Below are 72,089 nucleotides of genomic sequence, written 5' to 3' on the forward strand. Positions count from 1 at the left end.
CATAATGCATTCCACCCTACATATCTACCTTTACATAATGCATTCCACCCTACATATCTACCTTTACATAATGCATTCCACCCTACATATCCACCTTTACATAATGCATTCCACCCTACATATCCACCTTTACATAAAGCATTCCACCCTACATATCTACCTTTACATAAAGCATTCCACCCCTATACATATCCACCTTTACATAATGCATTCCACCCTACATATCTACCTTTACATAATGCATTCCACCCCTATACATATCTACCTTTACATAAAGCATTCCACCCTACATATCTACCTTTACATAATGCATTCCAACCTACATATATACCTTTACATAATGCATTCCACCCTACATATCTACCTGTACATAATGCATTCCACCCCTATACATATCTACCTTTACATAAAGCATTCCACCCTACATATCCACCTTTACATAATGCATTCCACCCTACATATCTACCTTTACATAAAGCATTCCACCCCTATACATATCTACCTTTACATAAAGCATTCCACCCTACATATCTACCTTTACATAATGCATTCCACCCTACATATCTACCTTTACATAATGCATTCCACCCTACATATCTACCTTTACATAAAGCATTCCACCCTACATATCTACCTTTACATAAAGCATTCCACCCCTATACATATCTACCTTTACATAAAGCATTACACCCTACATATCCACCTTTACATAATGCATTCCACCCTACATATCTACCTTTACATAAAGCAATCCACCCTACATATCTACCTTTACATAAAGCATTCCACCCTACATATCCACCTTTACATAAAGCATTCCACCCTACATATCCACCTTTACATAAAGCATTCCACCCCTATACATATCCAACTTTACATAATGCATTCCACCCTACATATCTACCTTTACATAAAGCATTCCACCCCTATACATATCTACCTTTACATAAAGCATTCCACCCTACATATCTACCTTTACATAATGCATTCCACCCTACATATCCACCTTTACATAATGCATTCCACCCCTATACATATCTACCTTTACATAATGCATTCCACCCTACATATCTACCTTTACATAATGCATTCCACCCTACATATCTACCTTTACATAATGCATTCCACCCCTATACATATCTACCTTTACATAAAGCATTCCACCCTACATATCCACCTTTACATAATGCATTCCACCCTACATATCTACCTTTACATAAAGCATTCCACCCCTATACATATCTACCTTTACATAAAGCATTCCACCCTACATATCTACCTTTACATAATGCATTCCACCCTACATATCTACCTTTACATAATGCATTCCACCCTACATATCTACCTTTACATAATGCATTCCACCCCTATACATATCTACCTTTACATGATGCATTCCACCCTACATATCTACCTTTACATAATGCATTCCACCCCTATACATATCTACCTTTACATAAAGCATTCCACCCTACAGATCTACCTTTACATAATGCATTCCACCCTACATATCTACCTTTACATAATGCATTCCACCCCTATACATATCTACCTTTACATAATGCATTCCACCCTACATATATACCTTTACATAATGCATTCCACCCTACATATCCACCTTTACATAATGCATTCCACCCCTATACATATCTACCTTTACATGATGCATTCCACCCTAAATATCTACCTTTACATAATGCATTCCACCCTACATATCTACCTTTACATAATGCATTCCACCCCTATACATATCTACCTTTACATAATGCATTCCACCCTACATATCTACCTTTACATAATGCATTCCACCCTACATATCTACCTTTACATAAAGCATTCCACCCTACATATCTACCTTTACATAATGCATTCCACCCTACATATCTACCTTTACATAAAGCATTCCACCCTACATATCTACCTTTACATTGTAGTCACTCTAGCAGCATGAGCTACTAGTGAACAAACAACTAATAACAATTAGACATTTTTATCATTTATCAGACACTCTTATCCAGAGCGAGGGTTAAGTGCCTTGCTCAATGGCACAGAGAGATTTTCACCTAATCGGCTAAGGGATTCAAATCAGCAACCTTTCAGTTACTAGTTCAATGCTCTTAACCTCTAGGCAAACTGCCGCCCAAAGTAACAAAATCAATCTTCTCAGGACCTGTTAATGAATGAAGTTGACACCTACCAGAATAATGATTCTATGGTGCAGGGTCCTCCTCTCATATAGGGTATTGCTTGGTCTGCTACTTCATCATTGTGGACATGACAGGTCAACTTGCATGCATGATATCAGACAGGCTACAAGATTTTTTTTTATGGCTAAATAAGCTATTTTACTGACTGTTTAGGAATTATTAATAGCCAGAATAGTGGTGTTTCACTTTGAAGCTAATATTGCATCAGGGCTGCTAATGTTGTTTTCTTCTAAAGAGTAGGTAGGTATACGTTGTGATTAATTCATACAACTATCATACCCGGGCATATTATTAAATGACAATGCTGCTCAAGATAACAGTTTTGTTGTGATCGATAACTAATATTGAAAAGGTAATATGATGCAATCTAACTAGATTGGTCTAAGGTCTAAAATACCTCATCCTAATGTAAGATACATAGATTGGAGAGAAAAACACTGGCATGTGGTAAAGGATAACATGTCCAATATAATTATATAAATATATATCAAACAGGAATATAAACTCAGTGTCCAGTTTATTATTATTTATTATTTATTACCTCCCCTTTCACAAAAATGGTTCGCTCCTACAGACAGTGAGTCACGTGGCCAACGGCTTACTATATAAAGCAGGCAGACAGGCATCAAGGCATTCAGTTAATGTTGGATTGAATGATAGAATGGGTAAAACGAGTGACCTAAACGACTTTAAGCATGGTATGATCGTCGGCGAGAGGCGCGTTGGTTTATTATCTCAGAAACAGCTTTTCACACAGGACAGTGTCTAGGGATTAGAATCTTGCAAGCTAACAGGCAGGCCACAAACAGGCAAATAACTGTGCAGGACAACAGTGGGGAGAAGAAAGGCCTCTCGGAACGCACAACTCGTCGGTCATTGTCCCAGATGTGCTATTGCAGTAGACAACCACTCCTATCATCTAAAAACAAGAATAAGTGGCTCCAGTTGGCTCGAGAACACCAACACTGGAAAATTGAGGAGTGGAGAAATGTTGCACGTTCTGACGTTCTCACGTTCTGATCCTGGTTCCTGTTGCATCATGCTGATGGCAGAGTTAGGATTTGTCAAAAGAAGCATGAGCCCATGGCCCCATCTTGCATGGTGTCAATGGTACAGGGTGGTGTAATGGTGAGGGGAATGTTTTCCTGGCAAAAGTTCCATCCCTTGACAGCAATTAAGCACTGTTTCCATGTCTTGAAGAATTAATGCTGTTCTGGAGGTAAAGAGGGGTCTGACCCGGCACTAGGTGGATGTACCTGAGTGTACACTACAGTGTATACACAGTACCAGTAAATAGTTTGGACACACCTACTCATTCAAAGGTTTTTCTTTATTTTTACTATTTTCTACATTGTAGAATAGTAGTGAAGACATCAAAACTATGAAATAACACATATGGAATCATGTAGTAACCAAAAAAATTTAAACAAATTAAAATACATTTTATATTCTTCAAAGTAGCCATCGTTTGTCTTGATGACAGGTTTGCACACTATTGGCATTCTCTCAACCAGCTTCACCTGGAATGCTTTTCCAACAGTCTTGAAGGAGTTCCCACATATGCTGAGCACTTGGGCAGTGTGATGGTGATTTCATCGTCTTTGGACCCATTGGGGACGTACGCAAATTGAAGTGGGTCTAGGGTGACAGGTAAGGTGGAGGTAATATGATCCTTGACTAGTCTCTCAAAGCACTTCATGATGACAGAAGTGAGTTCTAAGGGGTGATAGCCATTTAGTTCGGTTACATTTGCCTTCTTGGGTACAGGAACAATGGTGGCCATCTTGAAGCATGTGGGGACAGCAGACTGGGATAGGGAGAGATTGAATATATCCGTAAACACACCAGCCAGCTGGTCTGCACATGCTCCGAGGACGCGGCTAGACATGCCTTCTGGGCCGGCAGCCTTGTGAGGGTTAACATGTTTAAATGTCTTACTCACATCGGCCGTAGAGAAGGAGAGGGGGGGCCAAAGTCCTTGGTAGCAGGCCGCGTCGGTGGCACTGTATTATGAAAAAGTCCATTTACAAATTCACTTTCGCTTTATTCCTGGTCCCCCAAGCATAGCCCCCGTGCTTTATTCCTGGTCCCCCAAGCATAGCCTCCGTGCTTTATTCCTGGTCCCCCAAGCATAGCCTCCGTGCTTTATTCCTGGTCCCCCAAGCATAGCCTCCGTGCTTTATTCCTGGTCCCCCAAGCATAGCCCCCGTGCTTTATTCCTGGTCCCCCAAGCATAGCCTCCGTGCTTTATTCCTGGTCCCCCAAGCATAGCCTCCGTGCTTTATTCCTGGTCCCCCAAGCATAGCCTCCGTGCTTTATTCCTGGTCCCCCAAGCATAGCCTCCGTGCTTTATTCCTGGTCCCCCAAGCATAGCCTCCGTGCTTTATTCCTGGTCCCCCAAGCATAGCCTCCGTGCTTTATTCCTGGTCCCCCAAGCATAGCCTCGGTGCTTTATTCCTGGTCCCTCAAGCATAGCCCCCGTGCTTTATTCCTGGTCCCCCAAGCATAGCCTCCGTGCTTTATTCCTGGTCCCCCAAGCATAGCCCCCGTGCTTTATTCCTGGTCCCCCAAGCATAGCCTCCGTGCTTTATTCCTGGTCCCCCAAGCATAGCCTCCGTGCTTTATTCCTGGTCCCCCAAGCATAGCCTCCGTGCTTTATTCCTGGTCCCCCAAGCATAGCCTCCGTGCTTTATTCCTGGTCCCCCAAGCATAGCCCCCGTGCTTTATTCCTGGTCCCCCAAGCATAGCCTCCGTGCTTTATTCCTGGTCCCCCAAGCATAGCCTCCGTGCTTTATTCCTGGTCCCCCAAGCATAGCCTCCGTGCTTTATTCCTGGTCCCCCAAGCATAGCCTCCATGCTTTATTCCTGGTCCCCCAAGCATAGCCCCCGTGCTTTATTCCTGGTCCCCCAAGCATAGCCTCCGTGCTTTATTCCTGGTCCCCCAAGCATAGCCTCCGTGCTTTATTCCTGGTCCCCCAAGCATAGCCTCCGTGCTTTATTCCTGGTCCCCCAAGCATAGCCTCCGTGCTTTATTCCTGGTCCCCCAAGCATAGCCTCCGTGCTTTATTCCTGGTCCCCCAAGCATAGCCTCCGTGCTTTATTCCTGGTCCCCCAAGCATAGCCCCCGTGCTTTATTCCTGGTCCCCCAAGCATAGCCTCCGTGCTTTATTCCTGGTCCGCCAAGCATAGCCTCCGTGCTTTATTCCTGGTCCCCCAAGCATAGCCTCCGTGCTTTATTCCTGGTCCCCCAAGCATAGCCTCCGTGCTTTATTCCTTATTCCTCACCTGACTCCCAGTGCTCCTCTGGCACCACTAGGTTTGTATTTATTTATTTTATTGAACCTTTATTTAACTAGGCAAGTCAGTAGAGAAAAAAAATATTATTTACAATGACGGCCTACAGCGACCAAATCCGGACGACGCTGGGCCAATTGTGCGCCGCCCTATGGGAATCCCAATCACGGCCGGTTGTGATACAGCCTGGAATCGAACCCGTGTCTGTAGTGACGTGGGGAGCCTACTCGAAAGCGCAGTCAACAAAGAGCTGCAGTTAGGTTCAGAATGGGTGGCAAGGAATAAGTTAATCTTAAATATTTAAAAAACTAAAAGCATTGTATTTGGGACAAATCATTCACTAAACCCTAAACCTTAACTAAATCTTGTAATGAATAATGTGGAAATTGAGCAAGTTGAGATGACCCTGGATTGTAAACTGTCATGGTCAAAACATATTGATACAACAGTAGCTAAGACGGGGAGAAGTCTGTCTATAATAAAGCGCTGCTCTGCATTCTTAACAACACTATCAACAAGGCAGGTCCTACAGGCCCTAGTTTCTACCATCTTAACAACACAATCAACAAGGCAGGTCCTACAGGCTCTAGTTTCTACCTTCTTAACAACACTATCAACAAGGCAGGTCTTACAGGCCCTAGTTTCTACCTTCTTAACAGCACTATCAACAAGGCAGGTCCTACAGGCCAGAGTTTCTACCTTCTTAACAGCACTATCAACAAGGCAGGTCCTACAGGCCAGAGTTTCTACCTTCTTAACAGCACTATCAACAAGGCAGGTCCTACAGGCCCTAGTTTCTACCTTCTTAACAGCACTATCAACAAGGCAGGTCCTACAGGCTCTAGTTTCTACCTTCTTACCAACACTATCAACAAGGCAGGTCCTACCGGCTCTAGTTTCTATCTTCTTAACAACAATATCAACAAGGCAGGTCCTACAGGCTCTAGTTTATACCTTCTTAACAACACAATCAACAAGGCAGGTCCTACAGGCTCTAGTTTCTACCTTCTTAACAACACTATCAACACGGCAGGTCCTACAGGCTCTAGTTTCTACCTTCAAAATAATATACTTTCTACTCCATACATTTCCCGAAAAGTACTCTTTACATTTTGACAGGTTAAAGGTCACACACTTATCAAGAGAACATCCCTGGTCATCCCTACTGCCTCTGATCTGGAGGACTCACTAAACAGAGAACATCTCTGGTCATCCCTACTGCCTCTGATCTGGAGGACTCACTAAACAGAGAACATCCCTGGTCATCCCTACTGCTCTGATCTGGAGAACTCACTAAACAGAGAACATCTCTGGTCATCCCTACCGCCTCTGATCTGGAGGACTCACTAACCAGAGAACATCCCTGGTCATCCATACTGCCTCTGATCTGGTGGACTCACTAAACAGAGAACATCCCTGGTCATCCATACTGCCTCTGATCTGGTGGACTCACTAAACAGAGAACATCTCTGGTCATCCCTACTGCCTCTGATCTGGAGGACTCACTAAACAGAGAACATCTCTGGTCATCCCTACTGCTCTGATCTGGAGAACTCACTAAACAGAGAACATCTCTGGTCATCCCTACCGCCTCTGATCTGGAGGACTCACTAACCAGAGAACATCCCTGGTCATCCACACTGCCTCTGATCTGGTGGACTCACTAAACACAAATGCTTCATATGTAAATTATGTCTGAGTGTTGGAGTGTGCCCCTGGTTATCTGTAAATAAAATAAAAACAAGGTTTGGTTGGTTTGCATAATATAAGGAAGTTAACATGATTTATATTTTTACTTTTGATACTTAAATATATTTAAAACCAAATACTTTTACTCAAGTAGTATTTTACTGGGCGACTTTCACTTTTACTTGAGTCATTTTGTATTAAGGTATCTTTACTTTTATTCAAGACTGACAATTGAGTACTTTTTCCACCACTGGTATTATGCATGTAAATCTGACAAGGCTCAAAGTGGAGGAGAGATTGACTTCAGCACTACTCGTTTTTGCAAGAAGTGTTGACATGCTGAATGCACCGAGGCGTCTGTTTTAAACTATTAACACACCGCTCGGACACTCATACATTCCCCACAAGACATCCCACCAAAAGGTCTCTTCAACAGGGCTGTAGGCTCCTTACGCAATATCCTCGTGACGGGGCTAACGGTGACGAGAATACGCCCCAAACTACAACACGTGCGGCGGTGTCGACCCCTGTTGTAGCCGACTGAGCGCTCTACATTTTTCGTTTGTTACTCTACACTCAGACACGCCAAAGGACCGTTCTGTATCAACAAGAGTTTCTGAAGTTGGTTGGGCAAACCTTACAGCCGCATATATCTCCTTTGCGCGCTCTCTCTTCCACATAATGGATAATTCTAAATCAAATGCTGTCGCGGTTAACGTAGTGAACGGACATTCTAAAAGTGATGAAGCTTCGGTAACCGAATCCACCGTAGAGTCACCCGTGTTTTGCTGCGGCTGTCTGAGGCGGATCAGAGGCTGGATCCCCGTGCATTATAAAGAAGAGATTGGCCAAATTCTGAAACTAGCGGGACCGGTGGTGAGACTGCAGGCTAAGAACGTTGTCTCTAATAATTACCGGGTGTTGCTGAAATGTCATTCCTTTAGTTCATACCAAAGTAACTGTTGCAGTGATTGGTCCGTTGTTATGGTGGTGATAATGTATTTTTTTTCTGAATCTTTAGTTGTTCCATATATTTTCTTATAATATATAGGAGTGTTGCTGAACTGCTATTCTTTTGCTCACATGAGGGATGATGATGGTGATAATTTCCTCTGTTCTCTCCAGGTTATATCCCAGCTGATGATCTTTCTGGTCAGTTTTGTCAGCACTGTGTTCTGTGGTCACCTGGGGAAGACTGAGCTGGCTGGGGTGGCACTGGCTATAGCGGTGATACAATCCTATCGATCTGTCTATCTGTCTCTATCTATCTACCTACCTACCTACTTACCTACCTACAGTGGTAAGAAAAAGAATGTGAACCCTTTGGAATTACCTGGATTTCTGCATAAATTGGTCAATCTGATCTTCCTCTAAATTACAACAATAGACAAACACAGTCTGGTTAAACTAATAACACACAAACAATTATACATTTTCATTTATTTATTGAACAAACCATGTAAATCAAACAATCAATCCAATTAATTTATATAGCCCGTCTTACATCAGCTGATATCTCCAAAGTGCTGTACAGAAACACAGCCTAAAACCCCAAACAGCAAGCAATGCAGGTGTAGAAGCACGGTGGCTAGGAAAAACTCCCTAGAAAGGCCAGAACCTATGAAGAAACCTAGAGAGGAACCAGGCTATGTGGGGTGGCCAGTCCTCTTCTGGACTGGGCGGATGGAGATTATAACAGAACATGGCCAAGATGTTCAAATGTTCATAGATGACCAGCAGGGTCAAATAATAAAAATCACAGTGGATGTAGAGGGAGCAACAGGTCAGCACTTCAGGAGTAAATGTCAGTTAGCTTTTCATAGCCGATCATACAGAGTATCTCTACCGCTCCTGCGGTCTCTAGAGAGTTGAAAACGGCAGGCCTGGGACAGGTAGCACTTCCGGTGAACAGGTCAGGGTTCATAGCCACAGGAAGAATAGTTGAAACTGGAGCAGCAGCATGACCAGATGGACTGGGGACAGCAAGGAGTCATCAGGCATGCTCCTGGGGCTCATGTCCTCTGAGAGAAAGAAAGAGAGAGAGAGAATTAGAGAGAGCATAATTAAATTCACACAGGACACCGGATAAGACAGGAGAAGTACTCCAGATATAACAGACTGACCCTAGCCCCCCGGCACAAACTACTGCAGCATAAATACTGGAGGCTGAGACAGGAAGGGTCGGGAGACACCGTGGCCTCATCCGACGATACCCCCGGACATAGCTAAACAGGCAGGATATAACCCCACCCACTTTGCCAAAGCACAGCCCCCACACCACTAGAGGGATATCTTCAACCACCAACTTACCATCCTGAGACGAGGCTGAGTGTAGTCCACAAAGATCTCCGCCACGGCAAATCCCAAGGGGGGGGGGGGGTCGCGTCAGTGACTCAACTCACTCAAGCGACGTACCCCTCCTAGAGACAGCATGGAAGAGCGCCAGTAAGCCAGTGACTCAGCCCCTGTAATAGGGGAGGCAGAGAATCCCAGTGGAAAGAGGGGAACTGGCCAGGCAGAGGTTCGTTGCTCCAGTGCCTTTCCGTTCACCTTCCCACTCCTGGGCCAGACTACACTCAATCATATGACCCACTGAAGAGATGAGTCTTCAGTAAAGACTTAAAGGTTGAGACTGAGTCTGCGTCTCTCACTTGGATAGGCAGACCATTCCATAAAAATTGAGCTCTATAGGAGAAAGCCCTGCCTCCAGCTGTTCGCTTAGAAATTCTAGGGACAGTAAGGAGGCCTGCGTCTTGTGACCTTAGCGTACGTGTAGGTATGTACGGCAGGACCAAATCGGAAAGATAGGTAGGAGCAAGCCCATGTAATGCTGTGTAGTTTATCAGTAAAACCTTGAAATCAGCCCTATCCTTAACAGCAAGCCAGTGTGGAGAGGCTAGCGCTAGAGTAATGTGATCCAATTTTTTGGTGCTAGTCAAGATTCTAGCAGCCGTGTTAAGCACTAACTGAATTTTATTTAGTGCTTTATCCGGGTAGCCGGAAAGTTGAGCATTGCAGTAGTCTAACCTAGAAGTAAAAAATGCATGGATTAATTTTTCCTCATAATTTTTGGACAGAAAGTTTCTGATTTTTGCAATGTTACGAAGATGGAACAAAAAGCTGTCCTTTTAAGTCTTGATATGTTCGTCAAAAGAGAGATCAGGGTCCAGAGTAACGCCGAGTCCTTCACAGTTTTATTTGAGACGACTGTACAACCATTAAGATGAATTGTCAGATTCAACAGAAGATCTCTTTGTTTCTTGGGACCTAGAACAAACATCTCTGTTTTGTCCGAGTTTAAAAGTAGAACATTTGCAGCCATCCAGTTCCTTATGTCTGAAACACAGGCTTCCCGGGAGGGCAATTTTGGGGCTTCACCTTGTTTCATTGAAATGTACAGCTGTGCGTCATCCGCATAGCAGTGAAAAGTTAACATTATGTTTACGAATGAAATCACCAAGAAGTCAAATATATAGTGAAAACAATAGTGGTCCTAAAACGGAACTTTGAGGAACACCGAAATGTACAGTTGATTTGTCAGAGGACAAACCATTCACAGAGACAAACTGATATCTTTCCGACAGATAAGATCTAAACCAGGCCAGAACATGTCCATGTAGACCAATTTGGGTTTCCAATCTCTCCAAAAGAATGTGGTGATCGATGGTATCAAAAGCAGCACTAAGGTCTAGGAGCACGTGGACAGATGCAGAGTCTCGGTCTGACGCCATTAGAAGGTAATTTACCACCTTTACAAGTGCAGTCCCAGTGCTATGATGAAAATACTGTATTTGCATATAATATGAGTAATGTAAGATATGTAAACATTATTAAAGTTGTATTATTTAGTGTGCATTTTATAAAGTGACTTGTGATCCATTTATTAAAGTGGCCTGTGATTGAGTCTCAATGTAGGCAGCAGCAACTCTAAGTGATTGCTGTTTAACAGTCTGGTGGCCTTGAGCTGAAGCTGTTTTTCAGTCTCTCGGTCCCAGCTTTGATGGACCTGTACTGACCTCGCCTTCTGGATGGTAGCGGTGTGAACAGGTAGTCGATGATATCAAGCTATCCAGGCCCTGAGGCAGCAAAGACTGATGAACATCAAGGCTTTTAGAAATACTTTTGTAACCCTTTCCAGCTTTATGCAAGTCAACAATTCTTAATCTTAGGTCTTCTGAGATCTCATTTGTTCGAGGCATAGTTCACATCAGGTAATGCTTCATGTGAATAGTAAACTCACATTTTGTGAGTCTATTTTATATTGCAGTGCAGCTCGAACCAACATCTCCACTCATATCATTGATTGGACTCCAGGATAGGTGACTCCTGACTCCAAATAGCCTAGGGGGTTCACATACTTTTACCAACCTACGCTGTGATTATGTATTCAATATAGACAAGAAAAATGCAATTTGTGTGTTATTAGTTTAAGCACACTGTGTCTATCTGTTGTTGTGACTTAGAGGAAGATCAGAACCAGGTAATTCCAAAGGGTTCACATACTTTTTCTTACAACTCTATCTATCCATCTATCCATCTATCTATTTATCCATCTATTTTATCCATCTATCTTATCCATCTATCTTATCCATCCATCCATACTAACAAAAGTTGGGGTCACTTAGAAATGTCCTTGTTTTTGAAATAAAAACTTTTTTTTGTCCATTAAAATAACATCAACTTGATCAGAAAAACAGTGTAGACATGGTTAATGTTGTAAATGACTATTGTGGCTGGAAACGGCTGATTGTTTATGGAATATCTACATAGTCGTACAGAGGCCAATAATCAGCAACCATCACCCCTGTGTACCAATGGCACATTGTGTTAACAAGGACATTTCTAAGTGACCACAACCTTTTGAAAGGAAGTGTGTATGTATGGCTGGGTTGGCGCTGGCTATAGCTGTGAGGAAAGACAACCTTCACAATACAGTTAAACAGAATACAGGACACGTCTATTTATCGAGCAGAGCAGGGATTATCTCTTGGTTTGCTCTTTGACAATTGTTGGTAATTAATAATAGGTCCATAGCAGTTAATATCTCACAAACAATAACATAGAAAAGGATGTCTCTTTAACCCAGATCTTAGTTAATATGCTTTATGTAAACGGGATGTATTCTAAATAACTTTCCTTCATTTAATTAATGAAAGTTAGGCTGTAGTTTTTCCAGTTATCTTCAGTGTAATTTTGTTAGTGTTCTCTGTATAGACGGAACATATACACCAAGCCTATACCTCGTTCATATCCACCAAGTCAACACCTGGTTCATATCCACCAAGTCTATACCTGGTTCATATCCACCAAGTCTATACCTGGTTCATGTCCACCAAGTCTATACCTGGTTCATATCCACCAAGTCTATACCTGGTTCATATCCACCAAGTCTATACCTGGTTCATATCCACCAAGTCTATACCTAGTTCATATTCTCCAAGTTTATACCTGGTTCATATCCACAAACCTGGTTAATTTCCACCAAGTCTATACCTGGTTCATATCCACCAAGTTTATACCTGGTTCATATCCACCAAGTCTATACCTGGTTCATATCCACCAAGTCTATACCTGGTTCATATCCACCAAGTCTATACCTAGTTCATATCCACCAAGTTTATACCTGGTTCATATCCACCAAGTTTATACCTGGTTCATATCCACCAAGTCTATACCTGGTTCATATCCACCAAGTCTATACCTGGTTTATATCCACCAACCTGGTTCATATCCACCAACCTGGTTCATATCCACCAACCTGGTTCATATCCACCAAGTTTATACCTGGTTCATATCCACCAAGTCTATACCTGGTTCATATCCACAAACCTGGTTCATTTCCACCAAGTCTATACCTGGTTCATATCCACCAAGTTTATACCTGGTTCATATCCACCAATTCTATACCTGGTTCATATCCACCAAGTCTCTACCTGGTTCATATCCCCCAAGTCTATACCTGGTTCATATCCACCAAGTCTCTACCTGGTTCATATCCACCAAGTCTATACCTGGTTCATATCCACCAACCTGGTTCATGTCCACCAAGTCTATACCTGGTTCATATCCACCAAGTCTACACCTGGTTCATATCCACCAACCTGGTTCATATGTACCTGCCTGTTCTGATTGTCTCCAGGTGATCAATGTCACCGGCCTCTCCATTGGCTCTGGCCTGGCATCAGCCTGTGACACTCTCATATCTCAGGTACGTTTCCTGGACAGGTGTGCTCACCTGAATTGGTTTACTGTTGATGTTCTGTCTTTCTGTGGTCGTTGGTGGATTGGGATGGTCACTCTTATCAACGTGTGAATATATCAATCAAGGCCATCCAGAGTTAGTCTTTTATGGAAAAGTTTGGGAGCGTTAATCTTCTCGCTCTCTCTCTGAGCCCCCCCCCCCCCCCCCCCCCCTCTCTCTCTCTCTCTCTCTCTGTGTAGACATTTGGCAGTGGTAATATGAATCGTGTTGGCATGATTCTACAAAGGGGGGTTCTGATTCTTCTCCTGGCCTGCTTCCCCTGCTGGGCTCTCCTCATCAACACTGAACCCATCCTATTGGCTGTTAAACAGAGCCCGGAGGTCGCCAGGTCAGACCCAAACACACTCACTCACCACGCACACAAAATGTCACTGTGCTGTTCTAACTGAACCACCTAACTACATAATGTAACTGTACTAACTGAACCATCTGACTACATTACGTCACTGTACTAACTGAACCATCTGACTACATTACGTCACTCTACAAACTGAACCATCTGACTACATTACGTCACTGTACTAACTGAACCATCTGACTACATAATGTAACTGAACCATCTGACTACATAACGTCACTGTACTAACTGAACCATCTGACTACATTACGTCACTGTACTAACTGAACCATCTGACTACATTACGTCACTGTACTAACTGAACCATCTGACTACATTACGTCACTGTACTAACTGAACCATCTGACTACATTACGTCACAGTACTAACTGAACCATCTGACTACATTACGTCACTGTACAAACTGAACCATCTGACTACATTGTCACTGTACTAACTGAACCATCTGACTACATAATGTCACTGTACTAACTGAACCATCTGACTACATAATGTAACTGAACCATCTGACGACATAATCTAACTGAACCATCTGACTACATAATGTAACTGAACCATCTGACTACATAATGTAACTGAACCATCTGACTACATAACAAAACTGTGTAACTGAACCATCTGACTACATAATGTAACTGAACCATCTGACTACATAATGTAACTGAACCATCTGACTACATAATGTCACTGTACAAACTGAACCATCTGACTACATAATGTCACTGTACTAACTGAACCATCTGACTACATAATGTAACTGAACCATCTGACTACATAACGTCACTGTACTAACGGAACCATCTGACTACATAATGTAACTGAACCATCTGACTACATAACGTCACTGTACTAACTGAACCATCTGACTACATAATGTCACTGTACTAACTGAACCATCTGACGACATAACGTCAATGTACTGTACTATCTGAACCATCTGACTACATAACGTCACTCTACAAACTGAACCATCTGACTACATAACGTCACTGTACTAACGGAACCATCTGACTACATAATGTAACTGAACCATCTGACTACATAACGTCACTGTACTAACTGAACCATCTGACTACATAATGTCACTGTACTAACTGAACCATCTGACTACATTACGTCACTGTACTAACTGAACCATCTGACTACATAATGTAACTGAACCATCTGACTACATAACGTCAATGTACTGTACTATCTGAACCATCTGACTACATAATGTCACTCTACAAACTGAACCATCTGACTATATTACGTCACTGTACTGTACTGACTGAACCATCTGACTACATTGTCACTGTACTAACTGAACCATCTGACTACATAATGTCACTGTACTAACTGAACCACCTAACTACATAATGTAACTGTACTAACTGAACCATCTGACTACATTACGTCACTGTACAAACTGAACCATCTGACTACATTACGTCACTGTACTAACTCAACTATCTGACTACATTACGTCACTGTGCTGTACTGACTGAACCATCTGACTACATAATGTCACTGTGCTGTACTGATTGAACCATCTGACTACATATTGTCACTGTGCTTTACTAACTGAACCATCTGACTACATAACGTCACTGTGCTGTACTGACTGAACCATCTGACTACATAGAGCATATAGCATCATGATTCATTGTGATTCAACATCTTGTGTTCCAGGCTCTCCCAGCTGTATGTGATGATCTTCATGCCAGCCTTGCCGGTGAGTTCTCTCTGACATTTCTGTCTCTGGTGTCTTGCTGCTCTCCTCTGTCTGCTCTCTCTCTCTCTCTCTTTCTTTCTCTCTCTCTCTCTCTCTCTCTCTCTCTCTCTCTCTCTCTCTCTCTCTCTCTCTCTCTCTCTCTCTCTCTCTCTCTCTCTCTCTCTCTCTCTCTCTCTCTCATATCTCGGCCTCCTCTCTCTGTCTCTCTCTCACATGCCTTCTCTCTTTTCTCTTTCTATTCACTCTCTCTTCTCATCTCAGACTCCTCTCTGTCTCTGCAGGCTGCCTTCATGTTCCTGCTGCAGGGGAAATATCTGCAGAATCAGGTGCAGTGTATTACAGCCCCATCATCAGGACAGGTCTTCAGATAATGTATTGATCTGGAGGACATGTCTTTAGATAATGTATTGATCAGGAGGACATGTCTTTAGATAATGTATTGATCAGGAGGACATGTCTTTAGATAATGTATTGATCAGGAGGACAGGTCTTTAGATAATGTATTCATCAGGAGGACATGTCTTTAGATAATGTATTGATCAGGAGGACAGGTCTTTAGAAAATGTATTGATCAGAACAGGTCTTTAGAAAATGTATTGATCATGAGGACATGTCTTTTGTTCTGGACAGCTGACAGGTCTCTATATCTGTAATGTATTGAGTGGAGGGTCTATAGATAACATCTGGCCCTACAGTGGTAATAGAAGTGGAGGGTCTATAGACAACATCTGTCCCTACAGTGGTAATAGGAGTGGTGGGTCTATAGATAACATCTGGACCTACAGTGGTAATAGGAGTGGAGGGTCTATAGATAACAACATCTGTCCCTACAGTGGTAATAGGAGTGGAGGGTCTATAGATAACAACATCTGTCCCTACAGTGGTAATAGGAGTGGAGGGTCTATAGATAACAACATCTGTCCCTACAGTGGTAATAGGAGTGGTGGGTCTATAGATAACAACATCTGTCCCTACAGTGGTAATAGGAGTGGAGGGTCTATAGATAACATCTGGACCTACAGTGGTAATAGGAGTGGAGGGTCTATAGATAACATCTGTCCCTACAGTGGTAATAGGAGTGGTGGGTCTATAGATAACATCTGTCCCTACAGTGGTAATAGGAGTGGTGGGTCTATAGATAACATCTGGCCCTACAGTGGTAATAGGAGTGGAGGGTCTATAGATAACAACATCTGGACCTACAGTGGTAATAGGAGTGGTGGGTCTATAGATAACATCTGGACCTACAGTGGTAATAGGAGTGGAGGGTCTATAGATAACATCTGGACCTACAGTGGTAATAGGAGTGGAGGGTCTATAGATAACAACATCTGGACCTACAGTGGTAATAGGAGTGGAGGGTCTATAGATAACAACATCTGGACCTACAGTGGTAATAGGAGTGGAGGGTCTATATATAACATCTGGCCCTACAGTGGTAATAGGAGTGGTGGGTCTATAGATATCAACATCTGGACCTACAGTGGTAATAGGAGTGGAGGGTCTATAGATAACATCTGATCCTACAGTGGTAATAGGAGTGGAGGGTCTATTGATAACAACATCTGGACCTACAGTGGTAATAGGAGTGGTTGTTCTCTATAGACCCACATCTGGCCCTACAGTGGTAATAGGAGTGGTGGGTCTATAGATAACAACATCTGTCCCTACAGTGGTAATAGGAGTGGAGGGTCTATAGATAACAACATCTGGACCTACAGTGGTAATAGGAGTGGAGGGTCTATAGATAACATCTGTCCCTACAGTGGTAATAGGAGTGGAGGGTCTATAGAAAACAACATCTGGCCCTACAGTGGTAATAGGAGTGGAGGGTCTATAGATAACATCTGGACCTACAGTGGTAATAGGAGTGGAGGGTCTATAGATAACATCTGGCCCTACAGTGGTAATAGGAGTGGTTGGTCTATAGATAACACATCTGGCCCTACAGTGGTAATAGGAGTGGTAGGTCTATAGATAACATCTGGCCCTACAGTGGTAATAGGAGTGGAGGGTCTATAGATAACAACATCTGTCCCTACAGTGGTAATAGGAGTGGAGGGTCTATAGATAACATCTGGACCTACAGTGGTAATAGGAGTGGAGGGTCTATAGATAACAACATCTGGCCCTACAGTGTTAATAGGAGTGGAGGGTCTATAGATAACATCTGGCCCTACAGTGGTAATAGGAGTGGAGGGTCTATAGATAACATCTGGCCCTACAGTGGTAATAGGAGTGGAGGGTCTATAGATAACATCTGGCCCTACAGTGGTAATAGGAGTGGAGGGTCTATAGATAACATCTGGACCTACAGTGGTAATAGGAGTGGTTGTTCTCTATAGACCCACATCTGGCCCTACAGTGGTAGTAGGAGTGGAGGGTCTATAGATAATGTTGTGTTTCGTCCTACAGGGTATCATCTGGCCTACCGTGCTAGTAGGAGTGGTGGGGAACATTCTCAATGCTCTCATCAACTACATCTTCCTCTATGTGCTGGACCTGGGCGTAGCGTGAGTCATACATACTATCCATTCAGTGTAGATACCAGAGGTTTCCACCTCTGGATCGAGGAACACACTGCCAGATGCATCATTTCCCCCCCAGTACCAGCCACACTGGGAGACACATTAGAAATAGAATTCATGGTGCAGGGTGGAGAAAATCCCATTAAAACATGATTTTAAATGTATCTTCTGAAAGGCTGTCATCACCATTCAATTAATACATTAAATATATACATTTCATCGTAGTGGAGCTATTTTATATTTTTTCCACGGGTCTTTTATTTCCCCATTTCAATCTCATGGCAACCCTATGCTTGGTGTGGCTGATATGAGCAAAGCAGATCATCTGATATGCCCTTCAATATTTTGTTAGGCAAACCTGAATTTAAAATGTAGTGATTCTATTGAAACGAATGTCACAATTGTCCCGTTTGCGAGCCATGTTGTTAGGCTATGTTTGATCTTTGTTTCCTCTTCAGAGCACACTGGTGAGAAACAAAATAATTTAACTTCAAGTTTAGCACTGTATCTACACATGTTGAATTATCTGAATGATGATGATGGTGAAGGGGGTGATTGAATTTACATTAGAAACTGGGTGGTTTGAGCCCTGAATTCTGATTGGCTGAAAGCCATGGTATGGCAGACCGTATACCACGGGTTTGACAAAACATGTAAAAACAGCACCTCGGGGGTTTGTGATATATGGTCAATATACCACGGCTAAGGGCTGTGTCCAGGCACTCCACATTGCGTCGTGCTTAAGAACAGCCCTTAGCCGTGGTAAGGGCCATATCAGCCATACCTCCTCGAGCCTTATTAGTTAAAAATACAACAGACTAGGTTTGACCTTCAGACAAATTTTTTTCTGAGTTTGTTGCTAGTCGGCTGGCCAGAACATTACTATTAGCAATAGCCTACTAGTATTTAACTCGGCAAGTCAGTAAGAGCAAATTCTTATTTTCAATGACGGCCTAGTGGGTTAAATGCCTGTTCAAGGGCAGAACGACAGCTCGGGGGTTTGAACTTGCAACCTTCCGGTTACTAGTCCAACGCTCTAACCACTAGGCTACCCTGCCGCCTCATTATGACAGACCAGCTAGATGACTACTAACTAGTAGCTAGTTAGCTGGCTAGCCTCTGAAGGGGGTTCCGGTAATAGAAATAGCAGATCCATACCACATTGGGTGAGGCGGGTTGCAGGAGAGTATATTCAGTCCTTAGATGGAAAGTGAGATTAAAGTATACACGGAAAAAACGAGGAAAACGATATTTACACGGGACAGGACAGGACAAGACCAAACACACAACCGACTGCTACGCCATTTTGGAACAATTCTTGTAGGAGTAGGTTAGCTACACTAGGCTATTAGACTACATGTCATTGAAGTAGGCTAAGCTATACTATTTCATTTGTTCACGGCATCTAAACTGATTGGATACCCCTCTCCAAAACTCTCTCTACTGAACAAACGTGCTATACAGCACAAACCCAGCCAGCCTAATGATCTCCAGCCCACACCACCCATTCCGACACTGTTTTCATCTCCCATCAGCTCAGAGAAATCAGCCAATTAAATGTCTGTGACCTCCGGGAGGAGTTTCATCTCAGGGGTTATTTCTATTATGGGATGGGAGGGTAGGTATCTGTCTGACTGTTTCTATTATGGGATGGGAGGGTAGGTATCTGTCTGACTGTTTCTATTATGGGATGGGAGGGTAGGTATCTGTCTGACTGTGTCTATTATGGGATGGGAGGGTAGGTATCTGTCTGACTGTTTGTATTATGGGATGGGAGGGTAGGTATCTGTCTGACTGTTTCTATTATGGGATGGGAGGGTAGGTATCTGTCTGACTGTTTCTATTATGGGATGGGAGGGTAGGTATCTGTCTGACTGTTTCTATTATGGGATGGGAGGGTAGGTATCTGTCTGACTGTTTCTATTATGGGATGGGAGGGTAGGTATCTGTCTGACTGTTTCTATTATGGGATGGGAGGGTAGGTATCTGTCTGACTGTTTATATTATGGGATGGGAGGGTAGGTATCTGTCTGACTGTTTATATTATGGGATGGGAGGGTAGATATCTGTCTGACTGTTTATATTATGGGATGGGAGGGTAGGTATCTGTCTGACTGTTTCTATTATGGGATGGGAGGGTAGGTATCTGTCTGACTGTTTCTATTATGGGATGGGAGGTATCTGTCTGACTGTTTCTGTCTGTTTTTTCCTGCTGTGTTTCCTATACAGTATGTTTTGTTTGTGTTAATTAAGTGCTCAGATTTTCCTCTTCAAATAAACACTAATCTAAATAGTTTTGCTTTTCCGTTGACATGCATTTAAACACAGCCTTTTTCAGGACCCTGTCTTTCAAAGATAATTCATAAAAATCCAAATAACTTCACAGATCTTCATTGTAAAGGGTTTAAACACTGTTTCCCATGCTTGTTCAATGAACCATAAACAATTAATAAACATGCACCTGTGGAACGGTCGTTAAGACACTAACAGCTTACAGACGGCAGGCAATCAAGGTCACAGTCATGAAAACTTAGGACACTAAGGAGGCCTTTCTACTGACTCTGAAAAACACCAAAAGAAAGATGGTCAGGGTCCCTGCTCATCTGTGTGAACCTGCCTTAGGCATGCGGCCTAGTGGTTAGAACGTTGGAATGGTAACCGAAAGGTTGCAGTGTAAAATACCCGAACTGACAATGTACAAATCTGTCGTTCTCCCCCTGAACACGGCAGTTAACCCACTGTTCCTAGGCCGTCAATGAAAATAACAATTTGTTCTTAAAACCTCTTAAAGCTAGGGGGCAGAATTTTCACTTTTGGATAAATAGTGTGCCCAATTTCAACTTCCTGCTACTCATGCTAAGAATATAAGATATGCATATTATTCATAGATTTGGATAGAAAAGTTTCTAAAACTGTTTGAATTTTTTTTTTCCCCTCTCTGTTCACTATATTGTCTTTGCCATTGGATATTTAATAGGAACCTATTTTCAGTTCCTACCGCTTCCACACGATGTCGCCAGTCTTTGGAATATGGTTGAGGTTATTCCTTTGTGCTATGAAGAAGTAGGCCAACTCGGAACTGGGGACACTTTTGTGAGTTGCGCAAGATGTGAACAGCAGTGCTGGTTTGTTTTCGTTCCTGTATTGAATACAGATTGCCCCGTCTACAATTTGATCGATTATTAACGTTTAAAAATACCTACAGTTCTATTACAAAAGTAGTTTGACATATTTTGGCAAAGTTTATAGGCAACTTTTGAAATATTTTGTAGTGACGTTGCGTTTTTGTAAGCTGTCTTTTTCTGGATCAAAAGCGCTTTATAAATGGACATTTTGCATATATATGGACGGAATTAATCGAACAAAAGGACCAATTGTGATGTTTATGGGACATATTGGAGTGGCAACAAAAGAAGCTCGTCAAAGGTAATGCATATTTTATATTTTATTTCAGCGTTTTGTGTAGCGCCTGCTATGCTAGCTCCTTTGTTTACTGCTGGTGCAGATGGGTGCAGGCTATCAGATAATAGCTTCTTATGCTTTTGCCGAAAAGCATTTTTAAAATCTGACATGTTGGCTGGATTCACAACGAGTGTAGCTTTAATTGAGTATCTTACATGTGTGATTTAATGAAAGTTTTAATTTTATAGCATTTTATTTGAATCTCGCGCTCTGCATTTCCCCTGGCAATTGGCCAGTTGAGACGCTAGCGTCTCCCCTATCCATAAGAGGTTTTAACTGACTTGCCTAGTTAAATAAAGGTAAAAAAATTATAATAATTATACGATGTGGAAAGTAGTTAAAATAAAGAAAAACCCTAGCATGAGTAGGTGTGTCCAAACTTTTGACTGGTAGTGTATATATATATATTTCTCTGTCTGTCTCAACTCCATCTCCCAGTACTACTTGACTTAATAAATCTCTGTCTATCTCAGTGGTTCTGCTGCAGCCAACTCCATCTCCCAGTACTCCCTGGCTGTCTTTCTCTACTGCTATATTGTCTGGCAGGGTCTGCACAAGGCCACCTGGGAAGGTAAGTGTAACTCTAACCCCTAACCACAAGCACCTATTACCTAAACACTAGCCCCTAGCCACTACGCCCTAATCCCTAGCACATTCCCCTAGCCACTACGCCCTAATCCCTAGCACATTCCCCTAGCCACTACGCCCTAATCCCCAGCACATTCCCCTTGCCACTACACCCTAACCCCCAACAGTTTCTCCTAGCCACTACGCCCTAACCCCCAACACCTTCCCCTAGCCGCTACGCCCTAATCTCTAGCACATTCCCCTAGCCACTACACCCTAATCCCTAGCACATTCCCCTAGCCACTACGCCCTAATCCCTAGCATATTTCCCTAGCCACTACGCCCTAACCCCCAACATCCCTCTAGCCACTACGCCCTAGTCCCTAGCACCTTCCCCTAGCCACTACGCCCTAATCCCTAGCACATTCCCCTAGCCACTACGCCCTAATCCCTAGCATATTCCCCTTGCCACTACGCCCTAACCCCCAACATTCCTCTAGCCACTACGCCCTAGTCCCTAGCACCTTCCCCTAGCCACTACGCCCTAATCCCCAGCACCTTCCCCTAGCCACTACGCCCTAATTCCCAGCCCCTTCCCCTAGCCACTACGCCCTAATCCCCAGCACCTTCCCCTAGCCACTACGCCCTAATCCCCAGCACATTCCCCTAGCCACTACGCCCTAATCCCTAGCACCTTCTCCTAGCCACTACACCCTAATCCCTAGCACCTTCCCCTAGCCACTATGCCCTAATCCCCACCACATTCCCCTAGCCACTACTCCCTAATCCCCCAACAGTTTCCCCTAGCCACTACGCCCTAATCCCCAGCACATTCCCCTAGCCACTACGCCCTAATCCCTAGCACATTCCCCTAGCCACTACGCCCTAATCCCTAGCACATTCTCCTAGCCACTACGCCCTAATCCCCAGCACATTCCCCTGGCCACTACACCCTAACCCCCAACAGTTTCTCCTAGCCACTACGCCCTAACCCCCAACACCTTCCCCTAGCCGCTACGCCCTAATCGCTAGCACATTCCCCTAGCCACTACGCCCTAATCCCTAGCACATTCCCCTAGCCACTACGCCCTAATCCCTAGCATATTCTCCTAGCCACTACGCCCTAAACCCCAACATTCCTCTAGCCACTACGCCCTAGTCCCTAGCACCTTCCCCTAGCCACTACGCCCTAATCCCCAGCACCTTCCCCTAGCCACTACGCCCTAATCCCCAGCACCTTCCCCTAGCCACTACGCCCTAATCCCCAGCACATTCCCCTAGCCACTACGCCCTAATCCCTAGCACCTTCTCCTAGCCACTACGCCCTAATCCCTAGCACCTTCCCCTAGCCACTATGCCCTAATCCCCACCACATTCCCCAAGCCACTACGCCGTAGTCCACAGCACCTTGCCCTAGCCACTACGACCTAGCCCCTACCACGTACCCTTAAAAGCAGTGATCTCAGGGCAGATGTCCTCTCCTGGTCAGCCTAAATTGACCCTAGTGTCTCAGTTTAATAGTAATACGTGACAGGAGATGTTATATCACAAGGTTAGTCTTTAACCACCTGGGAGGGAGCGAGGGAGGGAGGTCAGAACAGGACAGGAAGGCTTTGTTCACGTTATGACATAACTGGTCACCTTTAGTTGTAGTTTGGTCAGAGATGGTCTATAATGTTGAGGTTGTATTTGAGCTCCGGTCCCAGGCCAGAGTCCAACTGTGTGTGAACAGATCATCTATCTGAGAGAGGAGTAGCAGTCTGTTCTGTTCCCATGCACTATATGGTTTCCCAATCCTGCTCCTGGGAACCCAAAGGGATGCACATTTCTGGTTTTGGCCGTAGCACTAACATACTTGATTCAACTAATCAATGTATCATCAAGCCTTAAATTTGAATCCGGTGTGTAGCACTAGGGCTGAGTGCTAAGGATCAGGATTGAGAAACCCTACAGTAAAAGGTTCTGCTTCACCTCTAACCTGCCATATCAAAGGTTCTGTATCACTCCACTAACCTGCCGTCTCAAAGGTTCTGTTTCACCTCTAACCTGCCATCTCAAAGGTTCTGTATCACCTCTAACCTGCCATCTCAAAGGTTCTGTATCACCTCTAACCTGCCATATCAAAGGTTCTGTATCATTCCACTAACCTGCCATCTCAAAGGTTCTGTATCACCTCTAACCTGCCATCTCAAAGGTTCTGTTTCACCTCTAACCTGCCATCTCAAAGGTTCTGTTTCACCTCTAACCTGCCGTCTCAAAGGTTCTGTATCACTCCACTAACCTGCCGTCTCAAAGGTTCTGTATCACTCCACTAACCTGCCATCTCAAAGGTTCTGTATCACCTCTAACCTGCCATATCAAAGGTTCTGTTTCACCTCTAACCTGCCATATCAAAGGTTCTGTATCACTCCACTAACCTACCATATCAAAGGTTCTTTATCACCTCTAACCTGCCATATCAAAGGTTCTGTTTCACCTCTAACCTGCCATATCAAAGGTTCTGTATCACTCCACTAACCTACCATATCAAAGGTTCTTTATCACCTCTAACCTGCCATCTCAAAGGTTCTGTTTCACCTCTAACCTGCCATCTCAAAGGTTCTGTATCACTCCACTATCCTGCCATCTCAAAGGTTCTGTTTCACCTCTAACCTGCCATATCAAAGGTTCTGTATCACTCCACTAATCTGCCATCTCAAAGGTTCTGTTTCACCTCTAACCTGCCATATCAAAGGTTCTGTATCACTCCACTAACCTGCCATCTCAAAGGTTCTGTATCACCTCTAACCTGCCATCTCAAAGGTTCTGTATCACTCCACTATCCTGCCATCTCAAAGGTTCTGTATCACTACACTAACCTGCCATATCAAAGGTTCTGTATCACTCCACTATCCTGCCATCTCAAAGGTTCTGTATCACTCCACTATCCTGCCATCTCAAAGGTTCTGTATCACTCCACTAACCTGCCGTCTCAAAGGTTCTGTATAACCTCTAACCTGCCAAATCAAAGGTTCTGTATCACTCCACTATCCTGCCATCTCAAAGGTTCTGTTTCACCTCTAACCTGCCATCTCAAAGGTTCTGTTTCACCTCTAACCTGCCATATCAAAGGTTCTGTATCACTCCACTATCCTGCCATCTCAAAGGTTCTGTTTCACCTCTAACCTGCCGTCTCAAAGGTTCTGTATCACCTCTAACCTGCCATCTCAAAGGTTCTGTTTCACCTCTAACCTGCCATATCAAAGGTTCTGTATCACTCCACTATCCTGCCATCTCAAAGGTTCTGTTTCACCTCTAACCTGCCATATCAAAGGTTCTGTATCACTCCACTATCCTGCCATCTCAAAGGTTCTGTTTCACCTTTAACCTGACGTCTCAAAGTTTCTGTTTCACCTCTAACCTGCCATATCAAAGGTTCTGTTTCACCTCTAACCTGCCATCTCAAAGGTTCTGTTTCACCTCTAACCTGCCATATCAAAGGTTCTGTATCACTCCACTAACCTGCCATCTCAAAGGTTCTGTTTCACCTCTAACCTGCCATCTCAAACGTTCTGTTCCACTCCACTAACCTGCCGTATCAAAGGTTCTGTACCACTCCACTAACCTGCCGTATCAAAGGTTCTGTACCACTTCACTAACCTGCCGTATCAAAGGTTCTGTATCACCTCTAACCTGCCATCTCAAAGGTTCTGTATCACCTCTAACCTGCCATCTCAAAGGTTCTGTTTCACATCTAACCTGCCATCTCAAAGGTTCTGTATCACTCCACTATCCTGCCATCTCAAAGGTTCTGTATCACTCCACTAACCTGCCATATCAAAGGTTCTGTATCACTCCACTAACCTGCCATATCAAAGGTTCTGTATCACTCCACTATCCTGCCATCTCAAAGGTTCTGTATCACTCCACTATCCTGCCGTCTCAAAGGTTCTGTATCACCTCTAACCTGCCAAATCAAAGGTTCTGTATCACTCCACTATCCTGCCATCTCAAAGGTTCTGTTTCACCTCTAAGCTGCCATCTCAAAGGTTCTGTTTCACCTCTAACCTGCCATATCAAAGGTTCTGTATCACTCCACTATCCTGCCATCTCAAAGGTTCTGTTTCACCTCTAACCTGCCATATCAAAGGTTCTGTATCACTCCACTATCCTGCCATCTCAAAGGTTCTGTTTCACCTTTAACCTGCCGTCTCAAAGTTTCTGTTTCACCTCTAACCTGCCATATCAAAGTTTCTGTTTCACCTCTAACCTGCCATCTCAAAGGCTCTGTTTCACCTCTAACCTGCCATATCAAAGGTTCTGTATCACTCCACTAACCTGCCATCTCAAAGGTTCTGTATCACTCCACTAACCTGCCATCTCAAAGGTTTTGTTTCACCTCTAACCTGCCATCTCAAACGTTCTGTACCACTCCACTAACCTGCCGTATCAAAGGTTCTTTACCACTCCACTAACCTGCCGTATCAAAGGTTCTGTACCACTTCACTAACCTGCCGTATCAAAGGTTCTGTATCACCTCTAACCTGCCATCTCAAAGGTTCTGTATCACCTCTAACCTGCCATCTCAAAGGTTCTGTACCACTCCACTAACCTGCCATCTCAAAGGTTCTGTTTCACCTCTAACCTGCCGTATCAAAGGTTCTGTATCACCTCTAACCTGCCATCTCAAAGGTTCTGTTTCACCTCTAACCTGCCATCTCAAAGGTTATGTACCACTCCACTAACCTGCCATATCAAAGGTTCTGTTTCACCTCTAACCTGCCATCTCAAAGGTTCTGTATCACTCCACTAACCTGCCATCTCAAAGGTTCTGTATAACCTCTAACCTGCCATCTCAAAGGTTCTGTTTCACCTCTAACCTGCCATCTCAAAGGTTCTGTATCACTCCACTAACCTGCCATATCAAAGGTTCTGTTTCACCTCTAACCTGCCATCTCAAAGGTTCTGTATCACTCCACTAACCTGCCATCTCAAAGGTTCTGTATCACTCCACTAACCTGCCATCTCAAAGGTTCTGTATCACTCCACTAACCTGCCATCTCAAAGGTTCTGTATCACTCCACTAACCTGCCATCTCAAAGGTTCTGTATCACTCCACTAACCTGCCATCTCAAAGGTTCTGTATCACCTCTAATCTGCCGTCTCAAAGGTTCTGTATCACTCCACTATCCTGCCATCTCAAAGGTTCTGTATCACCTCTAACCTGCCATTTCAAAGGTTCTGTATCACCTCTAACCTGCCATATCAAAGGTTCTGTATCACCTCTAACCTGCCATATCAAAGGTTCTGTATCACTCCACTAACCTGCCATCTACGCATTCTGAGACATTTCTATTGGTGGGGGTGATCCCTGACCTCTTACCCCTAGGTTGGTCTGCTGACTACCTGCAGGAATTGGGTCAGTTCCTCACCCTAACCTCTTACCCCTAGGTTGGTCAGCTGACTGCCTGCAGGAATGGGGTCAGTTCCTCACCCTGACCTCTTACCCCTAGGTTGTTTAGCTGACTGCCTGCAGGAATGGGGTCAGTTCCTCACCCTGACCTCTTACCCCTAGGTTGGTCAGCTGACTACCTGCAGGAATGGGGTCAGTTCCTCATCCTCACCTCTTACCCCTAGGTTGGTCAGCTGACTGCCTGCAGGAGTGGGGTCAGTTCATCACACTGGCCATCCCAAGTATGCTAATGCTGTGTTTGGAATGGTGGACCTATGAGATCGGCGGTTTCCTGGCAGGTACTGTTGTATATCATAATAAGAATAATTCCGCCTATGTCCAAAATGGCACCCTATTCCAGCGTTTCCCAAATGTTGGTGGCCGGGAGCCCAAGGGATGCACGGTTAGTTTATGCCCCAACATTACACAGCTGATTTAAATTATCAAAGCTTCATGATGATTTCAATCAGCTGTTTAGTGTTAGGGCAATAACCAAAACGTGCACCCATTGCGGTCCCTAGGACCGAGTTTGGGAAAGTTTCTGCCCTATTCCATATATACAGCCCCACACTGTAAGTGTCATAATACCCATAAAACCTAGCAGCCAAACAAGGAAATGGGTCCAATCGTTTTTCCACAATGCATTTTTCACATATAGGATTTAAAAACACTTGAAATAAGGGCTGTGTTCAGTGTAGGTTCACCCTGGCGTTTTGATAACCATGTAAATCTATAGAACAAGGTGACTTTTCAATATGTTCGGCTCTACTCTCCCCGCTCTCCTCTCTCCCCGCTCTCCTCTCTCCACTCTCTCCCCGCTCTCCTCTCTCCCCGCTCTCCTCTCTCCACTCTCTCCCCGCTCTCCTCTCTCCCCGCTCTCCTCTCTCCCCGCTCTCCTCTCTCCCCTCTCTCCCCGCTCTCCTCTCTCCCCTCTCTCCCCGCTCTCCTCTCTCCCCGCTCTCCTCTCTCCCCGCTCTCCTCTCTCCCCGCTCTCCTCTCTCCCCGCTCTCCACTCTCTCCCCGCTCTCCACTCTCTCCCTGCTCTCCTCTCTCCCCGCTCTCCTCTCTCCCCTCTCTCCCCTCTCTCCCCGCTCTCCCCTCTCCCCTCTCTCCCCGCTCTCCTCTCTCCTCTCTCCCCGCTCTCCTCTCTCCTCTCTCCTCTCTCCTCTCTCTCCTCTCTCTCCTCTCTCCCCTCTCTCCCCTCTCTCCTCTCTCCTCTCTCCCCGCTCTCCCCTCTCTCTCCTCTCTCCTCTCTCCCCGCTCTCTCCTCTCTCCCCGCTCTCCTCTCTCTCCTCTCTCCCCTCTCTCCCCTCTCTCCTCTCTCCTCTCTCCCCGCTCTCTCCTCTCTCTCCTCTCTCCTCTCTCCCCGCTCTCCTCTCTCCTCTCTCTCCTCTCTCTCCTCTCTCCCCTCTCTCCCCTCTCTCCTCTCTCCTCTCTCCCCGCTCTCTCCTCTCTCCTCTCTCCCAGCTCTCTCCTCTCTCCCCGCTCTCCTCTCTCTCCTCTCTCCCCTCTCTCCCCTCTCTCCTCTCTCCTCTCTCCCCGCTCTCCCCGCTCTCCCCTCTCTCTCCTCTCTCCTCTCTCCCCGCTCTCCTCTCTCCTCTCTCTCCTCTCTCTCCTCTCTCCCCTCTCTCCCCTCTCTCCTCTCTCCTCTCTCCCCGCTCTCCCCTCTCTCTCCTCTCTCCTCTCTCCCCGCTCTCTCCTCTCTCTCCTCTCTCCCCGCTCTCCTCTCTCCTCTCTCCTCTCTCCTCTCTCCTCTCTCCCCGCTCTCCCCTCTCTCTCCTCTCTCCTCTCTCCCCGCTCTCTCCTCTCTCCCCGCTCTCCCCTCTCTCCTCTCTCCCCTCTCTCTCCCCTCTCTCCCCTCTCTCTCCTCTCTCTCCTCTCTCCCCGCTCTCCCCGCTCTCCCCGCTCTCCTCTCCCCGCTCTCCTCTCCCCGCTCTCCTCTCCCCGCTCTCCTCTCTCCCCTCTCCAATCTCCTCTCTCCCCGCTCCCCTCTCTCCCCCTCTCTCCTCTCTCCCCGCTCCCCTCTCTCCCCTCTCTCCCCGCTCCCCTCTCTCCCCCCTCTCTCCCCTCTCTCCTCTCTCTCCTCTCTCTCCTCTCCCCTCTCTCCCCCTCTCCCCTCTCTCCCCCTTCTCCCCTCTCTCCTCTCCTCCCCTCTCTCCCCGCTCCCCTCTCTCCCCTCTCTCCTCTCTCCTCTCTCTCTCCTCTCTCCCCTCTCTCCTCTCTCCCCTCTCTCCTCTTTCCCCCCGCTCTCCTCTCTCCCCGCTCTCCTCTCTCCTCTCCCCCCGCTCTCCTCTCTCCCCCCGCTCTCCTCTCTCCCCCCTCTCCTCTCTCCCCGCTCTCCTCTCTCTCCTCTCTCTCCTCTCTCCCCTCTCTCCCCTCCCTCCTCTCTCCTCTCTCCCCGCTCTCCCCTCTCTCTCCTCTCTCCTCTCTCCCCGCTCTCTCCTCTCTCCCCGCTCTCTCCTCTCTCCCCGCTCTCCCCTCTCTCTCCTCTCTCCCCTCTCCCCTCTCTCCCCCTCTCTCCCCTCTCTCTCCTCTCTCCCCGCTCTCCCCGCTCTCCTCTCCCCGCTCTCCTCTCCCCGCTCCCCTCTCTCCCCTCTCCCCTCTCCTCTTTCCCCGCTCCCCTCTCTCCCCCTCTCTCCTCTCTCCCCGCTCCCCTCTCTCCCCTCTCTCCCCGCTCCCCTCTCTCCCCCCTCTCCTCTCTCTCCTCTCCCCTCTCTCCCCCCTCTCCCCTCTCTCCCCCCTCTCCCCTCTCTCCTCTCCTCCCCTCTCTCCCCGCTCCCCTCTCTCCCCTCTCTCTCTCCTCTCTCTCTCTCCTCTCTCCCCTCTCTCCTCTTTCCCCCCGCTCTCCTCTCTCCCCGCTCTCCTCTCTCCTCTCCCCCCGCTCTCCTCTCTCCCCCCGCTCTCCTCTCTCCCCGCTCTCCTCTCTCTCCTCTCTCCCCGCTCTCCTCTCTCCTCTCTCCCCGCTCTCCTCTCTCCCCGCTCTCCTCTCTTCCCGCTCTCCTCTCTCCTCATCACCCCTCTCTCCATATGTTCCCTTTCTCCTCATCACCCCTGTCTCCTCATCACCCCTCTCTCCATATCTTCCCTTTCTTTCCTCATCACCCCTCTTCCCTCTCCCCGTCTCCTCATCATCACTCTCTCCTCATCATCACTCTCTCCTCATCACCCCTCTCTCCATATCTTCCCTTTCTCTCCTCTTCACCCCACTCCCCTCTCCCCGTCTCCTCATCATCACTCTCTTCTCATCACCCATCTTCCCTCTATTTCCCTCTGCCTCACACCCCCTCTCTCTCTTACTCCTCTCTCCCTCCCCCTCTTTCCCCTCTCTCGTCTTGCTCCTGATCTCCCCTCTCTCCATATCTTCCCACTCTCGATTCTCTCCTGTCTCTCCATTCTCGCTCCCTTTCTCTCTTCCCCCTTCCCTTCTCTTTCTTATGTATCTTCCCTCTCTCCCTATGTCCCCTTCTCTCTCCATCTCTCCCCTCTCCCATTTCTTCATCTCTCCTTATCTTCCCATCTTCTGCCTCTCCCCTCTCTTAGGTCTTATCAGTGAGGTGGAGTTGGGGGCTCAGTCTGTTGTCTATCAGCTAGCTGTCATCACCTACATGGTAACATCACACTGTCTATCAGCTAGCTACCATGGTAACATCACACTGTCTATCAGCTAGCTACCATGGTAACATCACACTGTCTATCAGCTATCAACCATGGTACCATCACACTGTCTATCAGCTATCTACCATCACCTACATGCTAACATCACACTGTCTATTAGCTAGCTACCATGGTAACATCACACTGTCTATCAGCTATCTACCATGGTAACATCACACTGTCTATCAGCTAGCCACCATGGTAACATCACACTGTCTATTAGCTAGCTACCATCACCTACATGCTAACATCACACTGTCTATCAGCTAGCTACCATGGTAACATCACATTGTCTATCAGCTAGCTACCATGGTAACATCACACTGTCTTTCAGCTAGCTACCATGGTAATTCCACACTGTCTATCAGCTAGCTACCATGGTAACATCACATGGTCTATTAGCTAGCTACCATGGTAACATCACACTGTCTATCAGCTAGCTACCATGGTAACATCACACGGTCTATTAGCTAGCTACCATCACCTACATGCTAACATCACACTGTCTATCAGCTAGCTACCATGGTAACATCACACTGTCTATTAGCTAGCTACCATCACCTACATGCTAACATCACACTGTCTATTAGCAATCTACAATGGTAACATCACACTGTCTATCAGCTAGCAACCATGGTAACATCAAACTGTATATCAGCTAGCAACCATGGTAACATCACACTGCCTATTAGCTATCTACCATGGTAACATCACACTGTCTATCAGCTAGCCACCATGGTAACATCACACTGTCTATTAGCTAGCTACCATGGTAACATCACACTGCCTATTAGCTATCTACCATGGTAACATAACACTGTCTATCAGCTAGCCACCATGGTAACATCACACTGTCTTTTAGCTAGCTACCATGGTAACATCACACTGCCTATTAGCTATCTACCATGGTAACATAACACTGTCTATCAGCTAGCCACCATGGTAACATCACACTGTCTATTAGCTAGCTACCATAACCTACATGCTAACATCACACTGTCTATCAGCTAGCTACCATGGTAACATCACACTGTCTATCAGCTATCTACCATGGTAACATCACACTTTATATCAGCTATCTATCATGGTAACATCACACTGTCTATTAGCTAGCTACCATCACCTACATGCTAACATCACACTGTCTATCAGTTAGCTACATTGGTAACATCACACTGTCTATTAGCTATCTACCATGGTAACATCACACTGTCTATCAGCTAGCTACCATCACCTACATGCTAACATCACACTGTCTATCAGCTAGCTACCATGGTAACTTCACACTGTCTATCAGCTATCAACCATGGTAACATCACACTGTCTATCAGCTATCTACCATCACCTACATGCTAACATCACACTGTCTATCAGCTAGCTACCATGGTAACATAATACTCTCTATCAGCTATCTACCACGGTAACATCACACTGTCTATCAGCTAGCTACCATGGTAACATCACACTGTCTATTAGCCAGCTACCATGGTAACATCACACTGTCTATTAGCTAGCTACCATGGTAACATCACACTGTCTATCAGCTATCTACCATGGTAACATCACACTGTCTATCAGCTAGCCACCATGGTAACATCACACTGTCTATCAGATAGCTACCATCACCTACATGCTAACATCACACTGTCTATCAGCCAGCTACCATGGTAACATCACACTGTCTATCAGATAGCTACCATGGTAACATCACACTGTCTATCAGCTAGCTACCATGGTAACATCACACTGTCTATCAGCTATCAACCATTGTAACATCACACTGTCTATCAGCTATCTACCATGCTAACATCACACTTTATATCAGCTATCTATCATGGTAACATCACACTGTCTATCAGATAGCTACCATCACCTACATGCTAACATCACACTGTCTATCAGCCAGCTACCATGGTAACATCACACTGTCTATCAGATAGCTACCATGGTAACATCACACTGTCTATCAGCTAGCTACCATGGTAACATCACACTGTCTATCAGCTATCAACCATTGTAACATCACACTGTCTATCAGCTATCTACCATGCTAACATCACACTTTATATCAGCTATCTATCATGGTAACATCACACTGTCTATTAGCTAGCTACCATCACCTACATGCTAACATCACACTGTCTATCAGCTAGCTACCATGGTATCATCACACTGTCTTTCAGTTAGCTACATTGGTAACATCACACTGTCTATTAGCTATCTACCATGGTAACATCACACTGTCTATCAGCTAGCTACCATCACCTACATGCTAACATCACACTGCCTATTAGCTATCTACCATGGTAACATCACACTATCTATCAGCTATCTACCATGGTAACATCACACTTTATATCAGCTATCTATCATGGTAACATCACACTGTCTATTAGCTATCTATCATGGTAACATCACACTGTCTACCAGCTAGCTATCATCACCTACATGCTAACATCACACTGTCTATCAGCTATCTATCATGCTAACATCACACTGTCTATCAGCTAGCTACCATGGTAACATCACACTGTCTATCAGCTATCTACCATGGTAACATCAGACTGTCTATCAGCTATCAAAACCATGGTAACATCACACTGGCTATCAGCTATCAACCATGGTAACATCACAATATCTGTCAGCTATCTACCATCACCTACATGCTAACATCACACTTTCTATCAGCTATCTACCATCACCTACATGCTGACATCACACTGTCTATCAGCTATCTACCATGGTAACTTCACACTGTCTATCAGCTAGCTAACATGGTAACATCACACTGTCTATCAGCTAACTACCATGGTAACATCACACTGTCTATCAGCTATCTATCATGGTAACATCACACTGTCTATCAGCTAGCTACCATGGTAACATCACACTGTCTATCAGCTATCTATCATGGTTACATCACACTGTCTGTCAACTAGCTACCATGGTAACATCACACAGTCTATTAGCTAGCTACCATCACCTACATGCTAACATCACACTGTCTATCAGCTAGCTACCATGGTAACATGAAACTGTTTATCAGCTAGCTACCATGGTATCATCACACTGTCTATCAGCTAGCTACCATGGTATCATCACACTGTCTATCAGCTCTCTACCATGGTAACATCACAATGTCTATCAGCCAGCTAACATTACACTAAGATACATTACATCATGATATTTAGAACAAAAATGTTATTTTTCTAGCTCACATCTGTCTGTCTCTCTCTCTCTCTCTCTCTCTCTCTCTCTCTCTCTCTCTCTCTCTCTCTCTCTCCTTCTCTCCCCACATCGTCCCCTTTCAGTTTCCTCTTGGATTCTCAGTAGCAGCCAGTGTGAGGGTGGGCAACGCTCTGGGTGCAGGGAACACAGAACAGGCCAAGCTGTCTGGGAAGGTTGCCTCCATCTGTGCATGTACGTAGCAGCAACTAGCTAGTGATGCTAGCATGGCTCTAGTATGGGCCAGATCTTAATGGACCAAGCATGACAGGTTCTGTATCACTCCACTAACCTGCCATCTACGCATTCTGAGACGTTTCTATTGGTGGGGGTGATCCCTGACTTCTTACCCCTAGGCTGGTCAGCTGACTGCCTGCAGGAGTGGGGTCAGTTCAACTCTAGAGCTATGTCAGAATTTCAAAAAAAAAAAAAAACTTGTTTTCTTTTTGTCATTATGAGGAAAATGTTTTATTTAATCCATTTTAGAATAAGGCCGTAATGTAACAAAGTGTGGATAAGGTCAAGGGGTCTGAATACTTTCCGAATGCACTGTATATGGAGGATGACTTTGTTTCTTGAATAATATGAATGATTGTCAGAATGGTTACTAACTCTTTGTCTTTTCTGTCCAGTCATCGTCTCGTGTTTTGTCAGTACGTTTGTCCTCGTGACTAAAGACGTGATGGGGTACATCTTTACCACAGAGCAGTGAGTACAGACACACACCCACCACACTGATTAACTTTAGAAACCTTGTGTGTGTGTGTGTGTGTGTGTGTGTGTGTGTGTGTGTGTGTGTGTGTCTGTGCGTGTGTGTGACATCTTGTAGATACACAGACATCACATAACTTCCGTAACATCCAGTAATCAGTGGCCCCTTAGCCTGGGGGCAAGTTTGTTTGGAATGTTAGCACCAACAGGTCTGGGACCACTCTAGTAGAACCAAGTGGCTCCTTAGCCTGGGGGCCAGTTTGTTTGGAATGTTAGCACCAACAGGTCTGGGACTACTCTAGTAGAACCCAGTGGCCCCTTAGCCTGGGGGCCAGTTTGTTTGGAATGTTAGCACCAACAGGTCTGGGACCACTCTAGTAGAACCCAGTGGCCCCTTAGCCTGGGGGCCAGTTTGTTTGGAATGTTAGCACCAACAGGTCTGGGACCACTCTAGTAGAACCCAGTGGCCCCTTAGCCTGGGGGCCAGTTTGTTTGGAATGTTAGCACCAACAGGTCTGGGACTACTCTAGTAGAACCCAGTGGCCCCTTAGCCTGGGGGCCAGTTTGTTTGGAATGTTAGCACCAACAGGTCTGGGACCACTCTAGTAGAACCCAGTGGCCCCTTAGCCCTGAAAGAACCTGTCTCTCTGTGTGTTCCAGGGACATTGTGAAGAGGGTGGCTGACATCATGATCCTGTATGGCTTCTTCCATCTGGCAGACACCTTCGTGGTGAGATTACACTGTGTGTGTGTGACAGGGCCTAATGTGTGTGTGACAGGGCGTGATGTGTGTGTCGTGACAGGGAGTAATGTGTGACTCGTGAGAGGGCGTAATGTGTGTGTCGTGACAGGGCGTGATGTGTGACTCGTGAGAGGGCGTAATGTGTGTGTCGTGACAGGGCGTGATGTGTGTGTCGTGACAGGGCATAATGTGTGTCGTGACAGGGCGTGATGTGTGACTCGTGAGAGGGCGTAATGTGTGTGTCGTGACAGGGCGTGATGTGTGTGTCGTGACAGGGAATAATGTGTGTGTCGTGACAGGGCGTGATGTGTGTGTCGTGACAGGGCGTAATGTGTGTGTCGTGACAGGGCGTAATGTGTGTGTCGTGACAGGGCGTAATGTGTGTGTCGTGACAGGGCGTGATGTGTGTGTCGTGACAGGGCATAATGTGTGTCGTGACAGGGCGTGATGTGTGTCGTGACAGGGCGTGATGTGTGTCGTGACAGGGCGTAATGTGTGACTCGTGAGAGGGCGTAATGTGTGTGTCGTGACAGGGCGTGATGTGTGTGTCGTGACAGGGCATAATGTGTGTGTCGTGACAGGGCGTGATGTGTGTGTCGTGACAGGGCATAATGTGTGTGTCATGACAGGGCGTGATGGGTGGTGTTGTGACAGGGAGTGATGTGTGTGTGTCGTGACAGGGCATGATGTGTGTGTCATGACAGGGCGTAATGTGTGTGTCGTGACAGGGCGTAATGTGTGTGTCGTGACAGGGCGTAATGTGTGTGTCGTGACAGGGCGTAATGTGTGTGTCGTGACAGGGCGTGATGTGTGTGTCGTGACAGGGCATAATGTGTGTGTCGTGACAGGGCGTGATGTGTGTGTCGTGACAGGGCATAATGTGTGTGTCATGACAGGGCGTGATGGGTGGTGTTGTGACAGGGAGTGATGTGTGTGTGTCGTGACAGGGCATGATGTGTGTGTCGTGACAGGGCGTAATGTGTGTGTCGTGACAGGGCGTAATGTGTGTGTCGTGACAGGGCGTAATGTGTGTGTCGTGACAGGGCGTAATGTGTGTGTCGTGACAGGGCGTAATGTGTGTGTCGTGACAGGGCGTGATGTGTGTGTCGTGACAGGGAGTAATGTGTCTGTCGTGACAGGGCGTGATGTGTGTCGTGACAGGGCGTGATGTGTGTCGTGACAGGGCGTAATGTGTGACTCGTGAGAGGGCGTAATGTGTGTGTCGTGACAGGGCGTGATGTGTGTGTCGTGACAGGGAGTAATGTGTCTGTCGTGACAGGGCATAATGTGTGTCGTGACAGGGCGTGATGTGTGTCGTGACAGGGCGTGATGTGTGTCGTGACAGGGCGTAATGTGTGACTCGTGAGAGGGCGTAATGTGTGTGTCGTGACAGGGTGTGATGTGTGTGTCGTGACAGGGCATAATGTGTGTGTCGTGACAGGGCATGATGTGTGTGTCGTGACAGGGCATAATGTGTGTGTCATGACAGGGCGTGATGGGTGGTGTTGTGACAGGGAGTGATGTGTGTGTGTCATGACAGGGCATGATGGGCAGTGTCGTGACAGTGCGTGATGTGTGTGTCGTGACAGGGCGTGATGTGTGTGTCGTGACAGGGCATAATGTGTGTGTCGTGACAGGGCGTAATGTGTGTGTCGTGACAGGGCGTGATGTGTGTGTCGTGACAGGGCGTGATGTATGTGTCGTGACAGGGCGTGATGGGCAGTGTCGTGACAGTGCGTGGTGTGTGTCGTGACAGGGCGTGATTTGTGTGTCGTGACAGGGTGTGATGGGCGGTGTCGTGACAGGGCGTAATCTGTGTGTAGTGAGAGGGCGTGATGGGCAGTGTCGTGACAGTGCGTGGTGTGTGTGTCGTGACAGGGCGTAATTTGTGTGTCGTGACAGGGCGTGATGTGTGTGTCGTGACAGGGAGTGATGGGCAGTGTCGTGACAGGGCGTGATGTGTGTGACAGGGCGTGATGTGTGTGTCGTGACAGGGCATAATGTGTGTGTCGTGACAGGGCATAATGTGTGTGTCGTGACAGGGAGTGATGGGCAGTGTCGTGACAGGGCGTGATGTGTGTGTCGTGACAGGGCGTAATGTGTATGTCGTGACAGGGCGTGATGGGCAATGTCGTGACAGGGCGTGATGTGTGTGTCATGACAGGGCGTAATGTGTGTGTCGTGACAGGGCGTAATCTGTGTGTCGTGACAGGGCGTGATGTGTGTGTCGTGACAGGGCGTGATGTGTGTGTCGTGACAGGGAGTGATGGGCAGTGTCCTGACAGGGCGTGATGTGTGTGTCGTGACAGGGCGTAATGTGTGTGTCGTGACAGGGCGTAATGTGTGTGTCGTGAAAGGGCGTGATGTGTGTGTCGTGACAGGGCGTGATGGGTGGTGTCGTGATAGGGCGTAATGTGTGTGTCGTGACAGGGCGTGATGTGTGTGTCGTGACTGGGCGTAATGTGTGTGTCGTGACAGGGCGTGATGTGTGTGTCGTGACTGGGCGTAATGTGTGTGTCGTGACGGGCGTGATGTGTGTGTCGTGACATGGCGTGATGGGCAGTGTCATGACAGGGCGTGATGTGTGTGTCGTGACAGGGCGTGATATGTGTGTCATGACAGGGCGTGATGTGTGTGTCGTGACAGGGCCTAATGTGTGTGTCGTGACAGGGCCTAATGTGTGTGTCGTGACAGGGCCTAATGTGTGTGTCGTGACAGGGCCTAATGTGTGTGTCGTGACAGGGCCTAATGTGTGTGTCGTGACAGGGCGTGATGTGTGTGTCGTGACAGGGCCCTAATGTGTGTACCGTGACAGGGCGTGATGCGTGTGTCGTGACAGGGCGTGATGCGTGTGTCGTGACAGGACGTGATGCGTGTGTCGTGACAGGGTGTGATGTGTGTGTCGTGACAGGGCGTGATGGGCAGTGTCGTGACAGTGCGTGGTGTGTGTCGTGACAGGGCGTGATGTGTGTGTCGTGACAGGGCGTGATGTGTGTGTCGTGACAGGGCGTGATGTGTGTGTCGTGACAGGGCGTAATGTGTGTGTCGTGACAGGGCGTAATGTGTGTGTCGTGACAGGGCGTGATGTGTGTGTCGTGACAGGGAGTAATGTGTCTGTCGTGACAGGGCATAATGTGTGTCGTGACAGGGCGTGATGTGTGTCGTGACAGGGCGTGATGTGTGTCGTGACAGGGCGTAATGTGTGACTCGTGAGAGGGCGTAATGTGTGTGTCGTGACAGGGCGTGATGTGTGTGTCGTGACAGGGAGTAATGTGTCTGTCGTGACAGGGCATAATGTGTGTCGTGACAGGGCGTGATGTGTGTCGTGACAGGGCGTGATGTGTGTCGTGACAGGGCGTAATGTGTGACTCGTGAGAGGGCGTAATGTGTGTGTCGTGACAGGGCGTGATGTGTGTGTCGTGACAGGGCATAATGTGTGTGTCGTGACAGGGCGTGATGTGTGTGTCGTGACAGGGCATAATGTGTGTGTCATGACAGGGCGTGATGGGTGGTGTTGTGACAGGGAGTGATGTGTGTGTGTCATGACAGGGCATGATGTGTGTGTCGTGACAGGGCGTGATGTGTGTGTCGTGACAGGGTGTGATGGGCGGTGTCGTGACAGGGCGTAATCTGTGTGTAGTGAGAGGGCGTGATGGGCAGTGTCGTGACAGTGCGTGGTGTGTGTCGTGACAGGGCGTAATTTGTGTGTCGTGACAGGGAGTGATGGGCAGTGTCGTGACAGGGCGTGATGTGTGTGACAGGGCGTGATGTGTGTGTCGTGACAGGGCATAATGTGTGTGTCGTGACAGGGCATAATGTGTGTGTCGTGACAGGGAGTGATGGGCAGTGTCGTGACAGGGCGTGATGTGTGTGTCGTGACAGGGCGTAATGTGTATGTCGTGACAGGGCGTGATGGGCAATGTCGTGACAGGGCGTGATGTGTGTGTCATGACAGGGCGTAATGTGTGTGTCGTGACAGGGCGTAATCTGTGTGTCGTGACAGGGCGTGATGTGTGTGTCGTGACAGGGCGTGATGTGTGTGTCGTGACAGGGAGTGATGGGCAGTGTCCTGACAGGGCGTGATGTGTGTGTCGTGACAGGGCGTAATGTGTGTGTCGTGACAGGGCGTAATGTGTGTGTCGTGAAAGGGCGTGATGTGTGTGTCGTGACAGGGCGTGATGGGTGGTGTCGTGATAGGGCGTAATGTGTGTGTCGTGACAGGGCGTGATGTGTGTGTCGTGACTGGGCGTAATGTGTGTGTCGTGACGGGCGTGATGTGTGTGTCGTGACGGGCGTGATGTGTGTGTCGTGACATGGCGTGATGGGCAGTGTCATGACAGGGCGTGATGTGTGTGTCGTGACAGGGCGTGATATGTGTGTCATGACAGGGCGTGATGTGTGTGTCGTGACAGGGCCTAATGTGTGTGTCGTGACAGGGCCTAATGTGTGTGTCGTGACAGGGCCTAATGTGTGTGTCGTGACAGGGCCTAATGTGTGTGTCGTGACAGGGCCTAATGTGTGTGTCGTGACAGGGCGTGATGTGTGTGTCGTGACAGGGCCCTAATGTGTGTACCGTGACAGGGCGTGATGCGTGTGTCGTGACAGGGCGTGATGCGTGTGTCGTGACAGGACGTGATGCGTGTGTCGTGACAGGGTGTGATGTGTGTGTCGTGACAGGGCGTGATGGGCAGTGTCGTGACAGTGCGTGGTGTGTGTCGTGACAGGGCGTGATGTGTGTGTCGTGACAGGGCGTGATGCGTGTGTCGTGACAGGACGTGATGCGTGTGTCGTGACAGGGTGTGATGTGTGTGTCGTGACAGGGCTTGATGTGTGTGTCGTGACAGGGCGTGATGTGTGTGTCGTGACAGGGCGTGATGTGTGTGTCGTGACAGGGTTTGATGTGTGTGTCGTGACTGGGCGTAATGTGTGTGTCGTGACTGGGCGTAATGTGTGTGTCGTGACATGGCGTGATGGGCAGTGTCATGACAGGGCGTGATGTGTGTGTCGTGACAGGGCGTGATGTGTGTGTCGTGACAGGGCGTGGTGTGTGTCGTGACAGGGCGTAATGTGTGTGTCGTGACAGGGCGTTATGTGTGTGTCGTGACAGGGCGTGATGTGTGTGTTGTGACAGGGCGTAATGTGTGTGTCGTGACAGGGCGTAATATGTGTGTCGTGACAGGGCGTGATGTGTGTGTCGTGATGGGTGGTGTCGTGACAGGGCCCTAATGTGTGTACCGTGACAGGGCGTGATGCGTGTGTCGTGACAGGGCGTGATGCGTGTGTTGTGACAGGACGTGATGCGTGTGTCGTGACAGGGTGTGATGTGTGTGTCGTGACAGGGCGTGATGTGTGTGTCGTGACAGGGCGTGATGGGCAGTGTCGTGACAGTGCGTGGTGTGTGTCGTGACAGGGCGTGATGTGTGTGTCGTGACAGGGCGTGATGTGTGTGTCGTGACAGGGCGTGATGTGTGTGTCGTGACAGGGTGTGATGGGCGGTGCCGTGACAGGGCGTAATCTGTGTGTAGTGAGAGGGCGTGATGGGCAGTGTCGTGACAGTGCGTGGTGTGTGTCGTGACAGGGCGTGATGTGTGTGTCGTGACAGGGTGTGATGTGTGTGTCGTGACAGGGCGTGATGTGTGTGTCGTGACAGGTTGTGATGGGCGGTGCCGTGACAGGGCGTAATCTGTGTGTAGTGAGAGGGCGTGATGGGCAGTGTCGTGACAGTGCGTGGTGTGTGTGTCGTGACAGGGCGTAATTTGTGTGTCGTGACAGGGCGTGATGTGTGTGACAGGGCATGATGTGTGTCGTGACAGGGCATGATGTGTGTGTCGTGACAGGGCGTGATGTGTGTGTCCTGACAGGGCGTAATGTTTGTCGTGACAGGGCGTGATGTGTGTGTCCTGACAGGGCGTAATGTTTGTCGTGACAGGGCGTAATGGGCGGTGTCGTGCGTGGAGCAGGAAAGCAGAAGATTGGAGCGTTGTGTAATCTGGTGGGGTACTACTTCATTGGCTTCCCCATCGGAGTCTCCCTCATGTTCCCTAACAAGATGGGCATCATAGGTGAGTAGAGGATAAATAACAGCATGGTAATATATCAGAGGTGAGTAAAGGAGAGACAACATGGTAATATACCCTCTCTCTCTCTCTATTCTCTCTCTCTGCCTCCCCTATTCTCCCTCTTTTCCCCCTCCCTCTCTCTTTCTCTCAGGTTTGTGGATAGGCCTATTCACCTGTGTTTTAATCCAGTCCTTGTTCTTGGTAGTTCTGCTGTGTAAACTGGACTGGAAAAAAGCCAGTCAAGAGGTCAGTCAATATTTATGTCCTGTTTTTTAACCTCACTAGTTGCCTCTAACAGCTGATTTGTTTCGTCAGGCCCTGCTCTCTCTCTCTCTCTGTGTGTGTGTGTGTGTGTGTGTGTGTGTGTGTGTGTGTGTGTGTGTGTGTGTGTGTGTGTGTGTGTGTGTGTGTGTGTGTGTGTGTGTGTGTGTGTGTGTGTGTGTGTGTGTGTGTGTGTGTGTGTGTGTGTGTGTGTGTGTGTGTGGTGGGGTTCTGGTACCCACAAGGATAGTAAAACTTTGAAAATTCGCACAAGTGGGGACATTTCACCAGACCCCACAAGGAAGAATGCAATTGTAGTGTTAGGTTGGGGTTAAGGAAAATAGTATTTTGAATGGGAATCATTTGTTAGGTTCCCAAAAGGATAGTAAAACCAACATGTGTGTGTTGTCAGGCTCTGGTGAGGGCAGGAGTCCAGCTCCCTGAAATGAAAGAAGAGCAGTTTGGACTGGAGAAGAGAGGTAACATTCCAGCAGTCCCACGGTTCCATACATTCTAAATCCCACGGTTCCATATATTCTAAATCCCACGGTTCCACTTATTCTAAATCCCACGGTTCTACTTATTCTAAATCCCAGGGTTCCACTTATTCTAAATCCCACGGTTCCACATATTCTAAATCCCACGGTTCCACATATTCTAAATCCCACAGTTCCACATATTCTAAATCCCACGGTTCCACTTATTCTAAATCCCACGGTTTCACATATTCTAAATCCCACGGTTCCACATATTCTAAATCCCACGGTTCCACATATTCTAAATCCCACGGTTCCATATATTCTAAATCCCACGGTTCCACATATTCTAAATCCCACGGTTCCATATATTCTAAATCCCACGGTTCCATATATTCTAAATCCCACGGTTCCATATATTCTAAATCCCACGGTTCCATATATTCCAAGTTTTACGGTTCCTTATATTCTAAATCACACGGTTCCATATATTCTAAATCTCACGGTTCCATATATTCTAAATCCCACGGTTCCATATATTCCAAGTTTTACGGTTCCATATATTCTAAATCCCAAGGTTCCATATATTCTAAATCCCACGGTTCCATATATTCTAAATCCCACGGTTCCATATATTCTAAATCACACGGTTCCATATATTCCAAGTTTTACGGTTCCATGTATTCTAAATCACACGGTTCCATATATTCTAAATCTCACAGTTCCATATATTCTAAATCCCACGGTTCCATATGTTCCAAGTTTTAATGTTCCATATATTCTAAATCCCACGGTTCCATATATTCCAAGTTTTACGGTGCCACATATACTAAATCTCACGGTTCCATGTATTCTAAATCCCACAGTTCCATATATTCTAAATCCCACGGTTCCATATATTCTAAATCCCACGGTTTCATATATTCTAAATCCCACGTTTCAATTTATTCTAAATCCCACGGTTCCATATATTCTAAATCCCAAGCTTTCATATATTCTAAATCCCACGGTTTCATATATTCTAAATCCCACGTTTCAATTTATTCTAAATCCCACGGTTCCATATATTCTAAATCCCACGTTTCAATTTATTCTAAATCCCACGTTTCCATATATTCTAAATCCCACAGTTCCATATATTCTAAATCTCACGGTTCCATATATTCTAAATCCCACGGTTCCATATATTCTAAATCCCACGGTTCCATATATTCTAAATCCCACGGTTCCATATATTCTAAATCCCACGGTTCCTTATATTCTAAATCCCACGGTTCCATATATTCTAAATCACACGGTTCCATATATTCTAAATCTCACGGTTCCATATATTCTAAATCTCACGGTTCCATATATTCTAAATCCCACGGATCCATATATTCTAAATCCCACGGTTCCATATATTCCAAGTTTTACGGTTCCATATCAAATCAAATCTAATTTTATTTGTCACATACACATGGTTAGCAGATGTTAATGCGAGTGTAGCGAAATGCTTGTGCTTCTAGTTCCAACAATGCAGTAATAACCAACAAGTAATATAGCTAACAATTCCAAAACTACTACCTTACTACCTGGGGCGGCAGGGTAGCCTAGTGGTTAGAGCGTCGGACTAGTAACCGGAAGGTTGTGAGTTCAAACCTACTTACTACCTACTACCTGGGGCGGCAGGGTAGCCTAGTGGTTAGAGCGTCGGACTAGTAACCGGAAGGTTGTGAGTTCAAACCCCCGAGCTGACAAGGTACAAATCTGTCGTTCTGCCCCTGAACAGGCAGTTAACCCACTGTTAACCCACTGTTCCCAGGCCGTCATTGAAAATAAGAATTTGTTCTTAACTGACTTGCCTGGTTAAATAAAGGTAAAATAAAAATAAAAATAAAATAAAATAGACACAAGTCTAAGGGGATAAAGAATATGTACATAAAGATATATGAATGAGTGATGGTACAGAGCGGCATAGGCAAGATACAGTAGATGGTATTGCGTGCAGTATATACATATGAGATGAGTATGTAAACAAAGTGGCATAGTTAAAGTGGCTAGTGATACATGTATTACATAAAGATGCAGTAGATGATATAGAGTACAGTATATACGTATACATATGAGATGAATAATGTAGGGTATGTAAACATTATATTAGGGAGAATTGTTTAAAGTGGCTAGTGATACATTTTACATAATTTCCCATCAATTCCTATTATTAAAGTGGCTGGAGTTGAGTCAGTGTGTTGGCAGCAGCCACTCAATCTTAGTGGTGGCTGTTTAACAGTCTGATGGCCTTGAGATAGAAGCTGTTTTTCAGTCTCTCGGTCACAGCTTTGATGCACCTGTACTGACCTCGCCTTCTGGATGATAGCGGGGTGAACAGGCAGTGGCTCGGGTGGTTGATGTCCTTGATGATCTTTATGGCCTTCCTGTGACATCGGGTGGTGTAGGTGTCCTGGAGGGCAGGTAGTTTGCCCCCGGTGATGCGTTGTGCAGACCTCACTACCCTCTGGAGAGCCTTACGGTTGTGGGCGGAGCAGTTGCCGTACCAGGCGGTGATACAGCCCGACAGGATGCTCTCGATTGTGCATCTGTAGAAGTTTGTGAGTGCTTTTGGTGACAAGACAAATTTCTTCAGCCTCCTGAGGTTGAAGAGGCGCTGCTGCGCCTTCTTCACGATGCTGTCTGTGTGGGTGGAACAATTCAGTTTGTCTGTGATGTGTCCGCCGAGGAACTTAAAACTTACTACCCTCTCCACTACTGTTCCATCTATGTGGATAGCGGGGTGTTCCCTCTGCTGTTTCCTGAAGTCCACAATCATCTCCTTAGTTTTGTTGACGTTGAGTGTGAGGTTATTTTCCTGACACCACACTCCGAGGGCCCTCACCTCCTCCCTGTAGGCCGTCTCGTCGTTGTTGGTAATCAAGCCTACCACTGTTGTGTCGTCCGCAAACTTGATGATTGAGTTGGAGGCGTGCGTGGCCACGCAGTCGTGGGTGAACAGGGAGTACAGGAGAGGGCTCAGAACGCACTCTTGTGGGGGCCCCAGTGTTGAGGATCAGCGGGGTGGAGATGTTGTTGCCTACCCTCACCACCTGGGGGCGGCCCGTCAGGAAGTCCAGGAACCAGTTGCACAGGGCAGGGTCGAGACCCAGGGTCTCGAGCTTGATGACGAGCTTGGAGGGCACTATGGTGTTAAATGCCGAGCTGTAGTCGATGAACAGCATTCTCACATAGGTATTCCTCTTGTCCAGATGGGTTAGGGCAGTGTGCAGTGTGGGCGGTAAGCAAATTGGAGTGGGTCTAGGGTGTCAGGTAGGGTGGAGGTGATATGGTCCTTGACTAGTCTCTCAAAGCATTTCTTGATGACGGAAGTGAGTGCTACGGTAGTCGGTTAGCTCAGTTACCTTAGCTTTCTTGGGAACAGTAACAATGGTGGCCCTCTTGAAGCATGTGGGAACAACAGACTGGGATAGGGATTGATTGAATATGTCCGTAAACACACCAGCCAGCTGGTCTGCGCATGCTCTGAGGGCGCGGCTGGGGATGCCGTCTGGGCCTGCAGCCTTGTGAGGGTTGACACGTTTAAATGTTTTCCTCACGTCGGCTGCAATGAAGGAGAGTCCGCATGTTTTAGTTGCGGGCCGTGTCAGTGGCCCTGTATTGTCCTCAAAGCAGGCAAAAAAGTTATTTATTTCTACTTTGTCTCTATACTGACGCTTAGCTTGTTTGATTGCCTTGCAGAGGGAATAGTTACACTGTTTGTATTCGGTCATGTTTCCGGTCACCTTGCCCTGATTAAAAGCAGTGGTTTGCGCTTTCAGTTTCACGCGAATGCTGCCATCAATCCACGGTTTCTGGTTTGGTAATGTTTTAATCGTTGCTATGGGAATGACATCTTCAACGCACGTTCTAATGAACTCGCTCACCGAATCAGCGTATTCGTCAATGTTGTTGTCTGACGCAATACGAAACATATCCCAGTCCACGTGATGGAAGCAGTCTTGGAGTGTGGAATCAGATTGGTCGGACCAGCGTTGAACAGACCTCAGCGCAGGAGCTTCTTGTTTTAGTTTCTGTCTGTAGGCAGGAATCAACAAAATGGAGTCGTGGTCAGCTTTTCCGAAAGGAGAGCGGGGCAGGGCCTTATATGCGTCGCGGAAGTTAGAATAGCAATGATCCAAGGTTTTTCCAGCCCTGGTTGCGCAATCGATATGCTGATACAATTTATATTCTAAATCCCACGGTTCCATATATTCCAAGTTTTACGGTTCCTTATATTCTAAATCCCACGGTTCCATATATTCCAAGTTTTACGGTTCCATATATTCTAAATCCCACAGTTCCATATATTCTAAATCCCACGGTTCCATATATTCTAAATCCCACAGTTCCATATATTCTAAATCCCACAGTTCCATATATTCTAAATCCCACAGTTCCATATATTCTAAATCCCACAGTTCCATATATTCTAAATCCCACGGTTCCATATATTCTAAATCCCACGGTTCCATATATTCTAAATCCCACAGTTCCATATATTCTAAATCCCACAGTTCCATATATTCTAAATCCCACGGTTCCATATATTCTAAATCCCACGGTTCCATATATTCTAAATCCCACGGTTCCATATATTCTAAATCCCACAGTTCCATATATTCTAAATCCCACGGTTCCATATATTCTAAATCCCACGGTTCCATATATTCTAAATCCCACGGTTCCATATATTCTAAATCCCACAGTTCCATATATTCTAAATCCCACAGTTCCACATATTCTAAATCCCACAGTTCCATATATTCTAAATCCCACGGTTCCATATATTCTAAATCCCACTGTTCCATATATTCTAAATCCCACAGTTCCATATATTCTAAATCCCACGGTTCCATATATTCTAAATCCCACGGTTCCATATATTCCAAGTTTTACGGTTCCTTATATTCTAAATCCCACGGTTCCATATATTCCAAGTTTTACGGTTCCTTATATTCTAAATCCCACAGTTCCATATATTCTAAATCCCACTGTTCCATATATTCTAAATCCCACGGTTCCATATATTCTAAATCCCACAGTTCCATATATTCCAAGTTTTACGGTTCCTTATATTCTAAATCCCACGGTTCCATATATTCCAAGTTTTACGGTTCCATATATTCTAAATTTCACAGTTCCATATATTCTAAATCCCACGGTTCCATATATTCTAAATCCCACGGTTCCATATATTCCAAGTTTTACGGTTCCTTATATTCTAAATCCCACGGTTCCATATATTCCAAGTTTTACGGTTCCATATATTCTAAATCCCACGGTTCCATATATTCTAAATCCCACAGTTCCATATATTCTAAATCCCACAGTTCCATATATTCTAAATCCCACGGTTCCATATATTCTAAATCCCACGGTTCCATATATTCTAAATCCCACGGTTCCATATATTCTAAATCCCACTGTTCCATATATTCTAAATCCCACAGTTCCATATATTCTAAATCCCACGGTTCCATATATTCTAAATCCCACGGTTCCATATATTCCAAGTTTTACGGTTCCTTATATTCTAAATCCCACGGTTCCATATATTCCAAGTTTTACGGTTCCATATATTCTAAATCCCACGGTTCCATATATTCTAAATCCCACGGTTCCATATATTCTAAATCCCACAGTTCCATATATTCTAAATCCCACGGTTCCATATATTCCAAGTTCCATGATTACATATACAGTATGACACTTGACATATAGAGCTCTGAAAGCTTTGCCATGCTTGTTTTTTTTACAGCAGCCCTATGTCTTTACATGGTGTGTAACTTTACATGGTGTGTAACCCTCTAGGCTGGTCGGAGGCGGTCCCACCCAGCGACGAGAGTCCTGGGGAGGGAAAGACGGACGTGGAGGGGCTGGGTGGGGACAGGGGGGAAGGCGGGGGGGAGTTAGAGGCTGAGGCGGGGCCGGTGGTCAGTACGGTGAGGTTGACTGTCAGACAGCTGGTGCTTCGTCGTGGGCTAGTTGTCATCCTCATGTTCCTCATCCTCACCGCTGGAATCATCCTCAGTGAACTGCTCACCAGCCTGCTGCTCGGATAAACTGAGCCAAAGAGATTACCCACAGCCACATATACAGTACAGGAGGTTACTACAGCCACATATACAGTACAGGAGGTTACCACAGCCACATATACAGTACAGGAGGTTATACAGCCACATATGCAGTACAGGAGGTTATACAGCCACATATGCAGTACAGTAGGTTACCACAGCCACATATACAGTACAGGAGGTTACCACAGCCACATATACAGTACAGGAGGTTACCACAGCCACATATACAGTACAGGAGGTTACCACAGCCACATATGCAGTACAGGAGTTTACCACAGCCACATATACAATACAGGAGGTTACCCACAGCCACATATACAGTACAGGAGGTTACTCACAACCACATATACGGGAGGTTACAGTCAAACACATATACAGGAGTTTACAGTCAACCACATATACAGTACAGGAGGATACCCTCAACCACATATACAGGAGATTACACTCAACCACATATACTGTACAGGGGGTTACAGTCAACCACATATACAGGAGGTTACACACAACCACATATACAGTACAGGAGGCTACACACAACCACATATACAGTACAGGAGGTTACCCACAGCCACATATACAGTACAGGAGGTTCCCCACAGTACAGGAGTTTACCAACAGCCACATATACAGTACAGGAGGTTACCACAGCCACATATTCAATACAAGAGGTTACCACAGCCACATATACAGTGCAGGAGATTACCCACAGCCACATATACAGTACAGGAGGTTACTCACAGCCACATGTACAGTACAGGAGGTTACCCACAGCCAGATATACAGTACAGGAGGTTACTCACAGCGACAAATACAGTACAGGAGGTTTCCCACAGTACAGGAGGTTACCACAGCCACATATACAGTACAGGAGGTTTCCCACAGTACAGGAGGTTACCCACAGCCACATATGCAGTACAGGAGGTTACCCATTGTACAGGAGGTTACCCACAGCCACATATATAGTACAGGAGCTTTCCCACACCCAGATATACAGTACAGGAGGTTACCCACAGCCACATATGCAGTACAGGAGGTTACCCACAGTACAGGAGGTTACCCACAGCCACATATACAGTGCAGGAGGTTCCCATAGTACAGGAGATTACACACAGCCACACATACAGTGCAGGAGGTTACCACAGCCACATATACAATACAGGAGGTTGCCCACAGCCACATATACAATACAGGAGGTTACTACAGTCACATTTACAATACAGGAGGTTACCCACAGCCACATATACAGTACAGGAGGTTACCCACAGCCACATATACAGTACAGGAGGTTACCCACAGCCACATATACAGGAGGTTACTCACAACCACATATACAGTACAGGAGGTTACTCACAACCACATATACAGGAGGTTACAGTCAACCACATATACAGGAGGTTACAGTCAACCACATACACAGTACAGGAGGTTACCCACAACCACATATACAGGAGATTACAGTCAACCACATATGCAGTACAGGAGGTTACCCACAGTACAGGAGGTTACCCACAGCCACATATATAGTACAGGAGGTTACCCATAGTACAGGAGATTACCCACAGCCACACATACAGTGCAGGAGGTTACCACAGCCACATATACAATACAGGAGGTTACCCACAGCCACATATACTATACAGGAGGTTACTACAGTCAGATTTACAATACAGGAGGTTACCCACAGCCACATATACAGTACAGGAGGTTGCCCACAGCCACATATACAGGAGGTTACTCACAACCACATATACAGGAGGTTACAGTCAACCACATATACAGTACAGGAGATTAGTCAACCACATATACAGTACACGAGCCATATGTATTTAAACCAAATATGGTACTCACACAGCCATACAGGAGTTACTGTATGACCCAAATATACATATACAGTACAGGAGGTTACAGTCAACCACATATACATGAGCCATATGTATTTAAACCAAAGATGGTACTCACACAGCCATACAGGAGTTACTGTATGACCCAAAGGGTTCCCTGCTGTGGACATTTAATCATGGACAATAGAAGGGAATGATCACTAACCCAGAAGGCAACATTTGGCACATTATGTCGTCTTAATAATGTAATTTACTGGTTATTAACTGGATAAGAATTTGTATAGCCAGATGACAACCCTGGTCTCTGTTACCAGTTAGACATATCTTGACAAGATCAGGATGGGAAGGACCTTTCATTTTGGTTGTTATCAGATTACAGACAGTATTTTCCTGGTTGGTAAAAAGACGTTAAGGAAACTTCCTACAACCGGTATACAACCTGACCAGTTTTGCCCACTGGGAACAGGTTCAGGGTTGGTCATCCCTTGAAGGTTATTAACACTGTTAGCATTGCAGGGCATGTCGGAATGGCTTCCACTGACTTGAGAAGGTCGTGGAAACAATGCTCTTAATTAGATAAGGAGATGTGTGTTCGGTAACAAAGCTCTTTTTTAAGGAGATGTTTTTCTGGTGGCTACTAATAACAACAAGTCTGTTGTGTTTTGAAGTGGAGCTGGTTCCCTATTCTGCTTTTCACGTTCTGTCATCATTAAATTAAATCTGCATAAACTGTGCTGTGCTCTTCTTGTTTCACTGGCTGATGTCCCTAGCATGGGTTTATAGGACGCTAGTCCCTAGCATGGGTTTATAGGACGCTAGTCCCTAGCATGGGTTTATAGGATGCTAGTCACTAGCATTGGTTTATAGGATGCTAGTCCCTAGCATTGGTTTATAGGATGCTAGTCCCTAGCATGGGTTTATAGGACGCTAGTCCCTAGCATGGGTTTATAGGATGCTAGTCACTAGCATTGGTTTATAGGATGCTAGTCCCTAGCATGGGTTTATAGGACGCTAGTCCCTAGCATGGGTTTATAGGATGCTAGTCCCTAAAATGGGTTTACAGGATGCTAGTCCCTAGAATGGGTTTATAGGATGCTAGTCCCTAGAATGGGTTTATAGGATGCTAGTCCCTAGCATGGGTTTATAGGACACAAGTCCCTAGCATGGGTTTATAGGACACAAGTCCTATAACACCTTTAGGGACAGCTCTAACAACACCTTTAGGGACAACACCTTTAGGGACAGCTCTAACAACACCTTTAGGGACAACACCTTTAGGGGCAGCTCTAACAACACCTTTAGGGGCAGCTCTAACAACTCCTTTAGGGACAGCTCTAACAACACCTTTAGGGACATCTCTAACAACACCTTCAGGGACAGCTCTAACAACACCTTTAGGGACAACACCTTTAGGGACAACAACACCTTTAGGGACAGCTCTAACAACACCTTTAGAGACAGCTCTAACAACACCTTTAGGGACAACACCTTTAGGGACAGCTCTAACAACACCTTCAGGGACAGGTCTCACAACACCTTTAGGGACAACACCTTTAGGGACAGCTCTAACAACACCTTTAGGGACAACACCTTTAGGGGCAGCTCTAACAACACCTTCAGGGACAGCTCTAACAACACCTTTAGGGACAACACCTTTAGGGACAACAACACCTTTAGGGACAGCTCTAACAACACCTTTAGAGACAGCTCTAACAACACCTTTAGGGACAACACCTTTAGGGACAGCTCTAACAACACCTTCAGGGACAGGTCTCACAACACCTTTAGGGACAACACCTTTAGGGACAGCTCTAACAACACCTTTAGGGACAACACCTTTAGGGGCAGCTCTAACAACACCTTTAGGGACAGCTCTAACAACACCTTTTAGGGACAGCTCTAACAAGACCTTTAGGGACAACACCTTCAGGGACAGCTCTAACAACACCTTTAGGGACAGCTCCAGCAACACCTTCAGGGACAGCTCTAACAACACCTTTAGGGACAACACCTTTAGGGACAACAACACCTTTAGGAACAGCTCTAACAATACATTTAGGGACAGCTCTAACAACACCTTTAGGGACAACACCTTAGGGACAGCTCTAACAACACCTTTAGGGACAGCTCTAACAACACCTTTAGGGACAACACCTTTAGGGACAGCTCTAACAACACCTTTAGGGACCACACCTTTAGGGACAGCTCTAACAACACGTTTAGGGACAGCTCTAACAAACACCTTTAGGGACAACACCTTTAGGGACAACAACGCCTTTAGGGACAGCTCTAAAAACACCTTTGGGAACAGCTCTAACAACACCTTTAGGGACAGCATTAACAACACCTTCAGGGACAGCTCTAACAACACCTTTAGGGACAACACCTTTAGGGACAACACCTTTAGGGATAACACCTTTAGGGACATCTCTAACAACACCTTTAGGGACAGCTCTAATGACACCTTTAGGGACAGCTCTAACAACACCTTTAGGGACAGCTCTAGCAACACCTTTAGGGACAGCTCTAACAACACCTTTAGGGACAGCTCTAACAACACCTTTAGGGACAACTCTAACAACACCTTTAGGGACAGCTCTAACAACACCTTTAGGGACAACAACACCTTTATGGACAGCTCTAACAACACCTTTAGGGACAGCTCTAACAACACCTTTATGGACAGCTCTAGCAACACCTTTAGGGACAGCTCTAACAACACCTTTAGGGACAGCTCTAACAACACCTTTATGGACAACACCTTTAGGGACAGCTCTAACAACACCTTTAGGGGCAGCTCTAACAACACCTTTAGGGACAGCTCTAACAACACCTTTAGGGACAACACCTTAGGGACAGCTCTAACAACACCTTTAGGGACAGCTCTAACAACACCTTTAGGGACAGCATTAACAACACCTTCAGGGACAGCTCTAACAACACCTTTAGGGACAACACCTTTAGGGACAACACCTTTAGGGACATCTCTAACAACAACTTTAGGGACAACTCTAACAACACCTTTAGGGACAGCTCTAACAACACCTTTAGGGACAGCTCTAACAACACCTTTAGGGACAACACCTTTAGTGACAGCTCTAACAACACCTTTAGGGACAGCTCTAACAACACCTTTATGGACAACACCTTTAGGGGCAGCTCTAACAACACCTTTAGGGACAGCTCTAACAACACCTTTAGGGACAACACCTTAGGGACAGCTCTAACAACACCTTTAGGGACAGCTCTAACAACACCTTTAGGGACAACACCTTTAGGGACAGCTCTAACAACACTTTTAGGGACCACACCTTTAGCGACAGCTCTAACAACACGTTTAGGGACAGCTATAACAAACACCTTTAGGGACAACACCTTTAGGGACAACAACGCCTTTAGGGACAGCTCTAAAAACACCTTTGGGAACAGCTCTAACAACACCTTTAGGGACAGCTCTACAACACCTTTAGGGACAGCATTAACAACACCTTCAGGGACAGCTCTAACAACACCTTTAGGGACAACACCTTTAGGGACAACACCTTTAGGGACATCTCTAACAACACCTTTAGGGACAGCTCTAATGACACCTTTAGGGACAACACCTTTAGGGACAGCTCTAAAAACACCTTTAGGGACAGCTCTAACAACACCTTTAGGGACAACACCTTTAGGGGCAGCTCTATAAACACCTTTAGGGACAGCTCTAACAACACCTTTAGGGACAGCTCTAACAAGACCTTTAGGGACAACACCTTTAGGGACAGCTCTAACAACACCTTTAGGGACAGCTCCAGCAACACCTCCAGGGACAGCTCTAACAACACCTTTAGGGACAACACCTTTAGGGACAACAACACCTTTAGGAACAGCTCTAACAATACATTTAGGGACAGCTCTAACAACACCTTTAGGGACCACACCTTTAGGGACAGCTCTAACAACACGTTTAGGGACAGCTCTAACAAACACCTTTAGGAACAACACCTTTAGGGACAACAACGCCTTTAGGGACAGCTCTAAAAACACCTTTGGGAACAGCTCTAACAACACCTTTAGGGACAGCTCTAACAACACCTTTAGGGACAGCATTAACAACACCTTCAGGGACAGCTCTAACAACACCTTTAGGGACAACACCTTTAGGGACAACACCTTTAGGGATAACACCTTTAGGGACATCTCTAACAACACCTTTAGGGACAGCTCTAATGACACCTTTAGGGACAACACATTTAGGGACAACAACACCTTTAGGGACAGCTCTAAAAACACCTTTAGGGACAGCTCTAACAACACCTTTAGGGACAGCTCTAGCAACACCTTTAGGGACAGCTCTAGCAACACCTTTAGGGACAGCTCTAACAACACCTTTAGGGACAGCTTTAACAACACCTTTAGGGACAGCTCTAACAACATCTTTAGGGACAACAACACCTTTATGGACAGCTCTAACAACACCTTTAGGGACAGCTATAACAACACCTTTATGGACAGCTCTAGCAGCACCTTTAGGGACAGCTCTAACAACACCTTTAGGGACATCTCTACCAACACCTTTAGGGACAACTCTAACAACACCTTTAGGGACAGCTCTAACAACACCTTTAGGGACAGCTCTAACAACACCTTTAGGGACAGCTCTAACAACACCTTTAGGGACAACACCTTTAGTGACAGCTCTAACAACACCTTTAGGGACAGCTCTAACAACACCTTTATGGACAACACCTTTAGGGACAGCTCTACAACACCTTTAGGGGCAGCTCTAACAACACCTTTAGGGACAGCTCTAACAACACCTTTAGGGACAACACCTTAGGGACAGCTCTAACAACACCTTTAGGGACAGCTCTAACAACACCTTTAGGGACAACACCTTTAGGGACAGCTCTAAAAACACCTTTAGGGACCACACCTTTAGGGACAGCTCTAACAACACGTTTAGGGACAGCTCTAACAAACACCTTTAGGGACAACACCTTTAGGGACAACAACGCCTTTAGGGACAGCTCTAAAAACACCTTTGGGAACAGCTCTAACAACACCTTTAGGGACAGCTCTAACAACACCTTTAGGGACAGCATTAACAACACCTTCAGGGACAGCTCTAACAACACCTTTAGGGACAACACCTTTAGGGACAACACCTTTAGGGACATCTCTAACAACACCTTTAGGGACAACTCTAACAACACCTTCAGGGACAGCTCTAACAACACCTTTAGGGACAGCTCTAACAACACCTTTAGGGACAACACCTTTAGTGACAGCTCTAACAACACCTTTAGGGACAGCTCTAACAACACCTTTATGGACAACACCTTTAGGGACAGCTCTAACAACACCTTTAGGGACAACACCTTTAGGGACAACACCTTTAGGGACATCTCTAACAACACCTTTAGGGGCAGCTCTAACAACACCTTTAGGGACAGCTCTAACAACACCTTTAGGGACAACACCTTAGGGACAGCTCTAACAACACCTTTAGGGACAGCTCTAACAACACCTTTAGGGACAGCTCTAACAACACCTTTAGGGACAACACCTTTAGGGACAACAACGCCTTTAGGGACAGCTCTAAAAACACCTTTGGGAACAGCTCTAACAACACCTTTAGGGACAGCATTAACAACACCTTCAGGGACAGCTCTAACAACACCTTTAGGGACAACACCTTTAGGGACAACAACTTTATGGACAGCTCTAACAACACCTTTAGGGACAGCTATAACAACACCTTTATGGACAGCTCTAGCAACACCTTTAGGGACACCTCTAACAACACCTTTAGGGACATCTCTAACAACACCTTTAGGGACAACTCTAACAACACCTTTAGGGACAGCTCTAACAACACCTTTAGGGACAGCTCTAACAACACCTTTAGGGACAGCTCTAACAACACCTTTAGGGACAACACCTTTAGTGACAGCTCTAACAACACCTTTAGGGACAGCTCTAACAACACCTTTATGGACAACACCTTTAGGGACAGCTCTACAACACCTTTAGGGGCAGCTCTAACAACACCTTTAGGGACAGCTCTAACAACACCTTTAGGGACAACACCTTAGGGACAGCTCTAACAACACCTTTAGGGACAGCTCTAACAACACCTTTAGGGACAACACCTTTAGGGACAGCTCTAACAACACCTTTAGGGACCACACCTTTAGGGACAGCTCTAACAACACGTTTAGGGACAGCTCTAACAAACACCTTTAGGGACAACACCTTTAGGGACAACAACGCCTTTAGGGACAGCTCTAAAAACACCTTTGGGAACAGCTCTAACAACACCTTTAGGGACAGCTCTAACAACATCTTTAGGGACAACAACACCTTTATGGACAGCTCTAACAACACCTTTAGGGACAGCTATAACAACACCTTTATGGACAGCTCTAGCAACACCTTTAGGGACATCTCTAACAACACCTTTAGGGACAACTCTAACAACACCTTTAGGGACAGCTCTAACAACACCTTTAGGGACAGCTCTAACAACACCTTTAGGGACAGCTCTAACAACACCTTTAGGGACAACACCTTTAGTGACAGCTCTAACAACACCTTTAGGGACAGCTCTAACAACACCTTTATGGACAACACCTTTAGGGACAGCTCTACAACACCTTTAGGGGCAGCTCTAACAACACCTTTAGGGACAGCTCTAACAACACCTTTAGGGACAACACCTTAGGGACAGCTCTAACAACACCTTTAGGGACAGCTCTAACAACACCTTTAGGGACAACACCTTTAGGGACAGCTCTAACAACACCTTTAGGGACCACACCTTTAGGGACAGCTCTAACAACACGTTTAGGGACAGCTCTAACAAACACCTTTAGGGACAACACCTTTAGGGACAACAACGCCTTTAGGGACAGCTCTAAAAACACCTTTGGGAACAGCTCTAACAACACCTTTAGGGACAGCTCTAACAACACCTTTAGGGACAGCATTAACAACACCTTCAGGGACAGCTCTAACAACACCTTTAGGGACAACACCTTTAGGGACAACACCTTTAGGGACATCTCTAACAACACCTTTAGGGACAACTCTAACAACACCTTCAGGGACAGCTCTAACAACACCTTTAGGGACAGCTCTAACAACACCTTTAGGGACAACACCTTTAGTGACAGCTCTAACAACACCTTTAGGGACAGCTCTAACAACACCTTTATGGACAACACCTTTAGGGACAGCTCTAACAACACCTTTAGGGACAACACCTTTAGGGACAACACCTTTAGGGACATCTCTAACAACAACTTTAGGGACAACTCTAACAACACCTTTAGGGACAGCTCTAACAACACCTTTAGGGACAGCTCTAACATCACCTTTAGGGACAACACCTTTAGTGACAGCTCTAACAACACCTTTAGGGACAGCTCTAACAACACCTTTATGGACAACACCTTTAGGGACAGCTCTAACAACACCTTTAGGGGCAGCTCTAACAACACCTTTAGGGACAGCTCTAACAACACCTTTAGGGACAACACCTTAGGGACAGCTCTAACAACACCTTTAGGGACAGCTCTAACAACACCTTTAGGGACAGCTCTAACAACACCTTTAGGGACAACACCTTTAGGGACAACAACGCCTTTAGGGACAGCTCTAAAAACACCTTTGGGAACAGCTCTAACAACACCTTTAGGGACAGCTCTAACAACACCTTTAGGGACAGCATTAACAACACCTTCAGGGACAGCTCTAACAACACCTTTAGGGACAACACCTTTAGGGACAACACCTTTAGGGATAACACCTTTAGGGACATCTCTAACAACACCTTTAGGGACAGCTCTAATGACACCTTTAGGGACAACACATTTAGGGACAACAACAACTTTAGGGACAGCTCTAAAAACACCTTTAGGGACAGCTCTAACAACACCTTTAGGGACAGCTCTAGCAACACCTTTAGGGACAGCTCTAACAACACCTTTAGGGACAGCTCTAACAACACCTTTAGGGACAGCTCTAACAACACCTTTAGGGACAGCATTAACAACACCTTCAGGGACAGCTCTAACAACACCTTTAGGGACAACACCTTTAGGGACAACACCTTTAGGGATAACACCTTTAGGGACATCTCTAACAACACCTTTAGGGACAGCTCTAATGACACCTTTAGGGACAACACATTTAGGGACAACAACAACTTTAGGGACAGCTCTAAAAACACCTTTAGGGACAGCTCTAACAACACCTTTAGGGACAGCTCTAGCAACACCTTTAGGGACAGCTCTAACAACACCTTTAGGGACAACACCTTTAGTGACAGCTCTAACAACACCTTTAGGGACAGCTCTAACAACACCTTTATGGACAACACCTTTAGGGACAGCTCTAACAACACCTTTAGGGGCAGCTCTAACAACACCTTTAGGGACAGCTCTAACAACACCTTTAGGGACAACACCTTAGGGACAGCTCTAACAACACCTTTAGGGACAGCTCTAACAACACCTTTAGGGACAGCTCTAACAACACCTTTAGGGACAACACCTTTAGGGACAACAACGCCTTTAGGGACAGCTCTAAAAACACCTTTGGGAACAGCTCTAACAACACCTTTAGGGACAGCTCTAACAACACCTTTAGGGACAGCATTAAAAACACCTTCAGGGACAGCTCTAACAACACCTTTAGGGACAACACCTTTAGGGACAACAACTTTATGGACAGCTCTAACAACACCTTTAGGGACAGCTATAACAACACCTTTATGGACAGCTCTAGCAACACCTTTAGGGACAGCTCTAACAACACCTTTAGGGACATCTCTAACAACACCTTTAGGGACAACTCTAACAACACCTTTAGGGACAGCTCTAACAACACCTTTAGGGACAGCTCTAACAACACCTTTAGGGACAGCTCTAACAACACCTTTAGGGACAACACCTTTAGTGACAGCTCTAACAACACCTTTAGGGACAGCTCTAACAACACCTTTATGGACAACACCTTTAGGGACAGCTCTACAACACCTTTAGGGGCAGCTCTAACAACACCTTTAGGGACAGCTCTAACAACACCTTTAGGGACAACACCTTAGGGACAGCTCTAACAACACCTTTAGGGACAGCTCTAACAACACCTTTAGGGACAACACCTTTAGGGACAGCTCTAACAACACCTTTAGGGACCACACCTTTAGGGACAGCTCTAACAACACGTTTAGGGACAGCTCTAACAAACACCTTTAGGGACAACAACTTTAGGGACAACAACGCCTTTAGGGACAGCTCTAAAAACACCTTTGGGAACAGCTCTAACAACACCTTTAGGGACAGCTCTAACAACACCTTTAGGGACAGCATTAACAACACCTTCAGGGACAGCTCTAACAACACCTTTAGGGACAACACCTTTAGGGACAACACCTTTAGGGACATCTCTAACAACACCTTTAGGGACAACTCTAACAACACCTTCAGGGACAGCTCTAACAACACCTTTAGGGACAGCTCTAACAACACCTTTAGGGACAACACCTTTAGTGACAGCTCTAACAACACCTTTAGGGACAGCTCTAACAACACCTTTATGGACAACACCTTTAGGGACAGCTCTAACAACACCTTTAGGGACAACACCTTTAGGGACAACACCTTTAGGGACATCTCTAACAACAACTTTAGGGACAACTCTAACAACACCTTTAGGGACAGCTCTAACAACACCTTTAGGGACAGCTCTAACATCACCTTTAGGGACAACACCTTTAGTGACAGCTCTAACAACACCTTTAGGGACAGCTCTAACAACACCTTTATGGACAACACCTTTAGGGACAGCTCTAACAACACCTTTAGGGGCAGCTCTAACAACACCTTTAGGGACAGCTCTAACAACACCTTTAGGGACAACACCTTAGGGACAGCTCTAACAACACCTTTAGGGACAGCTCTAACAACACCTTTAGGGACAGCTCTAACAACACCTTTAGGGACAACACCTTTAGGGACAACAACGCCTTTAGGGACAGCTCTAAAAACACCTTTGGGAACAGCTCTAACAACACCTTTAGGGACAGCTCTAACAACACCTTTAGGGACAGCATTAACAACACCTTCAGGGACAGCTCTAACAACACCTTTAGGGACAACACCTTTAGGGACAACACCTTTAGGGATAACACCTTTAGGGACATCTCTAACAACACCTTTAGGGACAGCTCTAATGACACCTTTAGGGACAACACATTTAGGGACAACAACAACTTTAGGGACAGCTCTAAAAACACCTTTAGGGACAGCTCTAACAACACCTTTAGGGACAGCTCTAGCAACACCTTTAGGGACAGCTCTAACAACACCTTTAGGGACAGCTCTAACAACACCTTTAGGGACAACACCTTTAGGGACAGCTCTAACAACACCTTTAGGGACCACACCTTTAGGGACAGCTCTAACAACACGTTTAGGGACAGCTCTAACAAACACCTTTAGGGACAACACCTTTAGGGACAACAACGCCTTTAGGGACAGCTCTAAAAACACCTTTGGGAACAGCTCTAACAACACCTTTAGGGACAGCTCTAACAACACCTTTAGGGACAGCATTAACAACACCTTCAGGGACAGCTCTAACAACACCTTTAGGGACAACACCTTTAGGGACAACACCTTTAGGGACATCTCTAACAACACCTTTAGGGACAACTCTAACAACACCTTCAGGGACAGCTCTAACAACACCTTTAGGGACGGCTCTAACAACACCTTTAGGGACAACACCTTTAGTGACAGCTCTAACAACACCTTTAGGGACAGCTCTAACAACACCTTTATGGACAACACCTTTAGGGACAGCTCTAACAACACCTTTAGGGACAACACCTTTAGGGACAACACCTTTAGGGACATCTCTAACAACAACTTTAGGGACAACTCTAACAACACCTTTAGGGACAGCTCTAACAACACCTTTAGGGACAGCTCTAACAACACCTTTAGGGACAACACCTTTAGTGACAGCTCTAACAACACCTTTAGGGACAGCTCTAACAACACCTTTATGGACAACACCTTTAGGGACAGCTCTAACAACACCTTTAGGGGCAGCTCTAACAACACCTTTAGGGACAGCTCTAACAACACCTTTAGGGACAACACCTTAGGGACAGCTCTAACAACACCTTTAGGGACAGCTCTAACAACACCTTTAGGGACAGCTCTAACAACACCTTTAGGGACAACACCTTTAGGGACAACAACGCCTTTAGGGACAGCTCTAAAAACACCTTTGGGAACAGCTCTAACAACACCTTTAGGGACAGCTCTAACAACACCTTTAGGGACAGCATTAACAACACCTTCAGGGACAGCTCTAACAACACCTTTAGGGACAACACCTTTAGGGACAACACCTTTAGGGATAACACCTTTAGGGACATCTCTAACAACACCTTTAGGGACAGCTCTAATGACACCTTTAGGGACAACACATTTAGGGACAACAACACCTTTAGGGACAGCTCTAAAAACACCTTTAGGGACAGCTCTAACAACACCTTTAGGGACAGCTCTAGCAACACCTTTAGGGACAGCTCTAGCAACACCTTTAGGGACAGCTCTAACAACACCTTTAGGGACAGCTTTAACAACACCTTTAGGGACAACTCTAACAACACCTCTAGGGACAGCTCTAACAACAACTTTAGGGGCATCTCTAACAACACCTTTAGGGACAGCTCTAACAACATCTTTAGGGACAACAACACCTTTATGGACAGCTCTAACAACACCTTTAGGGACAGCTATAACAACACCTTTATGGACAGCTCTAGCAACACCTTTAGGGACAGCTCTAACAACACCTTTAGGGACATCTCTACCAACACCTTTAGGGACAACTCTAACAACACCTTTAGGGACAGCTCTAACAACACCTTTAGGGACAGCTCTAACAACACCTTTAGGGACAACACCTTTAGTGACAGCTCTAACAACACCTTTAGGGACAGCTCTAACAACACCTTTATGGACAACACCTTTAGGGACAGCTCTAACAACACCTTTAGGGGCAGCTCTAACAACACCTTTAGGGACAGCTCTAACAACACCTTTAGGGACAACACCTTAGGGACAGCTCTAACAACACCTTTAGGGACAGCTCTAACAACACCTTTAGGGACAACACCTTTAGGGACAGCTCTAACAACACCTTTAGGGACCACACCTTTAGGGACAGCTTTAACAACACGTTTAGGGACAGCTCTAACAAACACCTTTAGGGACAACACCTTTAGGGACAACAACGCCTTTAGGGACAGCTCTAAAAACACCTTTGGGAACAGCTCTAACAACACCTTTAGGGACAGCTCTAACAACACCTTTAGGGACAGCATTAACAACACCTTCAGGGACAGCTCTAACAACACCTTTAGGGACAACACCTTTAGGGACAACACCTTTAGGGACATCTCTAACAACACCTTTAGGGACAACTCTAACAACACCTTCAGGGACAGCTCTAACAACACCTTTAGGAACAGCTCTAACAACACCTTTAGGGACAACACCTTTAGTGACAGCTCTAACAACACCTTTAGGGACAGCTCTAACAACACCTTTATGGACAACACCTTTAGGGACAGCTCTAACAACACCTTTAGGGACAACACCTTTAGGGACAACACCTTTAGGGACATCTCTAACAACAACTTTAGGGACAACTCTAACAACACCTTTAGGGACAGCTCTAACAACACCTTTAGGGACAGCTCTAACAACACCTTTAGGGACAACACCTTTAGTGACAGCTCTAACAACACCTTTAGGGACAGCTCTAACAACACCTTTATGGACAACACCTTTAGGGACAGCTCTAACAACACCTTTAGGGGCAGCTCTAACAACACCTTTAGGGACAGCTCTAACAACACCTTTAGGGACAACACCTTAGGGACAGCTCTAACAACACCTTTAGGGACAGCTCTAACAACACCTTTATGGACAACACCTTTAGGGACAGCTCTAACAACACCTTTAGGGGCAGCTCTATAAACACCTTTAGGGACAGCTCTAACAACACCTTTAGGGACAGCTCTAACAAGACCTTTAGGGACAACACCTTTAGGGACAGCTCTAACAACACCTTTAGGGACAGCTCCAGCAACACCTCCAGGGACAGCTCTAACAACACCTTTAGGGACAACACCTTTAGGGACAACAACACCTTTAGGAACAGCTCTAACAATACATTTAGGGACAGCTCTAACAACACCTTTAGGGACAACACCTTAGGGACAGCTCTAACAACACCTTTAGGGACAGCTCTAACAACACCTTTAGGGACAACACCTTTAGGGACAGCTCTAACAACACCTTTAGGGACCACACCTTTAGGGACAGCTCTAACAACACGTTTAGGGACAGCTCTAACAAACACCTTTAGGAACAACACCTTTAGGGACAACAACGCCTTTAGGGACAGCTCTAAAAGCACCTTTGGGAACAGCTCTAACAACACCTTTAGGGACAGCTCTAACAACACCTTTAGGGACAGCATTAACAACACCTTCAGGGACAGCTCTAACAACACCTTTAGGGACAACACCTTTAGGGACAACACCTTTAGGGATAACACCTTTAGGGACATCTCTAACAACACCTTTAGGGACAGCTCTAATGACACCTTTAGGGACAACACATTTAGGGACAACAACACCTTTAGGGACAGCTCTAAAAACACCTTTAGGGACAGCTCTAACAACACCTTTAGGGACAGCTCTAGCAACACCTTTAGGGACAGCTCTAGCAACACCTTTAGGGACAGCTCTAACAACACCTTTAGGGACAGCTTTAACAACACCTTTAGGGACAACTCTAACAACACCTCTAGGGACAGCTCTAACAACAACTTTAGGGGCATCTCTAACAACACCTTTAGGGACAGCTCTAACAACATCTTTAGGGACAACAACACCTTTATGGACAGCTCTAACAACACCTTTAGGGACAGCTATAACAACACCTTTATGGACAGCTCTAGCAACACCTTTAGGGACAGCTCTAACAACACCTTTAGGGACAGCTCTACCAACACCTTTAGGGACAACTCTAACAACACCTTTAGGGACAGCTCTAACAACACATTTAGGGACAGCTCTAACAACACCTTTAGGGACAACACCTTTAGTGACAGCTCTAACAACACCTTTAGGGACAGCTCTAACAACACCTTTATGGACAACACCTTTAGGGACAGCTCTAACAACACCTTTAGGGACAGCTCTAACAACAACTTTAGGGACAGCTCTAACAACACCTTTAGGGACAACACCTTAGGGACAGCTCTAACAACACCTTTAGGGACAGCTCTAACAACACCTTTAGGGACAACACCTTTAGGGACAGCTCTAACAACACCTTTAGGGACCACACCTTTAGGGACAGCTCTAACAACACGTTTAGGGACAGCTCTAACAAACACCTTTAGGGACAACACCTTTAGGGACAACAACGCCTTTAGGGACAGCTCTAAAAACACCTTTGGGAACAGCTCTAACAACACCTTTAGGGACAGCTCTAACAACACCTTTAGGGACAGCATTAACAACACCTTCAGGGACAGCTCTAACAACACCTTTAGGGACAACACCTTTAGGGACAACACCTTTAGGGACATCTCTAACAACACCTTTAGGGACAACTCTAACAACACCTTCAGGGACAGCTCTAACAACACCTTTAGGGACAGCTCTAACAACACCTTTAGGGACAACACCTTTAGTGACAGCTCTAACAACACCTTTAGGGACAGCTCTAACAACACCTTTATGGACAACACCTTTAGGGACAGCTCTAACAACACCTTTAGGGGCAGCTCTAACAACACCTTTAGGGACAGCTCTAACAACACCTTTAGGGACAACACCTTAGGGACAGCTCTAACAACACCTTTAGGGACAGCTCTAACAACACCTTTAGGGACAACACCTTTAGGGACAGCTCTAACAAACACCTTTAGGGACAACACCTTTAGGGACAACAACGCCTTTAGGGACAGCTCTAAAAACACCTTTGGGAAAAGCTCTAACAACACCTTTAGGGACAGCTCTAACAACACCTTTAGGGACAGCATTAACAACACCTTCAGGGACAGCTCTAACAACACCTTTAGGGACAACACCTTTAGGGACAACACCTTTAGGGACATCTCTAACAACACCTTTAGGGACAGCTCTAATGGCACCTTTAGGGACAACACCTTTAGGGACAGCTCTAAAAACACCTTTAGGGACAGCTCTAACAACACCTTTAGGGACAGCTCTAGCAACACCTTTAGGGACAGCTCTAACAACACCTTTAGGGACAGCTCTAACAACACCTTTAGGGACAACTCTAACAACACCTTTAGGGACAGCTCTAACAACACCTTTAGGGACAACTCTAACAACACCTTTAGGGACAGCTCTAACAACAACTTTAGGGACATCTCTAACAACACCTTTAGGGACAGCTCTAACAACACCTTTAGGGACAACAACACCTTTATGGACAGCTCTAACAACACCTTTAGGGACAGCTCTAACAACACCTTTATGGACAGCTCTAGCAACACCTTTAGGGACAGCTCTAACAACACCTTTAGGGACAGCTCTACCAACACCTTTAGGGACAACTCTAACAACACCTTTAGGGACAGCTCTAACAACACCTTTAGGAACAGCTCTAACAACACCTTTAGGGACAACACCTTTAGTGACAGCTCTAACAACACCTTTAGGGACAGCTCTAACAACACCTTTATGGACAACACCTTTAGGGACAGCTCTAACAACACCTTTAGGAGCAGCTCTAACAACACCTTTAGGGACAGCTCTAACAACACCTTTAGGGACAGCTGTAACAACACCTTTAGGGACAACACCTTTAGTGACAGCTCTAACAACACCTTTAGGGACAGCTCTAACAACACCTTTATGGACAACACCTTTAGGGACAGCTCTAACAACACCTTTAGGGGCAGCTCTAACAACACCTTTAGGGACAGCTCTAACAACACCTTTAGGGACAACACCTTAGGGACAGCTCTAACAACACCTTTAGGGACAGCTCTAACAACACCTTTAGGGACAACACCTTTAGGGACAGCTCTAACAACACCTTTAGGGACCACACCTTTAGGGACAGCTCTAACAACACGTTTAGGGACAGCTCTAACAAACACCTTTAGGGACAACACCTTTAGGGACAACAACGCCTTTAGGGACAGCTCTAAAAACACCTTTGGGAACAGCTCTAACAACACCTTTAGGGACAGCTCTAACAACACCTTTAGGGACAGCATTAACAACACCTTCAGGGACAGCTCTAACAACACCTTTAGGGACAACACCTTTAGGGACAACACCTTTAGGGACATCTCTAACAACACCTTTAGGGACAACTCTAACAACACCTTCAGGGACAGCTCTAACAACACCTTTAGGGACAGCTCTAACAACACCTTTAGGGACAACACCTTTAGTGACAGCTCTAACAACACCTTTAGGGACAGCTCTAACAACACCTTTATGGACAACACCTTTAGGGACAGCTCTAACAACACCTTTAGGGGCAGCTCTAACAACACCTTTAGGGACAGCTCTAACAACACCTTTAGGGACAACACCTTAGGGACAGCTCTAACAACACCTTTAGGGACAGCTCTAACAACACCTTTAGGGACAACACCTTTAGGGACAGCTCTAACAACACCTTTAGGGACCACACCTTTAGGGACAGCTCTAACAACACGTTTAGGGACAGCTCTAACAAACACCTTTAGGGACAACACCTTTAGGGACAACAACGCCTTTAGGGACAGCTCTAACAACACCTTTAGGGACCACACCTTTAGGGACAGCTCTAACAACACGTTTAGGGACAGCTCTAACAAACACCTTTAGGGACAACACCTTTAGGGACAACAACGCCTTTAGGCACAGCTCTAAAAACACCTTTGGGAACAGCTCTAACAACACCTTTAGGGACAGCTCTAGCAACACCTTTAGGGACAGCTCTAACAACACCTTTAGGGACAGCTTTAACAACACCTTTAGGGACAACTCTAACAACACCTATAGGGACAGCTCTAACAACAACTTTAGGGGCATCTCTAACAACACCTTTAGGGACAGCTCTAACAACATCTTTAGGGACAACAACACCTTTATGGACAGCTCTAACAACACCTTTAGGGACAGCTATAACAACACCTTTATGGACAGCTCTAGCAACACCTTTAGGGACAGCTCTAACAACACCTTTAGGGACAGCTCTACCAACACCTTTAGGGACAACTCTAACAACACCTTTAAGGACAGCTCTAACAACACCTTTAGGGACAGCTCTAACAACACCTTTAGGGACAACACCTTTAGTGACAGCTCTAACAACACCTTTAGGGACAGCTCTAACAACACCTTTATGGACAACACCTTTAGGGACAGCTCTAACAACACCTTTAGGGACAACACCTTTAGGGACAACAACGCCTTTAGGGACAGCTCTAAAAACACCTTTGGGAACAGCTCTAACAACACCTTTAGGGACAGCTCTAACAACACCTTTAGGGACAGCATTAACAACACCTTCAGGGACAGCTCTAACAACACCTTTAGGGACAACACCTTTAGGGACAACACCTTTAGGGACATCTCTAACAACACCTTTAGGGACAACTCTAACAACACCTTCAGGGACAGCTCTAACAACACCTTTAGGGACAGCTCTAACAACACCTTTAGGGACAACACCTTTAGTGACAGCTCTAACAACACCTTTAGGGACAGCTCTAACAACACCTTTATGGACAACACCTTTAGGGACAGCTCTAACAACACCTTTAGGGGCAGCTCTAACAACACCTTTAGGGACAGCTCTAACAACACCTTTAGGGACAACACCTTAGGGACAGCTCTAACAACACCTTTAGGGACAGCTCTAACAACACCTTTAGGGACAACACCTTTAGGGACAGCTCTAACAACACCTTTAGGGACCACACCTTTAGGGACAGCTCTAACAACACGTTTAGGGACAGCTCTAACAAACACCTTTAGGGACAACACCTTTAGGGACAACAACGCCTTTAGGGACAGCTCTAACAACACCTTTAGGGACCACACCTTTAGGGACAGCTCTAACAACACGTTTAGGGACAGCTCTAACAAACACCTTTAGGGACAACACCTTTAGGGACAACAACGCCTTTAGGCACAGCTCTAAAAACACCTTTGGGAACAGCTCTAACAACACCTTTAGGGACAGCTCTAGCAACACCTTTAGGGACAGCTCTAACAACACCTTTAGGGACAGCTTTAACAACACCTTTAGGGACAACTCTAACAACACCTATAGGGACAGCTCTAACAACAACTTTAGGGGCATCTCTAACAACACCTTTAGGGACAGCTCTAACAACATCTTTAGGGACAACAACACCTTTATGGACAGCTCTAACAACACCTTTAGGGACAGCTATAACAACACCTTTATGGACAGCTCTAGCAACACCTTTAGGGACAGCTCTAACAACACCTTTAGGGACAGCTCTACCAACACCTTTAGGGACAACTCTAACAACACCTTTAAGGACAGCTCTAACAACACCTTTAGGGACAGCTCTAACAACACCTTTAGGGACAACACCTTTAGTGACAGCTCTAACAACACCTTTAGGGACAGCTCTAACAACACCTTTATGGACAACACCTTTAGGGACAGCTCTAACAACACCTTTAGGGGCAGCTCTAACAACACCTTTAGGGACACCTGTAACAACACCTTTAGGGACAACACCTTAGGGACAGCTCTAACAACACCTTTAGGGACAGCTCTAACAACACCTTTAGGGACAACACCTTTAGGGACAGCTCTAACAACACCTTTAGGGACCACACCTTTAGGGACAGCTCTAACAACACGTTTAGGGACAGCTCTAACAAACACCTTTAGGGACAACACCTTTAGGGACAACAACGCCTTTAGGGACAGCTCTAAAAACACCTTTGGGAACAGCTCTAACAACACCTTTAGGGACAGCTCTAACAACACCTTTAGGGACAGCATTAACAACACCTTCAGGGACAGCTCTAACAACACCTTTAGGGACAACACCTTTAGGGACAACACCTTTAGGGACATCTCTAACAACACCTTTAGGGACAACTCTAACAACACCTTCAGGGACAGCTCTAACAACACCTTTAGGGACAGCTCTAACAACACCTTTAGGGACAACACCTTTAGTGACAGCTCTAACAACACCTTTAGGGACAGCTCTAACAACACCTTTATGGACAACACCTTTAGGGACAGCTCTAACAACACCTTTAGGGGCAGCTCTAACAACACCTTTAGGGACAGCTCTAACAACACCTTTAGGGACAACACCTTAGGGACAGCTCTAACAACACCTTTAGGGACAGCTCTAACAACACCTTTAGGGACAACACCTTTAGGGACAGCTCTAACAACACCTTTAGGGACCACACCTTTAGGGACAGCTCTAACAACACGTTTAGGGACAGCTCTAACAAACACCTTTAGGGACAACACCTTTAGGGACAACAACGCCTTTAGGGACAGCTCTAAAAACACCTTTGGGAAAAGCTCTAACAACACCTTTAGGGACAGCTCTAACAACACCTTTAGGGACAGCATTAACAACACCTTCAGGGACAGCTCTAACAACACCTTTAGGGACAACACCTTTAGGGACAACACCTTTAGGGACATCTCTAACAACACCTTTAGGGACAGCTCTAATGGCACCTTTAGGGACAACACCTTTAGGGACAGCTCTAAAAACACCTTTAGGGACAGCTCTAACAACACCTTTAGGGACAGCTCTAGCAACACCTTTAGGGACAGCTCTAGCAACACCTTTAGGGACAGCTCTAGCAACACCGTTAGGGACAGCTCTAACAACACCTTTAGGGACAGCTCTAACAACACCTTTAGGGACAACTCTAACAACACCTTTAGGGACAGCTCTAACAACAACTTTAGGGACATCTCTAACAAGACCTTTAGGGACAGCTCTAACAACACCTTTAGGGACAACAACACCTTTATGGACAGCTCTAACAACACCTTTAGGGACAGCTCTAACAACACCTTTATGGACAGCTCTAGCAACACCTTTAGGGACAGCTCTAACAACACCTTTAGGGACAGCTCTACCAACACCTTTAGGGACAACTCTAACAACACCTTTAGGGACAGCTCTAACAACACCTTTAGGAACAGCTCTAACAACACCTTTAGGGACAACACCTTTAGTGACAGCTCTAACAACACCTTTAGGGACAGCTCTAACAACACCTTTATGGACAACACCTTTAGGGACAGCTCTAACAACACCTTTAGGGGCAGCTCTAACAACACCTTTAGGGACAGCTCTAACAACACCTTTAGGGACAGCTCTAACAACACCTTTAGGGACAACACCTTTAGTGACAGCTCTAACAACACCTTTAGGGACAGCTCTAACAACACCTTTATGGACAACACCTTTAGGGACAGCTCTAACAACACCTTTAGGGGCAGCTCTAACAACACCTTTAGGGACAGCTCTAACAACACCTTTAGGGACAACACCTTAGGGACAGCTCTAACAACACCTTTAGGGACAGCTCTAACAACACCTTTAGGGACAACACCTTTAGGGACAGCTCTAACAACACCTTTAGGGACCACACCTTTAGGGACAGCTCTAACAACACGTTTAGGGACAGCTCTAACAAACACCTTTAGGGACAACACCTTTAGGGACAACAACGCCTTTAGGGACAGCTCTAAAAACACCTTTGGGAACAGCTCTAACAACACCTTTAGGGACAGCTCTAACAACACCTTTAGGGACAGCATTAACAACACCTTCAGGGACAGCTCTAACAACACCTTTAGGGACAACACCTTTAGGGACAACACCTTTAGGGACATCTCTAACAACACCTTTAGGGACAACTCTAACAACACCTTCAGGGACAGCTCTAACAACACCTTTAGGGACAACACCTTTAGTGACAGCTCTAACAACACCTTTAGGGACAGCTCTAACAACACCTTTATGGACAACACCTTTAGGGACAGCTCTAACAACACCTTTAGGGGCAGCTCTAACAACACCTTTAGGGACAGCTCTAACAACACCTTTAGGGACAACACCTTAGGGACAGCTCTAACAACACCTTTAGGGACAGCTCTAACAACACCTTTAGGGACAACACCTTTAGGGACAGCTCTAACAACACCTTTAGGGACCACACCTTTAGGGACAGCTCTAACAACACGTTTAGGGACAGCTCTAACAAACACCTTTAGGGACAACACCTTTAGGGACAACAACGCCTTTAGGGACAGCTCTAAAAACACCTTTGGGAACAGCTCTAACAACACCTTTAGGGACAGCTCTAACAACACCTTTAGGGACAGCATTAACAACACCTTCAGGGACAGC

At 45.9% G+C, this 72,089-nt stretch overlaps 1 protein-coding gene across 5 annotated transcripts; it reads left to right on the forward strand.

Moving 5' to 3' along the window:
* The first annotated feature begins 7,778 nt into the window (after positions 1–7,778).
* On the forward strand, positions 7,779–51,320 carry LOC139417906 (multidrug and toxin extrusion protein 1-like). Of its 5 annotated transcripts, none has more exons than XR_011635249.1 (18): positions 7,780–8,066; positions 8,316–8,417; positions 13,330–13,398; positions 13,632–13,780; positions 15,482–15,524; positions 15,806–15,850; positions 17,940–18,037; positions 21,988–22,085; positions 27,698–27,811; positions 31,053–31,120; positions 34,478–34,586; positions 35,024–35,099; positions 35,763–35,832; positions 41,774–41,906; positions 42,055–42,149; positions 42,577–42,643; positions 48,485–50,092; positions 50,202–51,320. XR_011635249.1 is itself a non-coding variant. In XM_071166892.1 (17 exons), the coding sequence occupies exons 1-17, from the start codon at positions 7,872–7,874 to the stop codon at positions 48,733–48,735; spliced, it is 1,782 nt and encodes a 593-aa protein (XP_071022993.1). In that variant the 5' UTR covers positions 7,779–7,871; the 3' UTR covers positions 48,736–51,320. The 5 variants fall into 5 exon arrangements, 1 of the variants encoding a protein (XP_071022993.1); XR_011635251.1 differs by having other exon boundaries at positions 48,485–50,061; positions 50,093–51,320; XR_011635252.1 differs by having other exon boundaries at positions 48,485–50,035; positions 50,233–51,320.
* The last annotated feature ends 20,769 nt before the right edge of the window (positions 51,321–72,089 follow it).

The sequence above is a fragment of the Oncorhynchus clarkii genome, chromosome 10, assembly GCF_045791955.1.
Source record: "Oncorhynchus clarkii lewisi isolate Uvic-CL-2024 chromosome 10, UVic_Ocla_1.0, whole genome shotgun sequence".
In the NCBI taxonomy this organism is placed as follows: domain Eukaryota; kingdom Metazoa; phylum Chordata; class Actinopteri; order Salmoniformes; family Salmonidae; genus Oncorhynchus; species Oncorhynchus clarkii.

Excerpts from the sequence above, each read along its gene's own strand:
- LOC139417906 (XM_071166892.1), top strand. The coding sequence starts at position 7,872 with ATGGATAATTCTAAATCAAATGCTGTCGCGGTTAACGTAGTGAACGGA. Across the intron at positions 18,038-21,987 it reads GTGCTGGACCTGGGCGTAGC|TGGTTCTGCTGCAGCCAACT; the intron begins GTGAGTCATACA and ends TGTCTATCTCAG. Across the intron at positions 41,907-42,054 it reads TAACAAGATGGGCATCATAG|GTTTGTGGATAGGCCTATTC; the intron begins GTGAGTAGAGGA and ends TCTTTCTCTCAG.